Here is a 63,426-nt window from a genome sequence, read left to right as displayed (position 1 = left end):
AGCTTCAGTGTCCAGTATAGTAGCCACCAGCCACATTTGGCTATTTACATTTAAATTAATTACAATTAGAAATAGGTAAAGATTTAGTTCCTCACTCGCAGCAGCCATATTTCAAGTGCTCAGGAGCCACTCGTGTCTAGTGGCTAGCATATTGGACGGTGCAGGTATAGACCATTTCCATCATTGCACAGAGTTCTATTGGTTGGCAGTGCTCCAGAGGGAAGAGAGAAAATAGATGGTGTAGTCTACAAGAGAATGTAGTTCACACTGGACTGAGGAGGGTTACCTCCCATGGCAGGTGGAGAGAAAAGGATAAGATAACAGGGGTATACAGAGAGAGCTCTTTGAGTGAATTGGTGACTTTTATTTCTTAAGCTGGGTGGTGGGATATGAACTTTATATATATTTTTCCATATCTTTTTGTATATCTGAAATATTTTTCAATTAGAAAAAAGTTTAGCACAGTCCTGGATCTTGCCCTTTGTTCCCCCAGCCTCACTCCCCAATCTCAGAGTTGACCACAGGAGCAGGAAGAAACAGAGGGGAATAGAGTGAGCAGTTTAGGAGGCCTTCCTGGAGGAGGGGTGTGCTTGTGGATGATGACGTGGAGAGAGGGGATACTGTGGCCTTGCTCCCATCCTCTCTTTTGAGTCCAGCCCTCCGTTCCTCTGAAGAAGCCACTTCCACACAAGAAATTCCCCCTCCCATGTATAGCCAGTCCCCAGGTACTAATTGGCATTCTGCTAATTAGCCTCATTGTCAGCACTAAGGGCCTCTTTCCCTAGGGGACCATTACCTCATTAACTGTGGAGTGGAGTGAAGGCAGCAGCTGCCCCAGGGCCGGGCCAGGGGTAGGTGGGCTTCTGCTTCATACTGTCTGCTGGTCTATCTGCTCCCCACTCATTGGTCCTGGAGTTTCTTGAATGGAGGCCCACACAGTGTAGGGAAAAAAAGCAGTGGGCCTGCAATCAGAAGAGTTGCCTCTAGACCCAGGGTGAAGAGAATGAATCCAGCCTCCCAAGGTGGGTGGGAGGCCCTGAGGGTGATTGGGTCTGTGCAAAATGTCCAACCCCCAGGGATCCAAAATTTGTCTTATTTTTAATAGTTTAACTTTTCTTGATGCCTGATCCAGGGCTTCCTCTACCACATTGTCTCTTTTAAAGTTATTATGGACAATTTCATATATACATAAAAGTAGAGAATAGACTGATGAAACCTCAGGTACCCACACATCAATACCCCAGCTTCAATAATTATCAGCAGGACTTCCCTGGTGGTGCAGTGGTTGGGAATCTGCCTGCCAATGCAGGGGACACGAGTTCAAGCCCTGGTCTGGGAAGATCCCACATGCCGCGGAGCGACTAAGCCCATGAGCCACAACTACTGAGCCTGCGCGTCTGGAGCCTGTGCTCCGCAACGGGAGAGGCCGCGACAGTGAGAGGCCCGCGCACTGCGATGAAGAGTGGCCCCCACTCTCCGCAACTGGAGAAAGCCCTCGCACAGAAACGAAGACCCAACACAGCCAAAAATAAATAAATAATAATAATAATAATAATAATAATTATCAGCACAGGGCCAATCTTGTTTCTCTATCCTCCCCACCCCCCAGGTTAGACTGCCTCCTGAGGTTTGGGTGGCCATCTGTCCTACCTCTGTGATCTTAATTTGCTCATTCTTTGATTCCGTATGTCTTTATTAAACACTGCCTGAGTCAGGCATTAGTAAATTTACTGAGGACCTTGAATATACCAAGTGCTTCACATACCTAATTTTATTTTATCCTAACCTTCCTGTTATTATCTCTGTTTTACAGATGATAGAATTGAGCCTGAGAGATTAATGACTTGCACAAAGCACTGTGTTTTTTCCTACTATCCCATGCTCTTGTCCTTGATTTACTATATTTCACAGTGCCTACCCAGACACAGAGGCCTTCATTCACTTGCATGTTACTGAACCTCTAGTGGGTGCCAGGTCCTGTGTTGAACAAGGCTGACATAATTCTTGCCTTTAAGGAGATTCAACATTTACAATTCAAAGTGTTAAATGTTACCATGGGTTTAAGCCAGGTAGCTAAAACAGAGGAGCCAAACTCAGTCTCAGGGGGTCAAGGAAGTCTTCATGGAGGAGGTGATTTAGACATGAAGGACAAAGCAAAAGTCAGTGAGAATGGGCATGGTCAGAATATTCTGGGGGAGAAGAAATGGTTGAGGAGGGTCTTTTGAGTTCCGGGAACTGCGTGTAGAGGATTTCCATATGGCTAGAACATGTGAGGTTGAATGGTGGAGTACTGAAAAACAGGGCAGGAGAAGCAGGCAGAATCTTGAAGGGTCATGGTTGCCACACTTGAGGCTCCAAAGACAGTGGGGAGCTAGTGAGGGATCTTAAACAGAAGAGTTACATCAGATTTGAGTTTCAGAAAAATCACGCACTCTGAGTATAGAGAATTGACCTAAGGAGGTCAGTCAAGAAGACCAAGTAGGAGGCTAATAAGAGTATTGGAGGTAGGTGATGATTATGGCTTGGACAAGGACAATAGCAAGGTAAACTGGGCGTGGCGGGGGTGGGTGGGAGAGGAGCAAGACTGGATGTGCGTGGGAATGTGCAAAGGAGAAGGGTCCAGAAAGGAGGATGTCTGCCTCTTTCCAAGGACTTTTCATTCAAACTCTTCTAAGCGATGTTTACATTAAGGCTGACAGTGGGGTCTTTTGGAGATACCATCATTGCTGGAAGTGATCTCAAAGATCAAACGGCCTTCTCTTTCTTTCAAGTTCACAATGAAAGAAAGGCCCAGAGAAGCAAAGCAACTTGTTCAAGGTCACACAGCATGTCAGTGGCAGAACATGACTCCTTGTTCTTTATATAGCATTACCCAGCCTCCAGTGAGGCTAATGGCTGGGGGTGCTACGCCAACATGACTAGACCTGAGGTGACCCAAGCAAGATTGGAAGGGGCTGGACATAGATCCCTCCTCCTCCCTTCCACCTCCCCTTGCCACCCCCTCCCCCTCGCACAGCTCCAGGGATCAGTCAATGAATAATTGTTGAAACAGTTCCTGCGTACAGAACAAGAGGTGCAGAGACAAAGGTCTGCGGTAGGATTCCCTATCCTGAGATCTGAGATCCCCTTCTCAACCCTCCCCACTGCAGCCGGGGGAAGGGGGTCAGGGGCATTCCTGAGGCAGCCAGTCCTCTTCTCCACTCCCCATCCCCCAGGTGGTTTCTCCAGCCAAGTTCTCACGAAGAGGCCCCTCCCTCAGCGGCTCCACTGTTGCCATGGCAATTAGGTGGGTGGACAGCCCATCCTATCTAGAGGCCACCCAGCCCTCGCGTGGGGAGTTACCATAACAACCCCCCTAGTAATAGAGGGTGTTGGGTCCCGCCCCCCTCCCCCCGCAAATAGAGAGGTGGGTGGCTTGATTGGCAGCTGGGCACACGAAAGAGGAGGGAAAGGGAAGGAAAGGCGTCAAAGGAGAGCTCAGAAGGAAACGGGGGAGAGAAAGGGCAAGAAATACGGGGAGGAAAGGAAACGCGTGTGCGCATGCGCACCAGCTGGTGGGCGCACTCCCCGGCGGCCCCGGCCACCGCCCACTTCTTTCACGCCTGGCTCGCGCGGTCGCTCAGTCCTCGCGCGCGCCTTTCGCTCCCTCTCCTGCGCCTGCGCGCAGGTGTCGGCGCCGAGGGGGAGGGGGAACCCGGCGCGCTCGCGTCACGTTCCCTCTTCCACCCTCCCCGGTGCTCGGCCATTCTGCGCCTGCGCGGGAGAGTCGGGAGGCTCGGGTTGCAGGCTCTGGGGCGATATCGCCTGTCAGTCGGTGGGTCGGTCTTCCCGCCGGCCTTCCCCCTCCCGGTTCTCCGCGGGAGGCGCGGTGGAGTCCGCCCCCGGGATCCCCCGATGGGGGAGAAGCGGCGACGGCGGCAGCGGAATAACCGAGCCGGAGCGTGAGCGGCCCCGGGGCCCCGTTCCCGGCGGAGGCCATGGGCGACCCAGCCCCCGCCCGCAGCCTGGACGACATCGACCTGTCCGCCCTGCGGGTGAGCTCGCTGCCCCCCAGCCTCGCCCCGCGGCGACCCCCGCCCCCTTCCGGGCGCCCGCTGCTGCCAGGCCTCCGCCCTCCGCTCCCCTCCGCTCTCCACGCGCTGCAGATTCTGGGAGCCAGTTCGGTCCCCGCCCTGGGGTGCCCCGCCCCCATTCTTCCCTCCGCCTCTACCTTTACTGAGGTTCCGGATCCCCTTCCTCCCAGGTGTTTGAGGGGCACCCTCTGGTTCTCCTGAGCCTGCAGACTCTTTACTGTGATGCCCCTCCCTGGCCCCTGACATGCTTTGAGGCCTCTTTCCCCCCTTTCTCTTACTTAGATCTTCTTCCTCCCCCTCCTCTTTTTCGGCTCCTCGAATTTTGACTTTGCCAACGCCTTGCCAGCCTCCCCCTCATCACCCTTTCTCCTCCTCGCCCAGCCCTGAATTGCATCTCTTCCCCGGTCGGCAGGCACTTAAGCCTCCCCTCTCCGCCGCACACCTCCTACCGCCGCCCTCATCCCCTGCTCAGCTCTCCCCGTGCCTTCGCGTTTCAAGTGCAGCAGTCCAGAACCAGGCATTTCCGGTCTCAGGGTCCCCGCAGATTACATTACCAACTCTGCAGCAGCGTGGGGCTGGGAGAAAAGACAACTGCACTGGGGGAGGAGGGGACGCGTTTCTTGTCTTCAGAAACTCTGGCCTGGGCTGGGAAGAGGATATTTATATGTCTGTACACACACAAACACATGCAGCATGTGGTTTGGAAAAGCCTGGGTATTCATGGTTTTGCTGGAGGGAGGGGGAGGCGATGGAGATTTCTCCAGGGAGGGGTTCATTAGAAAAGGGATCCAGGGAAGCAACTGCAGCAGGAATTTCTTCGAAATATTCGTTGTCCCTCCTGGGTCTCTTGCATGCCCTCATTTGGGGGCTTTCAGCAGCATTTATATGTTTTTCTTCAGCAGGGAGCCCTGGCTTAAGGGGCAACTGAGTGATTTCAAGGTGAAGACTCCCGCCTGTCCCCCAGGGGGTGTTTTTGTCCTGTGTCCTTCCGGCCTTCTCAACAGGCCAAGGTGTTGGGGAGAGCAAGATTTCCCATCTCTGGGTTAGCTGCTCTGGAGGCCCCTGTTGAAATCGTCTTCTGGCTTTTGAGTTAGCCAGGGAACATGGGCAGTAGTGGGAAAAGGCGGTCAGCCACACAGGTGCCCCGGATATGACTGGAGGGGAGAGGGGAATTAAGAGAGCAGAGTCATGTCGTTAATTGGGTTTCTCTAGGTGACACAGTTTTTCTTGCCATTCAGGTCATAATTTGTTTGATGCAGTGTTGGGCTAGGAGACCTGACTTGCTGGAGATAAGGTGATAAGTTGCTGAGGAAGGAGACGGAACATTGATTTTTCTCTCTCTCTCTCTTTGTGTGTGTGTGTGTGTGTGTGTGTGTGTGTGTGTGTGTGTTGGTGGCAAGAGGGTCTGAAGGCTTTAGGAGGGAGATTCGCGGGCTTTCTCTAGTTGCGGCGAGCAGGGGCTACTCTTCGTTGTGGTGCGCAGGCCTCTCATTGCGGGCTTCTCATTCTCTTGTTGCAGAGCACGGGCTCTAGCTGTGTGGGCTTCAGTAGTTGTGGCACGCGGGCTCAGTAGTTGTGGCTCGCGGGCTCTAGAGCGCAGGCTCAGTAGTTGTGGTGCACGGGCATAGTTACTCCGCGGCATGTGGGATCTTCCTGGACCAGGGCTCGAACCCGTGTCCTCTGCATTGGCAGGCGGATTCTTAACCACTGAGCCACCAGGGAAGCCCAGGAGGAAGATTCTTAAGATCAATTTAAACTGCGATTCTCAAGTTAAGCCAGCTGGGATGTAAGATGGAAATCCAGGCTCCCCTTAATGAGCTTGTCTTTAGGATGAGCCCCCATCTTCCCTTCCCACCTTGGTTGTTGATTAACTCTGGCTACAGGTTCCTGTGCTGTGGTGACTTAAATATAATAAAAAAGAAGGTGGGTCCAAACCATGACCTTTGGTTTAAAGCTTGTGAGACTCTCCTTGGGCTTCTCTTTCCCTTTAGCCTCTTCTGGTAGTTTGGCCTGGACCCTCAACCTGGGATTTCCAGCAATTCTGCAAACACCGTCTGACCTTGGATTTGGTATTTCCCTTCTGGACTTCTCTACTTGAAGCAATGTTAGCCTCTTTCCTCAGTCGCCTCCTGCTTTATTCTCCTCTCCCTTCCTCAAGAGAGCCCTGTGACCTGCTCCCAGCGCTTCTGTCTTTCCTGCCTCATGCTTCCTAAGAAAGCATTGCCCTTCCCCCACTACCACCCCAGTACTCCAGGGCTGGAGGGAGTGCTTTCTTTGAAATGGGGCTGCAGAAGGCCTGCTTTCTCCTTGCTGCTGGCCTTTGCTCAGGGCCTGTCCCCTCCACCCCACCTCGGAGAGCCCCTGTGGCACTGTTGAAAAGCTCTCTCAGTCATCTCTTGTTCTGTTTCTGTCTGTTTTCCAGTGAGAAACGGCAACCTGGAGAATTAGCAGAAAAGCGTGTTTCCCTGTACTACATCATCTCGTGTTGGGGGCCTGGGGAGGGGATGGGAGAGGAACATATTCAGCATTTATTAGCCGGCGTCAAAGAGCCCAAGTTGTCTTTCTCCTCTTATTTCAAGATAGGGCTTGGCTTCCAGCTGGTGATGAGAGTAATAGTCTGATACTAGGGAAGATTGAATTGCACTATCTCTTAGCCATGTGTGGAGAGGCGGGTGGACCTACCACACTGTGACCACAGGCACGCTTGACCTCTTTGAGGCTCTGTTTATCCACCAGCCCAGTAGCCTGGGGTTGTGTTCCTGAGTTCAAGTCCCTGCTTTCTCACTTACTGTGTAACCTTGGCCTTTCTCCCCCTTCTTCCCTAGTTTGCTGCAGAGTCTGCAAAGAGCCTTACCTCTCTAAGGCTCCGTTTGCCCATCCGTATAGTGGTGATGGTACTGAACTCAGAGTTGCTGAGGATTAAGTGAAATACTGCATATTAAGTACTTAGTTCAGTTCCTGGCACATCATGACTATATGATCACCCTTATTGGTTTTTTGTTGTTGTTGTTTTGTTTTTTTGGCTGCGTTGGGTCTTCGTTGCTGCGCGCGAGCTTTCTCTAGTTGCAGCGAGCTGGGGCTACTCTTTGCAGTGCGCGGGCTTCTCATTGCTGTGGCTTCTCTTTGTCGCGGAGTACAGGCTCTAGGCACACGGGCTTCAGTAGTTGCGGCACGCAGGCTCAGTAGTTGTGGTGCACGGGCTTAGTGGCTCCACGGCAAGTGGGATCTTCCCGGACCAGGGCTTGAACCTGTGTCCCCTGCATTGGCAGGCGGATTCTTAACCACTGCGCCACCAGGGAAGCCCTCACCCTTACTGTTAATTGTTATCAGATGACAATCAGAGAAGGCTTCCAGCGCAAGTGTATCTAAAATAGCACTTCCTCCCCTGCTTGTTTTCATGTAAATTTTTATATAGCATCCCTTAGCCCGCTTTGTTTTATTTCATAGTGTTTATCGCCAGCTGACATATATTTATATATATCAACCCCGACTAAAATATAAGTTCAGTGCAAGTTAGGATTTTGACTGTTCTGTTCATTTTTGCATCCCCAGTGCCTGTAACAGTGTTTTGCACATAGTGGGGGCTCAACTGTTTGTTGAATAAATGCGTATCATAACAAGTGAAAGATCTTAGCACAGTCTTGCTTAGAGAAAGCATTCAGTAAGTGTCATGCTTGTTAGGCTTTCTCTTGCCATCTGTAGACACACAATTAAGAATATATCTTTTCTGGGTTATTTTTGGAATCAGACCTTGTGGTAAACAAGAGTTCTGGAAGCCTCCATCGGAGCGACATCCTTGAAGTAAAGTTAGGATCTTCCAAGAGAAAAAGCGGGCCTCTTTTTTCAGACCTTCTCTGTGTCCAGGCTTGGTTATATCCCAGGAGAATCTTCTGACTTGGAACTCTTGGCTTCTCACGAAGGATAAGTATCAGTGGAAGAGGACGGGACAAGGAGGGAGCAGATCCCGGGCTGACCTCTCTCTTTGTGCATTGCTCCTTTTGGTTGACCCACTTCATCAACCAAGCAGCCTTTCTTTACTGTCCAGCCAGCTGGAGGTTTTAGACTGCAGTGTCCTTGGAACCATAGAGCTGTGCGCAGTGTGGCTGTATTGAAATAATACCATGACGTGCAGTCAGGAGGGACTTGTTGCCGGTTAGTAGTGCTGACAGAGATGTTCTTTCTCAAATGATCTTATGTTGTTGTGTCTGTTCTTTGGAGGAGTCGCTTCCCCTTCCTTTTTTCTTCACGAGGCTGTGGAGCCAGCACCACTCAGAAAGCTGGCAGTCCTGGGCATGTATTTCTAGGCTGCTGAGCAACTGCTGCACTCTGATGCGCTCGCTGTCCAAATGTTGACGACAGATGCCTCAGGCAGGGGATGGGGAGGCTGACCTCCTGCGGCAGAAGCAATGGCATTGACTGGGGACTTTTTTCCTAGAGAACTGCAGATGGGAGTGGGGCTGTTTGGGGAGCTAGTGGCACTTGGAGTGAAGTGAAAAGCTGCTTTGGCAAGAGGATGGAAGGAAGCTTGCGGAGAAATTTGCTGAAACTAGGTGTTCAGCCATCCCCCAAACGAGGGAAGAGGCGTCGCCACCCTTTATGCTGCGGGATAGGACAGAGCCATGGCCCTTCGTAACACACGGAGGGGAGGGTCTTTGAAGAAGTGAGGTTTTCACAGTTAAGAGAACAGTAAGAAGGTCAGCAGGAGAGCCGGCTGGCCCACCCCCTCACGCTTATCCCAGGAACTCAGTTAAGACCGTGCTGTGTAGAGTCCTGATTTCAGATATGGCCTCCATTCCTTTCAACTCCGAACTGTGTGTGCCTAAAAGGGGGTAACTCACACCGTTTGGGTATGTTGAGTGTCCTTGCTTGTCATCCTGGGGACAAGATAGCAGGAAGTGTGCAACCACTCTTTACAAGCTTGTACTTTGGCATTGGTCTATAAATAAGGAATGCAGTGACCTCTCAATCCAGGAACATAAAACAGTCCTGGGGCTGCAGAGCATCTCCAGAAGCCATCTGAGAGTCTGCCAGACTGATCTTTCTGTCTCCAGAGCTGTACCAGAGAAAGTTATGACTAACATCCTTTCCTGCATCAGTCAGTCACCAAGCATTGTTGGCCTGTTTTATTGAGAATCAGGTTCTAGATGCTACGGGAAGTATGTAATAGTGTGCTCATACTCTTCTGAGCTATTTAATCAGACCTCTGGAAGCATCCCTCTAAGCAATCCCTTTGCAAGCTGAGGCTCCCCCGCCCCCTTTTTTTTTAACTGTTATTGCCTTCCTCATTATCTTAGAACCCTCAGGGTCAGGAAGTTTTTGTTAAATCTGGTTGCTGTGAATTATACTCATTTTCTGTTGTCCCGTGGTCAGTCATCTTGAAATCTGATATGCAGTCTTTTCCCCTCCCCCAGCACTCACTTTACACCCACAGCTCCCTCAGTTTTTTCTTTAGTAGGTTGAAGAAATTGAACAAAAAGTGATCAGGTTAACAAATCAACTCTCAAAGCATTTCTTGAATGCCCACAGAATATAGGAAGATACAAGAACATGACTTGGTAGAAGCCCATATTCATTCTCTCCTCTCTCCTGTTCTTCCTGCTCTTCTCCTGACCAACCAGTTCTTGACTTGAGTCTGGGATTCTTCCATCTACCGGAAGCTCCTCCAGAGGGTAATTGAAAAGGTGTTTGAGGCTTTTTGTTCTTAATAAGGGTAGGGAATGGCAGAGGGAGGAGAGAAGAAAGGGATGGAATTGTGGTGATCCAAGGAGCCCCTGGAGATACTGCCCAGTGGCCAGATAGCCCAGGATGTACTTGCTAATGGTGGGTAGGATTTCCTGTTCTGCTTGAGGAAAGAGCTAGAACTAGGCACAGAGGATGCAGTGACACACAAGATAGACATGGTTTTCCTACAGTCTAGTTGTGGGGAGAGGCATTAATAAAATAATTATATATATATAATTACATATACATAAAATTGCAAGTCATGATAAGGACTGTAACAGAAAACTTTGGCATGCCATGAGAGCCCATAAAAGAATTGTTTTTACTTTTTGCAAGACAAATATTTGGTTGGTAGATTGAGAGAGAAACAAATCACATGTTGAAAAACCAAGCTGGCATTGCCACAGAAAGAGTAGATAGAGGTGAACCACCAGGTAGAATTTGGCGACGGCCAGAATTGGGAGACCTTGGATCAGGGCCGTTCTTAGGGTGGAGCATTTGGTCAGCAACCAAGGGCTGGGGGTCTGAGGATGCGGTAGAAACTCCAGGCTTAATTTCCGAAAGGATTTCTTCTGAACCTTCCTATGGGAGGGAAAAAAAAAAAAGTTTGTTTCAAAGGGTAAGGGTATTATATGGAAAGGGCATATAACTCTCATTTTTGTTTACTGGGAGGAGCGTCTCTGCGTACCGGGTCTGTGCGGACTCGCATGTCGCTCTGCAGAGGGTGTGTGGGTGCGCCGATTGGCCGAAGCGGGTGTATGAGGGAGAAGGCTATACCGCTAGATGTTTTATACTGTATTTTTAATAAAAATTGTGTGTATTTAAGGTGTACCACATGTTTTGATAGACACAGACATAGTGAAATGATAACTACCCTCAAGCTACTTAACATTTTCATCTCCTTACGTGTGTGTGTTTATGTGTGTTTGAATCGATGTTACTAGCCCGAGTGTCCAGGGTTGGAAGGTCGGTAAGTCTCACAAGAATAAGCACAAGTAGGCCCATCCTTGGCTTAGCTTTTGTGGTTGTGGGATGTGGGATTCTTCCTAACATTAGGTAGATACTGTATATATAAATATATATATATATACACACACACACACACACACACACACACGTGTGTGTGTGTACGCAACTCTCAGTTTAACATTGTTGTACAAGTTAAGGATGAGTGAGGTGTGTAGGGGGAGTGTTGCTGATTTTGCACCTTTGAAATGAAGCAGGGCCGGAGAACCACAGTCTTGGGCTTCATGGAGGAGCCAGCCTCCAGGAGCAGCTGAAATGTCAGGAGGGCGGGGTGGGCTGTGGGAAGCGTTTGGTGGCACACCCCGTGGAGAGAGGGATGAGTGGAGGACATGGAGACTCTTTGCCTGAGAGGAAAGTTGAAGGTTGGTAAGGGAGCAGGCAAGAAGTCCTTTGACCGAGGAGGGAAGTGCGTGTCCCCAGGGCGAGAGAGTCTTATGCTGCCGGCTGGCCGGCCGGGTGACAAGTGAAGAGGTCTTCACACCCAGGAATCCCAACCACTCAGAGTCTGTTGACTCAGTCAGTGCATGTGGCAGTGAATGCACCTCTGCTCTGCCTTTAGGATGAGAAGGGCCTCCTGAAAGCAGGCCTGACAGCAGCGGCTCTTCTGAGAGAGAAGGGGAAACTTCTCACACCCTCTTCCACCAGAAAGCATCCGAGGACAGGATCTGAAGGGGTGGGCTTGCTGAATTGCTCCTGGAACCACAGGCTTGGAGGGGTTTTCTATGAACAGCGGTCCTTTCAGGGACAGATTGAGGATCAGCAGGGCTGTGTGAAGAAAATTCCACCTCCTTCCAGCCACCTCAACTTGTGCTTTTCCCACGAAGCCTCCCCTGAGCGAGCCAGCCCTCACTGGTCACCTTCTCCAGCTTTTCATGGACCTTGTAACTTAGCATTTGAGTATACGTTACCCATATTGAATATTTCACGGTCATGTTTTCCCTGTCACTTCCTTACGTGTGGGAACCACGATCCGTACTCCCTGTTGATGCTCACTGTGCCTGCAGAAGTGCTGAGCACACAGTAGGGGTTCAGTAATTACTCGCCGGGTAGAGATATGGAGTTAACTTTTTTTTTTTAAAATTTTATTTATTTATTTATTTATTTATTTATTTTTGGCTTTGTTGGGTCTTCGTTTCTGTGCGGGGGCTTTCTCCAGTTGCGGCAAGCGGGGGCCACTCCTCATCGCGGTGCGCAGGCCTCTCATTACCGCGGCCTCTGTTGTTGCGGAGCGCAGGCTCAGTAATGGTGGCTCACAGGCCTAGCTGCTCCGCGGCATGTGGGATCTTCCCAGACCAGGGCTCGAACCCGTGTCCCCTGCATTGTCAGGCAGATTCTCAACCACTGCGCCACTAGGGAAGCCCCTGTTTTGTTCTTTGTTTTGTTTTAATTTTTTGGCCACACTGTGCAGCATGAGGGATCTTAGTTCCCTGACCAGGGTTAAGATTCCTGCAGTGGAAGCATGGAGTCTTAACCACTGGACCGCCAGGGAAGTCCCTGGAGCTAAGTATTCTTGTGACTTTCCCACTGGAGGGCCTTGTATGTGCTGGGCACCGTGTGACACGAAAACAGTACAGGTCCTTACTCAGTGCTTCTCAGCTAGGGTGGCACTGCCCTCCTGGGGGTGTTTGGAAATGTTGGGGAGGGAGGTTTCATTGTCACTTTGTCTGGGAAGCACTAACAGCATTTAGTATGTGGGGATCAGGGATGTTATCCACCCTGCCATGACTGGACAGCACATTGAAGAATTGTTTTTCCACCCAAATTGCCAATATGCCTCTTGTGAACTTGTTATGGACGTGGGAAAGGTCAGGTGAAGGACTAGACATGTTTTCTTCCATGAAGTCGGAAGTAGGTCCTAAGTCCCCTCCTTTCCTTCTTGCTGGGTGGAGAGAGGAATGTAGGCTGTAAATTACTTGTGTGCATGGCACATAGCTCTTCTCACAGCTTTTATTTGTCTGCCCGAACACCTCTGGAGGTAAACTGGGCAGGCTCCAGAGCCAGAGTGCAAGGAAGAAGATTTTCATGTTCTCTCTTCACCACCTACCCACTCTCTCTTTCAAGGCACATTTGTAAGAAGGTGGTTGAAAGCATGTCGTACTTGGTCTTCAGTTCTGCATGTTCACGAAAGAGTCTTCAAGAAAAGATTCAGACAGATTCAATATCTTGTAATAACCCATAACAGAAAATAATCTGAAAAAATATATATGTATATAATTGAATCACTCTACCGTACACCAGAAATGGATATAATGTTGTAAATCAACTCTACTTCAATTAAGACAAAACAAAACAATTGGGCAGGGGCACCCAAGAGCCTGAGCAGCGGGAGGGGAGGCGGAGGTAGGTGTGTGGTCACAGGGTGAGAGAGGAGGCTGGCGTATGTATCTCTTCTCTCGTGTCTTTGCGTCCTACGGTTGGCCCCTTCAAGACGGAGGTGTGCTGAGTGAGTGTCGTTGCTCAAATTGCAGGGAATAACCAGAGGGGAGACCACTTGCCTAGTATCCTTTGGAGAAGAACAGAGCTTTGGGGGTGGGTGAGTGGCTGGGAGTAGAGTGGCTGGTGGGGACGCACTGATGCAGCCGTGCAGCGGAGCCACCATCGCTTCTCACTCTCTGAGTCCAACTTAGGAGGGCAGGACTGGATGGGCTCTTGGTCTAGTCTAGCTAAGGTTTGGTGAAGTTGGAGAAGGTCCCTCTAACCTTCACAAGGTCCTTCTTCACCGTGGAAACTACCTTCAACCCCACACAGCAGGGTTGGGGGGGACAGGCAGCCTGTGGTTCAGAAGTTTGCCGGTTCCTTTATCCCTCCAGACCTCTAGGAAGCCCTCTTTTTCTCTCTTTCTTCAGTTCAGAACAAAAATTGCTCTGATACAAGTCATTTGTATTTTAATGTGGATTCATTTCAGAAGGGGTTCTGGGGTGGAATAGGAATAATAATGAATACTTACTATGCAGTATGTTCCCTCCTTATATAATCTCATTATCCCTCACAATAACCCTTTGAAGTGGGATATTTTACTCATTTTAAAGATGACGAGACCAAGGCTTACAGAACTTGGAAGTTAAGTAACGTGCCTAAGGTTGGACAGCCAGTAAGTGGCAGATTTCAGATTCAGACTCGCGTTCAGGGACTTCCCTGGTGGTCCAGTGGTTAAGACTCCACGCTTCCAATGCAGGGGCACGGGTTCAATCCCTGGTCGGGGAACTAGGATCCCACATACAGAGTGGCATGCCCCAAAAAAGTAAAAAAACAACAACAAAAAAAGCTCGGGTTCAGATTCAACCCAGAACCTGAGCCTGTGCGCCCCTGTGCTGGTGGAGGCCTGCGCCCAGGTGGCAGGTGTCTGTGTCTGTGGGTGTGTGTTGAGGGGAGGGCACCCTGCAGCTGACATTCTGGACTATGTACCTGGAGCGGTATTGTTTTCAACTGGCTTTAATCATGAATGTGTGGCCTGTGGGAAACAGGCTTTGTGGGCTCACTTGGGATAATATAACACTGTCCATAAAGTTTCTATGGTGAAGTATCAGGAGACTTTGGAACATGGCCTGTCTCGTGGATTGGAGGCGGCCTGTATGAGAAGTGGTCACCACCTGCAAGAGCACACGGTCTAGATCTGCATCTTGGTAGAGGACAGGTTTTTTTTTTTTGAGGACAGGTTTTAATCACATGAGCGCATTTTTTGAGAAGAGGGAGTAACTTGATTGATGGATTAAGAGACTTTAAAAAAATTTTTTTTTTTTTTTTTTTTAAGTAAATGACTTTAGCCTGAGCCTTTGTGAACTGCTGGTGGGTTGGCGTTGGTGGGCACCTGCTGGGAACACAAAGCTCCATGGGGCCTGTGCCCAGAACTGGTAGAGATTTCTAGATGTCTGGCTGCTGGGCACGGTACTCTGATGATAGCAGGGGAACGCATGCACAAGAATTCAGATTTATTCTGGAGGAAAGAGAGTTAATGACTCCGAAGCCCTGTTCTTCAGAGGGAGGAGAGGAAGACTATCTCATGCCTCCCACCTTAAAAAAATTTTTTTAAATTGTAGTTAAATATACGTAACATAAAATTTACCATTTTAGCCTGTTTTTTTTTTTTTTTGGCTGCGTTGGGTCTTCATTGCTGTGGGCGGGCTTTCTCTAGTTGCGGCGAGCAGGGGCTACTCTTTGTTGCGGTGCGCTGGCTTCTCATTGTGGTGGCTTCCCTTGTTGCAGAGCACGGGCTCTAGGCATGCGGGCTTCAGTAGTTGTGGCACCGCGGGCTCAGTAGTTGTGGCTCATGGGCTCTGGAGCGCAGGCTCAGTAGTTGTGGTGCACAGGCTTAGTTGCTCCGCGGTACGTGGGATCTTCCCGGACCAGGGCTCGAACCTGTGTCCCCTGCATTGGCAGGCGGATTCTTAACCACTGTGCCACCAGGGAAGCCCCCGTTTTAGCCATTTTTAACTGTACAGTTCGGTGGCATTAAGTACATTCGCATTGGGCTTCCCTGGTGGCGCAGTGGTTGAGAATCTGCCTGCTAATGCAGGGGACACGGGTTCGAGCCCTGGTCTGGGAAGATCCCACATGCCACGGAGCAGCTGGGCCCGTGAGCCACAACTACTGAGCCTGCGCGTCTGGAGCCTGTGCCCCGCAACGGGAGGGGCCGCGATAGTGAAAGGCCCGCGCACCGCGATGAAGAGCGGTCCCCGCACCGCGATGAAGAGTGGCCCCCGCTTGCCACAACTGGAGAAAGCCCTCGCACGAACCGAAGACCCAACACAGCCAAAAATAAATAAATAAATAAATAAAGTAGCTATAAATGTAAAAAAAAAAAAAAAAAGGACATTCGCATTGTTGTGCAACCATCACCGCCATCCCTCTCCAGAACTTTTTCATCTTCCCCAACTGAAACTCTGTCCCCGTTAAACGTGAACTCCCCATTCCCCTCCCCCAGCCCCTGGCAACCACCGTCCTGTGTCTCCTCCCTTTCTGTGTGTGCAGAGCTGAGCAGAGGGCTGACATAGCAGATGCTTTTACTGTTTGTTGAGTCAGGTGAGGTGACCTGTTTCAGAAGTCCATGTGTCATCAGCCAACTCAGGACACCCCCCTCCCTCCTGGCTCCAGTGCAAGGCGGTCACCTCCGAGAGGGACTGTAAATGAAATGGCTGCATGGAATCACAAAAGAATTAGGCAGCGGAAAGAGAAGTGGAGGGTTTCTCGTCCATATTCAGCGCCTTTTGCCATCTCCCAGCTATCATTTGCTTTCTGGTTCTCTTGTACTTATATTCATCATCTTGCTTGTTCTCAGCTCTTACGTCTCATCCGGGGGGTCTGGTGGGTAGCTGCTATAGGAAGGTGGAAAGAAGATCATGTAGGGCATGAAGATAATAAAAGGTAACAACATTTCTGTTTGTGTGTGAGGGGTTCATGTGTTAACTGGGAGTCTCCCTGGAAGTAGAAGAAAACCATCCTTAGATGAGTACCTTGGACCCAGTAGAGTATCTCTGTCCTTCCTGTGTTCCACCTTTCCTGAGGGGTGGCCAGTGGTGCAACTTTGGCTGGAAGCTTTATTCAACATCATATATTCATGTATCATTAGGAACTGAAAGCTCATTCATGGGTGACATCAAGTAAAGGGAGGGTAGGTTTTTAATATCAGGCAGTATGAGCTCAGGAGCTTCTTTCCTGTGGAATGATGGGCCACAGAAAAGGCCTAGATTCTTACAGGAGGAAGGGGTGGTTAGCTGCTAAAGATGTCTTGGGGAAATCATGGGCAGCCTTTGAGACCCCTTTGATGTCACCTTCCTGGGCCTCCAGGCCTGCACAGTTTGGAGCCGGGTCAGGCTGTATCCCTCTGTGGTGTCCGCACCCCTGGACAGACCCAAAGCATGACCTAGAATTGAGTTGGATTTCTTAGAATAGAGGTGACCAATTCAGTGGCCTGCCCGGCCTCCTCACTTTGTCCACACGATTTACAGTTTCTCGTCAAACTTCGTGGGGAAAGAAGGAAAAAGGAAGGAGAGACAGGCTTAGCACTCAAGTCACCCAGGAAGAGAGGAGGGCAGGGGAGCCCTGTGTCAGAGAGAGGCCTAACAGGTCAAGATCCAGGCCACAGGGGCCTCTAGCCAGTAGGTTGGGGGTGGCAACTTAGGGTCCCCTGTTGAGGGCTGTTTCCCTAGATCACCTGTCCTCAAGTCGGATCCCAGGTTCTGAGGACTCATAGTCTTTTCTCTGTTTTCTGTGTACAGGCTTCCAGGAAGCTACATGTATTCAGCGTCACCTTCCAGGGTCTGCCCAGTGGCCCTTCTCACCTCAGTCCCTCTCACTACAATCTAAAGCCTATTTCTTTCTTAGATTGAGCCAGGTATGAATTGGGGTTGATTGTTTTTCTTGGGCTGAGCCTGGTTCACCCACCCCTGGTACTCAAAGTGTGAATGAAGGAACGTTCCACCCCCTGACTCATGGAAACACGGCCTTCCCTAGTTGTTATCCCGCAGCCTGGCATTGTGCCTGCCTGGATATGGTTTTCATCACCATCATAAATAAAAGCAAAGAGAGGTTTAAGTGCCTGTGTTTAAAGCAGAGCATCCATAGACCATCTTACATGTCTAAAGGTGCCAGCAGCAGGCCAGGGTCCCAGAGCTAGTTAGATCTGACTTCCGATACTCGTACTGCTCTGCGGCAGTGTGCAGGCCCCACCAGACACGAAGGGCTCATGTGTGTTTGGTCAGCCTGGAGTCCAAGGTGCATCTGTGCAGAGGAGGTGTGTTTCACAAGTCAATGATTAATGTCCCCCGCTGCTGCCCAGATCCCCCGCCCTGGCCTTGTAACCTGCTCAGATAAGGTGATACTGACGTCTCCAGAGAGCTCCCTGATGGAGGCCCGCTGACACAGGGGCTGTTGGGGTTGAGGCAACGTGATGCATAGAGCCAGTGTGGAATTAGGAGCTGGGAGACGTGGTTCCTGTTTCAGTTCCCTCTAGTTTACAGGATGCGTGTCATCTCTCTGGGATTTGGTTTCCTTACTTGCAAAACAAGGGGATGAGAACAGTGGCTATTAATCAGAGGCTCAGTCAGAATCACCTGGGTAGCTTTTTTTTTTAACCTACATGTACCCAGGCCCTGCCCTCCGGAGGTGATTTAGTCCGTCCAGGGTGGGGCCCTGGTATGTGTGTTTTCCCAGGTGATCTGATGCAGCTTGCCTTTGAGAACTACTGGACCAGATAATCCTTAATTAAGGTCCCCCAGATCCAAGAGTCCCCTCCTCCTTTCTTTCCCCTCTTCCTTCCTAAATATCTTTGCGTGCCTACTGTGTGGGGTGGTCTGTTTGTTCTCAACACTGACTTAAACACATGAATGGACCAGATGTGTGCTTTGCAGTGTAGTATATGTAAGGAAAGGTGCACTTTTGTGTGTGAAGTTGGGCAAAGGGGGAGTTGAGAGAAACAGTACTGGGGGAGGGGTCGGTCAGGGTGGGATAACTGAGCGTGGTGTCTCCCAGCTGGTCTGGGAAACACAAGCACCTACTGTGGGGAGAGCTCAGGGTGGGACGATGTTGGGGTGTGGACGTGGGGCTGGGCATCCGGGAAGAACACAAAACAAAGGGAAGGTTCAGGAAAAGGTCTGAAGGACCATTTGAAGTATGAACTTCAGTATACGTGCGTGCACTTCTTAGACTTTCCTGAGTCTGTTAGTGCCGAGGGAAGAGCAGGCAGACCAAGTGAGGACTGACCTGGGAAGAGGGCATTTTTACTTGGTCTTTGAAGATAGGGAGGGACCTGCTATAGTGAGGCCTTCCCCATCATCACTCACCCCCAAAAGCATAGACGTTGGAGACAGATGTGAATCCTAATCCCAGATCTGTCACCTACTGTGTGACCCCTGGCAAGGTCATAACTACCCCCATACCTCATTTTCGCCATTCGTCAAATGAGGGTAACAAGACCCACCTAATAGGGCTGTTTTAAGGGTTAAATAAAAGTGTAAGTAAACTGCTTAGCTTGGTAACTGCTCATTAGATAGGTGGTAGCCACATGATTTCTCTTGTGAAAGTGCCCAGAAAGGGTGTCTCTTATGAAAGTTACCAGAAAGGTTCTGGTAACATTGCTCTCCTCCTTCACATTTTATTTGGGAAAGAGAAAACCACCCAGTGTATTGAGTGCAATCTTAACGGCTGTGGGTGGGTGAGTCACTAAGTCCCCAGGTGTGGGCCTGGCTTCCCCTTCCCTACCCTAGAGTTTTCTACCATCTTCCAGCTTCATTGGAAGAAAGAGCAACTTCAAAATCTAGTATCTGAACTTGAAACTCCTGTTTGTCCTGCCCCCTGAGTCAGGAATTCCAGCAGTGGCTGAGCAGTCCCTCTGGCCCTGCGTGCCCTTTTGTGTAAAAGCTCCGGGCCCACCCAGAGGAAGCCGTCAGCCAGAGGGGGGAAACCTGCACCTCACCCTTGGGGACATTCTGATGGGGATACATGGCTTTGTTCAGACGTGAGACACAGGACTTTCGCACAAAAATGTGCAAAGTGCTTTATGGAAAGGCACAGATTCAGGCGGGGCGCCTAGCCGCTAGGATCCTCACCGGCCTTGCCTGGAGACTAAATGCTCTTTCTGCTTCAGGGCCTTGGGCCTTCCCCACCCCTGACCTTTGCTCGGTTAACTCCGACTTGTCTTTTTGGTCTCAGAATAAATATCACTTCCCCAGCAGCCCTTTACTGCCCCCCCCACCCCTATCATGACCTCCCTTTAATCTTTCTAATAGTGCCCTGTACTTTTTCTTATAGCCTATCACAGTCGAGTTTATGTAGTTGTGTAATTGCATCTTTAATGTCTGCTTCCTGTAAGCTCCACGAAGGAGGGGTCCATTTCTGTTTTGTTCATTGCCACATTCTAGTATCCGTCAGGCACTTGATGTTTGTTGAATGAATGCATGAACTGGTCACAGGGCCCTAAAGTTGGCATGAATGCAGCCAGGGAAGGTTTCTTAGAAAAAAAGAGGCGAGATGGGCCTGGTGAAAAGTTGCGTGAGCATGTTTGCTCCATCCTGCTGGTCAGGAAATTCCTCCTTCTGTCTCATCTATATCCTTTGGGCTGTAATTTATTCTGAGTTGGTCCTTGGTGGGGCCGGAGAGTATGTGGCCTCCACCCTTTGGAGAGGAACCGTTTCTGAGTCTGTGATGCAGATGACTAGTCCTTCCTCCCCCTCCCCCTGGGCCCCACCCTCCACCTGCTCTTCTCCCCACTGACTCAGCTTTGCTCCCTCCACCCTTCCTTCCAAGGTGTCTTTTCATAGTCCCCTGTCAGAGCCTTCCTTCCTAAGTCCTCTCTCATGGTATCTCATGGTTGGTCTCCCATCTGGAATTAGATAGAAGCCACACAGGGGTTAGACAAGTCACAGGCTTTCTCGGTCATGAAGCCTCTCCAGCCTCTTGCCTCGCATCTGGGGACACCTGACTCCCACAGGAGGCTGTTGGCAATGAGGTATAATGGTTTGTTTGTGCTGCAGTGGAAAACCAGCAGTGAGAAGCCTTATTATTACCCAGCCCCTGATTACTGTTGTCCTCCTCCGTGAGCTTGGTGTCTGCCAGCCTGAACGGCCTTGACATCTCCCCCTTCCAGCCGCCTGCTTCCGTGCTCTGCCCTTTCTCTCCCGAGCGTCTGCTTCCCAGGGACCACCCCTCCCCCCACCCCTTTCAGCCCTACCTCCAAGGTCATCATTCTTTTTTTTTTCTCCCTTCTCTCTCACCTGCCCTCCTCACAATTCTACTTTTTTTACCTTGTTTCTTTTCTCCCGAGCTGCCACTTTTCACTCTAAATCCCAGTAACACCAACAGTCTTGGTAAATCACCTTTTGACAGTGTTTTTCTTGCTCTATGGGAGGCAAGTCTCTTCATAATGACTGTGCAAATTTGTAGCACTTTGTGGATATCAAAATGTTTTTACATCCGTGAACTCTTGTGGGATGGGGTTGGGTAGGTAAGGAAAAGAGGCTCTGGGAGCTTAAGTGACTTGCTGATTTGCCTCCATTACATGAAAGAATCAGAACCAGTGCCCAGGCCTTCTGATTCCTAGTGAGGTATAAACCCTAACCATTCCCTGTCATTCTATATTACTAGACTCCTGGCTGCCTTTCTGCTTCAGCTAAGAAAATATTTCCCCGAGTTATCCTCTTATACTTTTGAACCTTCTTTTAAGTTGTCTAAGATGCGTCTTTCTTCTGCCCTTCACCTAACCCAGCCTCTGCCCACTTCTTTCTCCTTTCCAAAATGCTTCGCTCTTTTCTCCTTCAGGAACCTTCCCCTTTACCTCTTCTTGTCCTGTTGCCTCCTGTGGTGTTTGGGTCCTTATTAATGTTTTCATTTGGGTTTAGCCAGCTATATAGGAGTTTGTGCCTTAAGAAAGTCCGCTTTCTAGTAATACATGTTTACCAAGTATATAAATTAGGGAGCGCTGACTCACATCACAAAAGAGGATTCACTTTTAGTAGCTGCCCTAGTACATTGCTTTTAAGTGAATATTTGTGGATTATTTTGGAAAAATGGAGATAAACCCAAAACCTAGTGTTAGAAACCATTGCAGGAGGGAAAGGGGATGGTTCTTCTGGATAACACCAACATGCTTTTGTTTCTATATTTATTCATTCAACAGAAGGGTATTGAATGTGGCCTTGACCTCTAAGGCTTAGTCTTACAGAAGACGGACAATTAAAGAATCAATCACAAAAATGTAATTGGTGCCATGAAAGGGGCCGTACAGAGTACTGTGGGAGCAGGATAGTCAGGGAAACTTCCTGGAGGAGGTGATGTCTGTGTTGAGGTCTGGAAGGATGGGCATGGGGCATGCAGGTAAAGGGGAGGGGAGAGATGCCCTTGGAAGGGTGGACAGCATGTACGAAGACCCAGAGGTGAGAAGGGGCAAGGGGTATTAGAAGAACCGAGAGAAATCCAGTAGAGTGCATTCCTGCTCCTCTGCCTCCTCCCCACACCAGCAAGAAACAAATGACCTCAGAATGGGAACAGGCAGGGCTCCAGATTAACCATCCCTGGGATCATCAGCTGTAAGGCAGTCAGATCTGAGCTTAAGGAAGAACCTCTTTGGCCCACAGAAGGCAAATGGAATCCAGTGGACAAAGCTCTGGGGTGTGTGTGCCGTGCCTCCTTGGATTTGCCATCAGAAGACTAACCAGGTTCCACTTTGAAAACACTTAACGTCTTGGAGCCTTGGTTTTCTCATCTGTGAAATGGGGTAATAATTCCTGCCTGGCTTCCCTACAGGTCAGAGGCACAAATGAGATAATGACTGTGAAAGCACCTGTAGATTGTGGAGAGCTAGGTGATTGGCTGATGGCAGCAGTGGCAGCAGCTGGGAGGTGGTGAACTTGATTCTCCTGGTTACAGAGACTGATTCTTGTGGCAGAGCCAAGGTCAAACTCTGATAGCTTGTAACATTTTAAACGCAAAGGCCTTAAAAAGTTGAGACTTGAGAAGTGAGTATCAGAGAGGTAAAGGGAAGATACCACCTCAGCTGCCTGGAAGACTTTCCAAGATCTTCCGGCTCTGGGCAGGGGGATGGCTAGAATGACCTCCAGCAGTCTTCAGACCTGAGGCTGGGGGTTGTCCCCACAGGCCTGCAGTTCTCTGTTTTCCCTTAGGTTCTGGAGGCAGGCGAAACCTCAGAAGCAGGCTGTTTATCTTTTAGGTTTTTTGGTTTATTTTTAAATTTCTGACTGCAATGGTAATTTTTTCCCTTTCCCTTTCCCCACTTCTCCAGCTCAGCATCAGAAAGAGACCATCTGTCCCCTGCCTTGCTTGCGGCCATTTTAGAACCAGCACAAGGCTACTTGAATTCTGGGCCCCTCTTCTCCTCCCCTCTCTCCCCTACTGCCTGACTTTCTCTCCTCTGCTTCTTCATCTAGCTCCCTGCTACCCACCTCCTGTGGGCCTCTCCATCCATGAAGACCTCTGGTCTGGATAAAGCCCCCAGCCCAGGGCCTGTGTCTGGGGCAGCCGTGTCTGTGGGGATCCTGGGCATCGGGGTGTGCAGGGGAACTGCTCCCAGCCCGGCTCAGGCAGGGCTCCTGTCTGCTCTTACTGGTTTCTGATCAGCATGGTATTTGTGTCTATGTGTGTGTCGGGTCTGGACTTGCTTCTGCCTCTGCATGTATCTGTGTGTGTGTGTGTGTGTGTGTGTGTGTGTGTGCGCGTTCATGTTCGTGTGTATGTCCTTCTGGCGTAGAGACCCAGGAGGAGTGACTTAAAAACTACCCTTCTGCCAGCACATAAATATCTCTCCTGGTTTCTTTCCCACCCCTCTACTCCCAGGGCATACTTGATTTCCTCCCCTCCTGCACTCCTTTCCCGTAAAAATACTTCAAATCTGCCGATAAACAGAGGACTAGTGCTTCACAGTGTGGAACCAGAATAAAAGGATGCAATTCAGTTCCGCAGTGTGAGGGGTAGGCTTATCCAGAGCAGAGTGGAGTGTCAGTTTTAGAGAGTAATGAAAGCTGGAAAAGGAGTTTCTTGAAGGCCGTCCAGTTTATTACTGGACGTTGTGGACACTGGGGAATTGAGGAGGTTTTTAACCTCCCTTTTGAGCTCTCTTCCGTCCAGTTTGTTGGCTCAGTGAGGAGGTGCCATGACGATCCTTCTGCCGGCTTCCTTTTTCCCACGGGAGTATTTGTCTTTATGCTTTGGCCTTGGGCCCGCTCTCCATACTGAGCCCTTGGGGTAGGAATGGGGGTAACACGACACACTCCCTGGGTTGGCAGAGGGTAGATGGAGACCGACTCAGGCCTCGGAGGGCCACCTTCTGTTGACAGAGGCAGGCGTCTGGACCCCTTGGGTCCTTGGGGCTGTGTCTGCTTTCTTTGCTTGGGGATAAAGGAAGAGGTGACCTGATGAAACTTTTCCTGCCACTTCCCTACCCCCAGCCCACACATTTGTTCCCATTTGCCTCCTCTTAACCCACGTTCTTTCTCCGAAACACACACCCTCCCATATTTCTTCTCCTGTGCATACATAGACGCACATCCTTTATATAGCTGCTCACAGCTAACTGAAGGGCATCCAGTGTCCACCCTCCACCAGAACACCCGCCCCCGCCCCCGCCCCCCCCCCCCCACCATCTCTGCCAGCACTGAGTGTGCCTGCATCTCTGTGGGATTCGAGCTGCTGGGGAAACCTGTCTGCCGTTTTCGGGTGGCGGCTCCGATAGAAGGGGTTTAGGGTTAGTGATCTGGTTGGTAGTGGGACTAAGGGATGGGGTTTAAAGCTGCATTTGTATGGCAGTCAGTGTTTTAGTGCTTAGATGGTTGGTGTTTGGGGGGTGGTTTTGAGGCCGCTGATGAGCTTCTAGCAGGTTGAAGGTCCCCCTCCCCCAGGCTGTGCCTTGGTACCAGCCCTGCCTTTGCCCCCCCTCTTCCTCTTTGTGTGGGCCTGCTGGGTCACAGGAAGAGCTCAGGAAAACAGGCCTATTGTTTTCCTCAGGGGGGGAGGGCGGGAGGGCCTCTCAAGCCAGCCTAGTCTCAGTACTAGATAAATAGAGGCTCCACAGGCTCTGGCAGCCCCGTTCTTCCAGGCAAGAGGGTGGTTTGGCTCCGGACTCCATCCTGCCAGCTCTCGTTGGTTCCCTCTGTGGACCGCAAGTTCCCATTCTCTTTCCCTAGTGGCCCCGCGGTTGTTTTTCCCGTCCCCCATCTGTATCACAGGTTTCTCTGAGTCTGTGGTCCTCTGTGGAGTCCTGGTGTGCTCGGCAATAGGGGGAGGTGGGGCTGTGGCCCCCCTCCCCAGCACTTGTCCTCCTATCCCCCCGACCCTGGCACTGGCACCCGCCTCCTGGCAGTGCTCACCCATTTGGGGTAGGATGGCACCTTGCCCGGGTTAGGGAACCACACTGGTTTCAGTAGGAGGACCTGCCGGGGCATATCCCAGTGAATAGTCACTGCTGGGCCTGAAGCACCGGAGAGACCAGACCTTCCCTTGTCTCTTTCCCAAGGATTCTCAGCCCTTCCCAAGCTTTAGAGTTCTAGGTCTTTCTAGTTCTTTCTACCATTCCAGCAGCCTCCTAGAATCTCCTGGAATTCTTAATGGATGGGCCCTTCCAGCTCAGAAATCCTGTAACTTTAAGACTCATGGGTCAGCAAAAAAAGCGGGGGACAGATTTTCCTATCCGACCTGCTTCTCCTACAGTTGCCTCACAAGCAATCTTACCCCTGATGTTTTAGCATATGTAACTCTTCTCCACATGTTAGTTCTCTGTGTTAGTGTCTGATTTATAAGCTCCTAGAAGGTAGACCCAAGGTTTAAGAAGGCAGTCTTTGGCAGGCAGTTTAAAAAGATGCTGCAAATATTGATAATAACAGTTTGCATTTGTTAGATACTTCAAAAACCCCTGTACCCCTCAGGGGATTTCATCTGTGTGCAGAGCAGACACAGTACACACGTCTCTCCCCACTTGGAGGTGGACGATCTGAAGCAGCACAGGGGGATGCATGTGGTTAGAAGAGGTGTTATCGGTGGAACAGCCCTGGGGCTGAGGGTCTGATCTGCCAGCTCTGGACCACTTCAAGAAATGTGACCCCGGGACTTCCCTGGTGGTGCAGTGGTTAAGAATCCACCTGCCAATGCAGGGGACATGGGTTCGAGCCCTGGTCCGGGAAGATCCCACATGCCGCGGAGCAACTAAGCCCGTGCGCCACAACTACTGAGCCTGCGCTCTAGAGTCCGCGAGTCACAACTACTGAGCCTGCGTGCCACAACTGCTGAGCCCACGCACCGTAACTGCTGAAGCCCGCACACCTAGAGCCCATGCTCCGCAACAGGAGAAGTCACCGCAATGAGAAGCCCGCGCACTGCAACGAAGAGTAACCCCTGCTCGCCGCAACTAGAGAAAGCCCGCACCCAGCAATGAAGACCCAACGCAGCCATAAATAAATAAATAGATAGATAGATAGACAGATAGATAGAAATGTGACCCCAAACGAAGGCCCAACGCAGCCATAAATGAATGAATGAATGAATGAAAGAAATGACCCCAAACCTGAGGGGCTGGCCTCCTTTTGCCCCTTCTGTCACCCACCCCTTCATCCTGATTCCACCGTGACCCCAGACTGCTCCTGTACATTTCTAGGTACCCACAAACTAATTGTGAGGGAGCAGTTGGGGTTTTCTCCTTCTCTCCTTCCCGTGTCCTGCAGCCGTGGCTCACGGCTCCCCGTCCTTGAGCTTCAGTTATTATTTTCCCCGCTGCCACCCCATCCCAGCCAGTCCTCAAACATTAATGCATAAACTCTTTCACGTTTTTCTCTTGGGAAATAGTCACAGCGTTCCTTTTTCACCTAATCTCAGTCAGTACTACTGCATTAAAATGATTCCTTGGTTTCCAGAGAAGGAAAAGGAGAATGCCAGTTGGTGCTGACCAGGGTCAGAGTAACTGCCTTGCTGTCTTTCGGAGCTCTGTTCGCCATCTTCCCCTTGTGCTTTCTCCAGATACGAGCTGGTGGGGGGATCCAGGGAGCCCCTTGAGGGTCCGCAGAGCAAGGAAGGAAGAGCCCAAGGCCAGCTCGTGCCCAGTTCTCTCCTGGCTAGTCCTGGTGAGCAGAGCCCACGACGAAGGTGCAGGTCGGCGCCTTGGGGTGGATCAGGGCTCTGTGCCCAGTCCTTTCGTCTGGCTGGCTTTTATCGAGCACATAGCGTGTCAGATGCTGGGGAGATTCCGAAGCGCAAGGCAGTGCCTTTCAGGAAGTCTTCGGGCGACAGCTGGGGAGACTAACTCACTCGAAATCATTAAAGGGGGACTTAGAGGAGAAGAGTCTGAAGGGACAGCCCATTCCGTCTGCCCCCTTGCCCCGCCTCCGGCTGCGTGTCTCCTCTTTACCCACCCAGCTCGGCACCTCTTCCCTCCCTCCATCCCCCTCCAGCTCTTTTCTTTATCCTCCACTTCTTGCAGAACGCTTTCCTTGACCAAACCCACCTCTACCTTGCTCTGCTGGCATTTAAAGGTTAAATCAACAAGCATCTGAGCACCTCACAGGTACTTAGAAATGCACCTGGTGCTGTAAGGAAAACAGGAATAGGCGCCAGGCGATTCGAGAGTTGTGCGAGGGCAGCATCCTGCGTGAGCTGCATGTCACTGCATGTGTGCACGTGCGTGTCGGGATGAAATGCGCGTGTGGAACGCGGTCCTTTGTATTGCACCTGGAGGTACATCTACCCGGAGAGTTATTGCAGATTACATCACTGCTGTCTCTTCATACCTGAACACGTACAATTATAAATCGTAAATGACACCATATGACGTAAAGCCCGGTGCCATGTAACATCTCTCTGGCAGTTTTTGACCTGGATGAGGGGGTCTGTCAGGTGGCTCAGAGCCCCACTCTTCAGTAATTGATTCCAACACTTCTATGCTGCCTTCCGCAACGTGTCCACCAACTGAAGGCTTTATAGAGTTTTAATGTATAAAATATATGGAGGATAAGAAATGCTTAGTAACATAAACCCCAATGAGTGAAAGAAAGTAGCCACAGACTGTCACTCCACGTGTTCACAATGCAACAAAAGTGATTTTGCGTATGGTACAGATTCCAAGCTGCCCAGGTAATATAATAAAACATTTGGGCACCTATATCAGCGCAAGTCTGCAGAGCTCTCATACCAGATGGTACCCAGACATCACCTGAGCATGGTTCCTGCCCTGAAAGAGCTTCTCTTCTACTTGGGGAGATGAGACATAATCATGAGAAAAGTTAAATAGTGATGTTGCGATCTGGCTTGTTCGGTTGCAGGGAACCTGCTCGAGTGAGGGTGAATAAAGGGATAGTTAGAGCAGAGACTCTGGAGCCGGGCTACACGCATTCAAATCCTGGCTCTGCCACTTAATTAGCTGTTGGGCAAGTTACTTACCTTCACTGAGCCTCAGTTCACTCATGTGTAAAATGAGAATCATAATAGTATCAATGTCGTGGAGTTTTGTGGGGTTAAATTCAGTGGTATGTGTAAAGCTCTTAGAACAGCGCTGGCTCTCACTGTTGATTTTTATTTAATCCAAGGTCCAGAGTCTCACCGCAGTCCGAGCACATGAACTGCACGCAGCATACATGGCCAGTTCCTTGGAGATGGAAATGTAGGGTGGAGCTGGGTCATGGTAGCACCAGGGCGCACAGGGAGAACCAGTCAGGTCTCCCCGCCACTTCCCTCTCCCTCCATTCTGCTCACAAACAGCCTCTGCTTTCCTCTACTGAGATAAGAATGGCCTCTGCAGCCCTGACTCTCCAGGTACCTACCTGGCATCTTCCCTCTGGGTTTTAGTTGGAATGGCTGAGAGGGAAATTTGCCCTCGTTCGTTTCTTCTCTTGGTCTTGGACTGGCTACCTTTGGACCAGGAGCCCATCTCTTGGACTCATGAGCTATGACTAGGGCAAGAAAGGGATCTAATGATTGAAAACGTGGTCCCTTAGGCAACAGGAGCTTTGATCAGGGCAAAGCAGGCCTGGGAGTCAACTTCTGAGGTCAAACCTTGGCTCCATCAATTCCTGGCTGTGTGTAATCCTGGGCATGTCATTTAATTGCTCTAAACTTCCTTCCCTGTGAAATAAATATGCCAATAAGCACCTACCTTAGAGTTTGCTATGAGATTATACTTCTGAAGTGCTCAGCAGTACCAGGACCAAAGAAAATGCTCAAAAACTATTAGCTGTTTAATTATTAGAGGGATATGGGGAGAGTGGGCAATGAAAGAGATCTGTGAGACAGAAAATGTGGGAGATCTCATGAGGTAGTCAAGGGCCACAGGGATGGGACAGATAATAGCATTCATTGCTCAGAGGGTCCTGGGAAGGCTTTTAGACCCCAGCTTAAATATGTCGTCCTTAGTAGCGCCTTTCCCTGATTCCCCAGACTTGGTCAAGTTTGTTCTCTTAGCACCCTGTGCTTCTCCGTGGCACATGAGCAGTACCACAGTTATAATTAAAGAATTGTAGAGTTGTTTAGTGTCTGCCTCCCCCATCAGAACGGAAACACCCTTACGGCAGGGACTGCCCCATTTTACTCATTGCTGTATTCCAGAGCCTAACACAACTCCTGGCACACAGTAAGGAAGTAATACATAGTCATCCGGTTGGCAGCTTTGTGGAGTGTGGACTTGAGCATTTAGAATCATAGAGTTAGAACTGGAAAGTTTTCTTGTTGAAAGGGAACCCAGAGAGGTTAAGTGACTTGCCCCCAGACACACAGCCTGTTAGCAGCAGAGCCAAGAATAGAAACCAGGTTGCCTAATTCTATATCATATACACGGTTATGTTTTATCATTGTCTGTGTTTGTCTCAGGACTTTTTCACATGTGTTATTAGACCAGAAGCACTTTGGGGGGCTCCCTTTCATGTTAGTAGGGTAGCTTTCTTAGAATGGAAATGGTCACTAATCAACAATAATTTACTGAGCATTATGAGAGGGGCTTTGGGATTATTATTTTTAATAACAGCTCTATTGATATATAATTCACATAGCACAAAATTCACCCTTTTAAAGTATTTTAAAGTGGTTTTTAGTGTATTCACAGACTTGCTATCACCACTATCTAATTTCAGAACATTTTCATCAGCCCCAAATAAAACCCAGTACCCATTAGCAGTCACTACAATTCCTCCCTTTTCCCAGCCCCTGGAAACCACTAATCAATCTACTTTCTGTCTGTATGGATTTGCCTATTATAGACATTTCACATAAATGGAGCCTTACAATATGTGGGTTTTTTTTTTTTAACTGTCTTCTTTCATTTAGCATAATGTTTTCAAGGTTCATCCATGCCATAGCATGTATCATTATTTCATACCTTTTTATTGCCTAATAATATTCCATTATTGGAATATCATATTAGTGGAATATCCATAAATGGATATATCACATCCATTCATCAGTTGATGGACATTGGATTGTTTCTACTTTGGGGCTGTTATGAATAAAGCTGCTGTGAACATTTTATGTACAGATTTTTGTGTGTTCATATGTTTTCAGTTATCTTGGGTATCTACCTAGGAGTAGAATTGCTGGGTCATGTGATAACTCTCTGTTTTACATCTTGAGGAACTGCTAAACTGTTTTCCAAAGTGACTACACAATTTTACATTCCCACCAGCAATGTATGAGGGTTCCAAGTTCTCCAGATCCCCGTCAGTGCTTGTTATTATCCGTCATTGTGATTATAGCTACCTTCGTGGGTGTGAAGTGGTGTCTTGTGGTTTTGGTTCGCATTTCCCTAGTGACTCATGTAGAACATCTTTTCATGTGCTTATTGACCCCTGTATATCTTCTTTGGAGAAATGTCTATTCAGATCCTTTGCCCATTTTTAAGTTGGGTTATTTCTCTTTTTTATTGTTGTTATTTTATTCTTGAGTTTCTTTTAGTATTCTGGATACAAGTCCCTTATCAGATATGTCTTTTATCTAGACACAAGTCCCTTATCGCTGATATATAATTTGCAAATGTTTTCTCCTATTCTGTGGGTTGTCTTTTCACTTTCTTGATGCTATTCTTTGAAACACAAAGGTTTTAGATTTTGATGAAGTCCAGTTCACCTTTTTTTTGTTGTTGTTACTTGTGCTTTTGGTGTCATATGTAAGAAACCATTCCCTGATCCAAGATTACAAAGATTTACTCCTGTGTTTTCTTTTTTTTTTTTTTTTATTGTTTTAGCTCTTACCTTTTTAGGTGATCCATTTTGGGTTAATTTTTTGTGTATGGTATGAGATACGGGTCCAAATTCATTCTTTTAAATATGGATATCCAGTTGTCCCAGCACCATTTGTTGAAAAGACTATTGAATGGTCTTGGTACTCTTTTTTTTTTTTAAATAAATTTATTTTATTTTATTTCGTTTTGGCTGCGTTGGGTCTTCGTTGCTGTGTGCAGGCTTTCTCTAGTTGCGGCAGGCATGGGCTACTCTTCGTTGCAGTGCAAAGGCTTCTCATTGCGGTGGCTTCTCTTGTTGTGGAGCACGGGCTCTAGGCGCATGGGCTTCAGTAGTTGTGGCACGAGGGCTCAGTAGTTGAGGCTCACGGGCTCTAGAGTGCAGGCTCAGTAGTTGTGGCGCACGGGCTTAGCTGCTTTGCGGCATGTGGGATCTTCCTGGACCAGGGCTCGAACCCGTGTCCCCTGCACTGGAAGGCGGATTCTTAACCACTGCGCCACCAGGGAAGTCCCAGTCTTGGTACTCTTGTTGAAAGTCAATTGGCCACAAATTTAAGAGTTTATTTTTGGATTCTCAATTCCAGTCCATTGATCTATATGTCTATCATTATGCCAGTATCACAGTATCTTTTTTTGTTTTCTCACGCTGTCTTGATTTCTGTAGCTTTATAGTAAGTTTTTAAGTTGAGAATTGTGAGTCCTTTAACTTCATTCTTCCTTTTCAAGATTTCTTGTCTCTTTTGGATCCCTTGCATTTCCATATGATTTTTAGGATAAGCTTGTCAATTTCTGCAAAACAAAAAACAGCTGGGATTTTGATAGAAGTGCACTGAATGTGTAGGTCTTAACAATACTAAGTCTTCTGATCCGTAAATACGAGATAGCTTTCCATTTACTTAGAGCTTCTTTAATTTCTTTGAACAGTGTTTTAACAGTTTTCAGTGTACATGTTTCATACTTCCTTGGTTCGATTTATTCTTTTTGATGCTATTGTAAATAAATGGAATTGTTTTCTTAATTTCCTTTTTGAATCATTCATTGTAGTATATAGAAATAGAATTGGTTTTCATATACTGATCCTGCATCCTGCAACCTTGCTGAACTCGTTGATCAGTCTAATGGATGAGATTAATATGTGAAATTGAGGTTGAAGTTCATGGGTTGGATAGCTTGTGGTGGGCTAGAGTGGCTAGAAAAGATTTCTTGAAAAAAAAACCAAAAAACAAACAAACAAACAAACAAAAACCTTGGGATTTGGCTTGGCTGACAAGAGAGGTCATTTTTAGGGAGGGTTGGCCACATGAACATAGAAAAAAAGGGGCATGAGCTGAGTCAGTGCAGACGGAGCTGCTGCCGAGCTGTTGTAGGTGAGAGCGGTAGCACTCCACCACCGTGACTCCACTCAGATCCCTGCTGCTCGCCGACAGTCCTGTACCTTCCATTCACCTGTTATTAACTCCCTAGAGCAGCTCAGTCTCTCCGAATGGGTCCATTGACCCTCTGCATTGGAATCACCCAGGGGATCTGTTAAACATACAGATTCCTGCTCCTCACCCCAGACCTATGGTGCTAAATCAGAATCTCTGGAGTAGGATCCTAGGATTCTTTTTTTTTTTTAATTATTTATTTATTTACTTTTGGCTGTGTTGGGTCTTCGTTTCTGTGCGAGGGCTTTCTCCAGTTGCGGCGAGCGGGGGCCACTCTTCATCGCGGTGCGCGGGCCTCTCACTATCGCGGCCTCTCTTGTTGCGGAGCACAGGCTCCAGACGCGCAGGCTCAGTAGTTGTGGCTCACGGGCCCAGTTGCTCCGCGGCATGTGGGATCTTCCCAGACCAGGGCTCGAACCCGTGTCCCCTGCATTGGCAGGCAGACTCTCAACCACTGCGCCACCAGGGAAGCCCCCTAGGATTCTTACATATCCTAAAGCACCCTGTGTAGCATCTATTCCAAGCGTTTCCACCTCATTCCTCAAGCCCCACACTCCTACTTGGCAGATGATCTTCCCTCCGACATAATCATTTAAGTCAAGGTCATTCGGTGTTCATGGAGCTCCCCCATCTTCCTTCCTCTTTAACCTCAACAGACCAGTGTCTCTTCACGTCTCGTCTCTTCCGGTCCTTCTCTCTCCCTCCTTCACTAGTTACCCGCACCCTTGTCCCCGCCCCTTTCCGCCTCCCAGCAGCTGGCTGGACAAGAACCGGGCTGGTGAGAACAGAGAGTCTGGGCACCAAGGGAGGGAGCCGGGGAAGGCCGACGGTAGCATCGCGCCGGAGCTATGCCGTGCACAGAGGCGGCCAGGGCCGCCTGGGGGCTTCCCAGCAGCAGAGCACCTCCCTCTGGGGGTGCCTCTTCTAGATCATCATCAAAGAGGGTGGCCAGGCACACGGACAGGCAGATACTCGAAGGGCCCACATTTAAAGCCAGATCAATGCACAAATCGTGTTTGACCTGTGGTATTACTCATGTCTGGGCATTCTGAATCCTTGGCTATGCGTGTCAGGGAGAAATAGGCACTGTTGTATTTGATCATTGCTGCAATCCAGTGGAAGATACAGTTTACATACTAATACATACGCACACGTGTATATCATTTAAAAAATGAATTCGTCAGGCATCATCAGTCTCCTCTCTTTTTGTCTTCTTCCCTCCCCTATTTTATGAACATTTTATGTACAGATTTTTGTGTGTTCATATGTTTTCAGTTATCTTGGGTATCTACCTAGGAGTAGAATTGCTGGGTCATGTGATAACTCTTAAGCATGAGAGAGCTTCCCTATTTTGCAAACCCTTGTGTCTGACCCTGCTGCCTCCTCTGCTTTTCCCCCTTCCTCTCAAAGTCAGACTTCTCCAGAGAGGGTGCTGCACCCCGAGCCTTCACTTCCTCATCACCCCGCCTCCCCCAGCCCCCGCTGTCTGCCTCCTGCTCTCACAGCTGCACTTTCCACAGGGATGCCCAGCGGCTCCCCCAGTGCTAAGGCCAGTGGCATTTCTCTCCGTCCTCTTTGACCGCCTCCCCTCTGCTGTCTGTTCTGTTCGCCGGTGTGCAGCACGTGGCCCTTCCTCCAAGAGGCTGGCCTTGGCCCTTCTAGTCCTCTTTCCCTGTGCACTCACCCTGGACACCGTGTCTCACACTCACAAACGTCCTCTAAATCTTTACCTCCAGACGCTTGTTTCTAGCTGCCTGTTAGACATTTACTTCTGTGCATCCCCTAACATCTCACACTCCACATCCAAACCCAAACTACTGTCCCTCAGCAGGGCCTGGCCTTCCCCACTCTTCAGTTCTTGTCACCACTCAGATACCACCTCTTCCAGGGAGCCTGCCTGAGATTCCCACTCTGAATTTAGTTCTGTCCCCTGAAACTGCAGAGCAGACTTTTTACCTAGTCCAGCTTCCTCTCAGTTGTGTGAGAAAGATGAGGCCCCAGACAGTTAAATACTTGCTCAGAGACACACAGCTCCGTTCCCTCTAGGAAGTCACTCTCCAGCGCTCTTGCCTCTACTCCAGACTTGAGTGCCTTCGATTGCTCTCATGGCGTGTAATCATAAACCGCCGCATGTCCATGTTGGGGTGCTTGGCCTGTCTGTAAAATCATAAGGCCCTTGAGGGACCGTCCGTGGTTCTCATACACCGTTGAGATCCCCGTTGTGCCTAACTGAGGACCTGTGACGCAGTCAGTGCACAATAAATATTTAATGGGTAAATGAAAGAAGGTAAAGTCGCCTGACAGATCTCCCCTGATTAGGGCCCAGCCCAGTGCAGGGCCGATGTAGACACTCACTCAGGCAATATGTATCGGTTGGTTAATGATGGGGCAACTTTAAGCATCCGGCTTAGGTGCTGGGACTCCCTTCCGTGAGCAGCGGGGGGCCATGCCCGTTCTGGGCAGAGGAGTAAGATCAGGAAAGTGCTGTTTTTGGCAGCAGCAGCAGAAGGCAGGATGGCGAGGCAGGCGCTCCGGGAAGGAGGAGTGAAGGGGTGGGCCTGGGGTGGCACCTTCAGGAATGGAGAGGAGGAGACAAATGGGCATCTTGAAGGGAGAAAGGACAGGGTGAGTGTGAGGTGGAGAAGGAAGGGAGGGAGAAGAAGGTGCTGCAGAGGTGGACTTTGGTGAAGATGGTGCTGCTATTAAGAAGCAGAGGGCCCTCCCTGGTGGTGCAGTGGTTAAGAATCTGCCTGCCAATGCAGGGGACACAGGTTCGAGCCCTGGTCCGGGAAGATCCCACATGCCACAGAGCAACTAAGCCCATGCGCCACAACTACTGAGCCTGCGCTCTAGAGCCCGTGAGCCACAACTACTGAGCCCGTGTGCCACAACTACTGAAGCCCGCACGCCTACAGCCTGAGCTCCGCAACAAGAGAAGCCACTGCAATGAGAAGCCTGCGCACCGCAATGAAGAGTAGCCCCCACTCGCCGCAACTAGGGAAAGCCGCACGCAGCAACGAAGACCCAATGCAGCCAAAAATAAATAATAAATAAATAAATAAATTTATTTTAAAAAAAAGAAGCCGAGCAGGGCCAGGCCTCTGTGGAGCACGTTCTGTGGAGGATGTTTGGTATCAGGACTGCTGTGTCACATGCATGGTCTCAGCTTAATCCTCAGAATAACCCTTTCAAGTAAGTGTGGTCTTCCTGGCTGTGGGTCAGGAAACAGGCTCGAAACCATTAAATCAGTATCTGAACCTGAGTGTCTGACCTCAAAGGCTGTCCTTTCATCCCTCAGTGCCTCCCAAACGTACCAGAAGGAGACAGACTGGGAGCTAAGATTACAAACTTAAATCTGTTTGTGCTGATCCGAGGTGATGGTGGTGTATCATCATGACTCTTAACAAGCCACTCATATTTCCCCTCTTAGATTAGGGGTGTCCAGAAAGTCAAGTCCATGAGTCCTTTTTCCTACCAGTATCCATCTCAGAAAGAATTAAGATGTAAGAAAGGACTTCCCAATGGTTAGGGTTAAGAGGCCGCAGAATGGATGAGGCCTTCTTTGGGGGAGATTCTTTTGGGAACTGTGTTCCCTTCACGCCTCTGAGTCTAGACTTCCAGGTGGATGAGGTAACTTCTTCCAGGTCCCCTGCAGCTCTCAGGTTCAGACAGACCTCTCATCAGCCCCCCACGCTGCACTGACATTTTCTCCCTTTCCTGTGGAGCCTGCTGTTTTTTAGACCTGTTCAAGGGGTTTTTTTTAGTCACTTCAGCTGGAGCTAAATAATTGAACATAGAACCATGAAATTCTGGGTCTGGTCAGCCCAGGCCCCTCCAGAGTCAGTGGAAGGAATCCCTCTGCAACTTCTATCAAGGCTTCCACCTGGGCAGTTCTGGGATATTCTTTCAGGCTGCTGCCTGCCAGGCCCTGGGCTCGGTGCTGGACACACAGGTGAGCAAGGAGGATTCAGGCCCTTCCTTCCGGAATTTATAGACAAGTTAGTGCACAGCCACAGTGCATGGTGGCACAGGCTCAGACAGGGACACCCAGGAGCCAGGGTGACACTTGCAGTCCTCCCGGGACATCCTAACAAAGCCTGGGGCTGGGGCCTCCCTGGTCTCCAGCACACCCAGGTTCCCTTCCACACGCTTGCTGCCGTGAATGAAGGAGGAGGATTGTTTGGTTTCGGGGTTTTTTTGGTTGTTTTCACAAAAATCCTATATTGGTTTTCAGAATCAGGGAGGAAGGAGTTTTGGATTATACGCTGTTAGGGCTGTCAGCGCAGGAGCACGGGCGTCGCCTGGGGAGTTTGCTTCCAAAGCAACATACGCTTTGTCTCCGTCCTGCCGGAAGGCGAGAACCTGCCTGTGAGCCTGTCCGGCGGAGGTGCAGGCAGCCCTGGGCCAGCCACTCAGCCTGCGGTCCCACTGCCCACCCTCTCTCTCTCTCAGAAAGAAGCCCTGCCAGGGCGGGGTGGGTGGCCTCCCAGCAGCTGTGCTGCTTGGCCCAGCCGGCGATGGGCCTCTTCGGGACGCTTTGTCTGAGCCCTGCGGGCCCTCTCCCCTCCTCTCCTGGTACTGCTTGGCTCGGGAAAGCGGGAGCTGCAAGTTCTCCCTTCTCACCACCCCTCCCTGCTCTCCATTCCCTGCCCAGGTCCCTGTTACCCGCCACATGCTGGGAGCCCTGGGGCTTAGGAGGACTGGGAAGGGGGAGAAGGGCGCAAGGAGGGTGGCTTTCACGTTTCGGCCCCTCCTAGCTTTCCTCATCCCTGCTTTTAAAAAATAAAATAACTTGTGCCTGGGGGACTTCCCTGGTGGCGCAGTGGTTAAGAATCCGCCTGCTAACACGGGACACGCGTTCGATCCCTGGTCCGGTAAGATGCCACATGCCGCGGAGCAACTAAGCCCGTGCGCCACAACTACTGAAGCCCATGCACCTAGAGCCCGTGCTCCACAACAAAGAGAAGCCACTGCAATGAGAAGCCCGCGCACCGCAAGGAAGAGTAGCCCCCGCTCACTGCAACTAGAGAAAGCCCGCGCGCAGCAAGGAAGACCCAACGCAGCCAAAAATAAATAAATGAATAATAAAAAATAAAATGAAATAACTTGTGCCAGGCACCGTCTTAAGCATTTTATGGGCATTTCCTCGTTTGAAGTTGACCCCAGCCCAGAGGTGGGTACTCAGTTATCCCATGGAGCAGATGAGGCCACAGGCTCTGAGTTTGTCACCGAGTTTGGAAGCAGCAGCATGTCTGAATAGCCAGAGGGTCTCTGACTTCTGTTTTCTCTCCCCTCCTTCTGACTTTTCCCCTAGAACATGAACTCTGACCCAGTCCAGGAAGAGGGCACCTGGCCGTCAGGCCCGCCTGCAGCCCCATGTAGTAGTATTCACTGTCGTCTCCTGGTTGAATAGCTCTTCCGTGTTTCTAGCTACATGGTCCTGTTCTGAAGTGCTGACACCTTATTCTTTCTCTCTCCCTCCCCCAGGACCCTGCTGGAATCTTTGAGCTGGTGGAGGTGGTCGGCAATGGAACCTACGGACAGGTGTACAAGGTGAGGCTCTGTGTGCAGCAGCGAGGCCCACTCCCATGGGCCTCCTAGGGAGTGGGCCCCAGTCTGGAGATTTGAGGGGGGCTGGGGGGAATTATAGGGGCTGGGGGCCCTGGCAAAGGGGAGGGAGGACCAGGGAGGGAGGGAGAGGAGAGGGATAAAAGTCATAAGGGAAGGAAGCAGCAAGAAGTGGGGTGTTTTTGCTGGCCTCTGCCTCTGAGTTTAGAACTAGTCCCGGGCGCGGCAGGAACAGTCTGGAGCTGGGTGGCGTATGGTACAGGGACACGGAGCAGTGGGAAGGGTATGGGGACGTGTGTGTCAGAGCTCAGAGGTGCAGTTTTGGCTTCTCCTGAGACCACAGGACTCAGGGTTGGTGGGACCTAGTGGGTGACCTTCTGCAGAGGGGAAATAGCTTTCTTGAGCTCCCCTGACTGGCCTGCTGCAGGGCTGGAGCCCAAGCTCAGGCCCTCTGCTTTTGAGGCCGCCTCTCTCCCCCACAGAAGTGGCATTTCCTTGACCACTGATTGTGGCTTCTAGCCTGGCCAGCCCAGCCCTTTCAGGTGGTCTGACCACTGGTCACACTTGACTGGGGGGAGGCAGCTGCAGCAGAGAGATGTTAAGGCAGGTGCTGCCCCAGAGCGCATACCTGGCTGCTTTGTCTCCAGATACGATGCTCGGTTTTTCCACGAGTCTCCTCTGCATCTCAGGGGCCTGCGTTTCCTGGGTCACTGGGACCACCTGCCTGTCTCTTACCCTTCTTCCCTGTAAGCTTTGGGAAGCAGGCGCCCCCCCATCCTCCCATCTCTTGCCTAGTTGTTGCCATGGAAACAGCAGCTCTGTGTTCTACTGCTTCTCTGGGCTTGGGGTCGTAAAAGACTGCTGAGGATAAAAATAATCCATGGCTGGCAATACCCCCACCCCACTCTTTCCCAGGAAGCCTTGGACTTTCATACCCAAGCCTGAGATGGCTCCTGCTAGGAATTTCAGAAGGATGGGGGGCGGGGGGGTGGGGATGGCAGGGACACACTCTAGAAGAAGTTTCTTCCCATTAGCACTGGTGATGGCATTGACATGTCAGTCAGCCCTTCTGTGTTTCTCCGAGTTCCCTAAAATCTCAGCTCTATCTTTATTCTTTCCTGTGGACAATAATAAAAAGCCTTGGGGGGGTGGTGATTCTGGGAAAGGCCTCCTGACCAGAGGGGATGGATCAGGAAAGCACGCAGGCAGTTTGTCTTGCATAGAAGATGCTGGAGAGGCAAAGCCCTCCCAGCCTCGTCCCCTAGCTCCCTCCAGCTCCGTCTGAGGATGGAGAGGTATCTTTTACTCCACATTCTAACTTTCAAACTGGGACGTCTAAGCCAGAGAGCCTGGAGCAGAGCACAAGGGTCTCTCACTCATCCCTCTTGAGCATTTCAGGGGAGGAGACCCTTCATCTTTATCCAGCGTAGCACTTGGAATCCAGCCTCGGCGGTTTTCCTGTAGCCCTCTGTCTATGACCAACCCATAAACTGAGGTGTCTAGCCACCATGAGGGGCACTTTGTAAGACAGAAAACAGCCAAAAGTTGTGGCCTCTCCCAAATTAAGCCCTTCCTGAGCGTAGACCCTGATCCCTCCACGCCTGGCTCTCTGTCCTGCAGGGTCGGCATGTCAAGACCGGGCAGCTGGCTGCCATCAAGGTCATGGATGTCACGGAGGTAGGGAGCTGTGTGGGGCAGAGGGAGGGTCAGAGCATTGAGAAGGGGGCTGGGGGGGGGGACTCTCAGGGCTCACCTCCCCGGATTCACCTAGGATGAGGAGGAAGAGATCAAACAGGAGATCAACATGTTGAAAAAATACTCTCACCACCGCAACATCGCCACCTACTACGGGGCCTTCATCAAGAAGAGCCCCCCAGGGAATGACGACCAGCTCTGGGTGAGAAGCGCCCCTGGCCTGCCCACCTGCCCCTCCCCCAGTTAGTCCATCCATTCTCCCGCCTTTGTGCACAGCTCCTGGGAAAGCAACACATTAAAATATTTGTGGGTGTCGGCAAGACCCGAAGCGAACCCCTCCCGGCAAGTGCACAAGACTTTGTGGGCGATTACTCGGCCACAGCTTGCTGTAGCTCTTCTGGGCCTCCCCCAGATTCCCTCCTGGCCACAAACATGCCTAAGAGTCATCGCCCTCCCTAGCCTGGGCACTGGTGCCAGCTGATTCCCCAGCCTCACGCTTTCTGGTGCTCAGCCCAGCACAGAGGAGAGGGCAGAAGGGAGCACAGCCATGGCTGCAGGGCTGGAGCTCATGCCAGGTCCCCCCTCCCAGCGGTTGCCACACAAGTACTTATTGAGCACCCTCTGTGTACCCTGCACAGATAGTCATGACTTGTGGTCCCTGCCTCCAAGGCACTTAGTCTTTTTTGGGGAGACACACACACACACACACACACACACACACACACACACACACACACACACACACACACACACACACAGAGAAAGGTGAGTAACACGTCAGGTAGTGTGTAGTGGGTGATCACTGAGGGCTAGAAGCTGAGCGCTAGTGACCAGGTGCCCCGCTGTGGACCTGATGGACACCATCCTCCCCTCCTCCCCCTGTGCTCTGCTGTGGGAGTTGGAGGCCCCAGATGCGGGCCGTATGCAAATTACCTCTAGTGTGCACACAAATGGATGTATCCCAGCCAACATTTTATTTTTGCGTTAGATGCGGCTTTTAGAAAATGTACAGTGAAAACATTTGGACAGGCATACTGATCCCCAGGGACTTTTTTGGCCGCTGCCTCTGGGTCCCTAGAGGAGACCAGCCGGGAGCTCTTCTCATCTCCCTGCCTCGGCCCTGCCTGTTCGCGGAGTTTCTGCCGAAGTCTCACAGGTTCCCTCCTGCAGTTCTTTGGTAGCCCCATGCACTGTTTTGTCTCTAGCAGACCTGGGGACTTCTGACTCTTAGCCCCTTTCTTCTCTCTCGGTCAGGGATTGGCCAACTTTTTCTGTGAAGGGCCAGCTAGTAAATATCTGGGGCTCTGTATGTCATAAAGTTTCCAACAACTACTCAACTCAGCCATAGATAATGCATACATGGGAATAGGAGTGTCACTGGATTCCCAAAGATCTTTATGTAAGACACTAAGGTTTGAATTTCATCTGATTCTTCCTTTGATTTTTTTAAAAATTAAAAAAATTTTTTTGGCCGTGGCATGTGGGATCTTAGTTCCCTGACCAGGGATCAAACTCGTGCCCCCTGCAGTAGAAGCATGGAGTGTTAACCACTGGACCACCAGGGAAGTCCCCTTTCTTTGATTTTTTTATTCCAACCATTTAAAAATGTAAAAACCACGCTTAGCTTCCTGGCCGTAGACTGCCGGCCCCTGCTCCAGAGGAGTGGTTCTTAACCGTTTTGGGTTTATGGATCCCAGTGAGGATCTGATGAAAGCTTTGGATCCTTCCCCAAGGAAAATGCACAAACCCACATCATTTTGTCTACAATTTTAGGGATTCCTTGGGCTCCTACTCAGGACCCAGACCACCTCCCTCAGCCCACCTGCCTTGTCTTTCCCAGCTGTGTCCCCTTCCGCTTTCTTCCCTAATCTCAGCAAGTTCTGTAGCCTTTATGAGGGGTCTCATGGCCCCTGCTCTCCAGCTCATACCAGTTCTGGCCCCAAGGACTCCAGTCCTCCTCCAGGGGCCTGGCAGGGGAAGGAGGCCTTGCCTGACAGATGCTTTTCCTTCCGGTGCCTCCCTGGGACCATAGCTGGTGATGGAGTTCTGTGGTGCTGGTTCTGTGACAGACCTGGTGAAGAACACGAAAGGGAACGCCCTGAAGGAGGACTGTATTGCCTACATCTGCAGGGAGATTCTCCGGGTGAGTGCCAGGGCCCTCCCCGCCGCCTCCTCCTGAGCCAGCCCCTGTGGAGCGTCTCCCTGGACGTGGACCCTCCCCGCACGCACGGGGAAGGAGACGGAACTGTGCCCTCTTGAAGGAGCAGAGGGCCTGATGCCGGTGGGGGTGGAGGCTGAGTGCCAACCTTGGAGAACACTCAGAGGAAATGGGCACCTCTGTTTCCCAGCACTGCTCCTTCTCCACCTGCAACCCTGCAGCTGGATTCTCCAGAGCCACCACTCTGAGGAAGCTCCCCGCAAAGTTCAGCCTGTACTTGGGCTCCTGGGTGGAGAGGGGCCGCTCCCTCAGCCCAGCCCAGACTGATGCCTCCCCCTCCCCTCGGCTCGCATCCTTGTCCTCTAACACCAAGGCTACTTCCCCGTCTCCTGCCCCAGGGTCTGGCCCATCTCCACGCCCACAAGGTGATCCACCGAGACATCAAGGGGCAGAACGTGCTGCTGACAGAGAATGCCGAGGTCAAGCTAGGTACGCCGACGGCCTTCTGACCTCCAGCACGGAATGAGCCCCTTTATTCATTCCCTCCAGTGGCTCAAGGCCAACTACCCATGGGCTGGGAGGTTTGCTCCTCTCCTTCTGCTGAAAATCACCCAAGAACTTGTTTCGCCTGCTCCCTGTTAGGTCCCAGGTGCTGTGCAGGCCCCTCTGGGGAGATGGGATTGTTTGGCTCCTTCTGCCTGGAATGCTGTCCCTTGGTCCTTTCACCTTGGTTTTTCCCCCAGACGCAGGAAGACTAAGTCAGGGTCTTTGGGATGTTGATGGGGTGAAGAGATGGCCGGGAGTGGCCAGGTAGGACTCGCGGACGCCAGCACAGACGAGGGAGCAGGCGTGGTGCTCCATCACAGCCTCTCCCTCTGTCCTCCCAGTGGATTTCGGGGTGAGCGCGCAGCTGGACCGCACCGTGGGCAGGCGGAACACTTTCATCGGGACCCCCTACTGGATGGCCCCCGAGGTCATCGCTTGCGATGAGAACCCTGATGCCACCTACGATTACAGGGTACGGAGCGGAGAGTAGGCGCGTGGAGGCAGCCAAGGGCAGGAAGGAGGTGGGGGCAGTGGGTGGATTGAAAATAGGGGGAGCTTGAGCAGGTTGGGGGGCAAAATGACGACCTAGGGTCGTGTTAGCAGTGAGAGGTTGAGGAACGTTTTGTGGGCAGGAAAGTACGGATGGGGAGGGTGGGGGAGCTGGAGGACAGTGCAGGTTGGAGCACAGGGGCCTCCGGAAGGGCATGGACCAGGAAGAGTGGTCGGGAACGTTCACCTGTCCCTCTTCTCTTGCCTCCACAGAGTGACATTTGGTCTTTAGGAATCACAGCCATCGAGATGGCAGAGGGAGCCCCCCGTAAGTGCAGAGCCTGGGAGAGAAGGGAGGGCCCAGAAAGAGCTATAGGGAGGAGGTGGGTCGCGGGAGGCCTGTGGCGAGAAGGACTCCAGGCTCTTGGCCAGGCGGGAGGGGCTGATTGCGTCTCTTCCGTGCGCCAGCTCTGTGTGACATGCACCCCATGCGAGCCCTCTTCCTCATCCCCCGGAACCCGCCACCCAGGCTCAAGTCCAAGAAATGGTAGGTCTCTGGGGGGTTGGCGTCTAGGAAGGAGGCTGTCGGACAAGGCCTCCACCTCACCCCCTGCAGCCAGGCTTGGGTCTGCACCAGAGAAGAGGGGGCGGGCGGGGGCGGCACTGCAGCTGGGGAGCCTGGAGCCTGGTGTTGGGATACGGGGGAGACAGGAGGGAAGTCAGGGTGGATCCCCCCTTCCTCCTGGAATCACCCGCCTTCCGAGGGGGCCCTCCCAGTGTGAGCCACCATCGTTTCCAGGTCTAAGAAGTTCATCGACTTCATTGACACGTGTCTCATCAAGACTTACCTGAGCCGCCCACCGACGGAGCAGCTGCTCAAGTTCCCGTTCATCCGCGACCAGCCCACCGAGCGGCAGGTCCGCATCCAGCTCAAGGACCACATTGACCGATCCCGGAAGAAACGAGGCGAGAAAGGTCAGTGGGCAGGGGGAGGTGGTGGGTCTGGGACACACACAGCCCCTGCTCCTCTTCACCAGCCCTGGCTCCTCCTGGCTCCCCTTCAGGCCCCCTTCCAGCCCCAGCTCTCCCTGTCCAAGGAGATCTCCTTTCCCAAACTTCCAACCCCAGAGGGGTTTTTCCTCCGTCACCACCTGATTTAAGTCCGCCTTCCACGTGAGGGCTCGTGCTGAGCATGTGCATGTGTGAGTGCATGTACACCTCCCACCACATCCCGCCCCCGGTGGGGTCTAATCCCCCATCTGCGTCCAGGCCCAAACCTGAGACCCACCATCACCCCATTGCTCCAAGGAGGCGGGTGGGGACCCAGGAGCGTGGCCATCCAGACAGACCTTATTGGTTATCCCCATCTAAGGTTTCCCTAGCCCAGGGTGGGGTCTGGGGCACTGGGTGAAGAAACAGCAGTGATCTCCCCCCCTGCAGAGGAGACAGAATATGAGTACAGTGGCAGCGAAGAGGAAGACGACAGCCATGGAGAGGAAGGAGAGCCAAGGTGGGCTTGGCAGGCGGAGGTTGGGGACCATCACTTACCATCTGCGGGGACAACAGTGGTCCTTGGCTTGGGGACTCAGTCTGGGGGTGGTGGGCACAGACAGGTAGACCCATAAGATGGAATCCCTGGGTGCTGAGATGGAACGGAACGAACGAATGAGCAAGAGGTGTGTGAGGGGATTCAGGGCTGCAGGCTGGGATGTTAAAGGAATCAGGGCCTGAAAGGGGGCAGAGGGAGGGCAGGCCTCCGGTCACCCGGGAGTGACCAGAGGCAGACCGTCTGGTCTGGTCGGGTGAAGCGCCCATTTAGGGCTCCCAGGGATGAGGGTGGCCTCTGACCCCGATCCTCCGTGTGCGGTCCTGACCCAGCTCCATCATGAATGTGCCGGGGGAGTCGACCCTCCGCCGGGAATTCCTCCGGCTCCAGCAGGAGAACAAGAGCAACTCGGAGGCATTAAAGCAGCAGCAGCAGCTGCAGCAGCAGCAACAGCGAGACCCAGAGGCGCACATCAAGCACCTGCTGCACCAGCGGCAGCGGCGCATCGAGGAGCAGAAGGAAGAGCGGCGGCGGGTTGAGGAGGTGGGGTTGGGGCGGGGCTCGGCGTTGAAGGGGCGGGGCACTAGAGGGGCGGAGGGTGTTGGGCGGGACACTAGAGGGGCGGAGGGTGTTGAGGGGGCGGGGCACGTAGAGGGGCGGAGGGTATTGAGGGGGCGGGGTCCTCCCGGAAGGGCCTCCTGACCAGGTTACTGGTCCTACCCCTGGTCCCCCTAGGGCAGCAGGGAAAAGACGGAGTGAGTGGGGCCTTCCCAGCCTCTTGCTCTCAGATTTGTATAGAAGGGCTCTGTCCTCTGTTAAGCATACCCGCCAGCCCTATGTGGGTGGTTGTGCCATCAGCGTACCTTCAGAGCAGAGATTTTTCTGAAAAGCCACACTGTCCCCCCTCCTCATTTCTGCACGTAAACCTCCACTCCGGGTTTGTCTGCTCCTTTATCTTCAGTCCAGGGGAGCTGGGGGTCTGTGTACGAACACTTCAGTGCCCTGGGCATCGGTCTCTCCAGCAGCTGCCCCCTTTGAACATGAAGAAGATCCTTCTAAAGACCCTCTTTTTACTTTTGGTTATTTGGGCTTAGATTTGCTTTGTACAGGCTTGTCAATCGCACTAATTGGAGGTGGGTGGGAGAAATTCATTTTAATTTATAGAGAATCTATTTATTTTTGAGAATCTCATTTTTAAATAGGGGCAGTTTTTTAAATCACCAACTTAAAAAATACTTTGTATGCATATATATTTAAATGTATTTATTTTGGAGGGGGCATGGTGGGGAAGAAGAGGTGTATAGATTGGTTAAAATTTTGCCTTAAATGATGGGTTTTTTGTTGAAACAATTACATGATTCCAAAGTTCATGGAGAGCTGAACTTAATTTAAAAGTTATCTAAGCAATAGGAGATAGATGGAAGCATCCACACTGCCCATGTACTACTCCCCAAAGTGGGCCCCTGTCTTTGTTGAAAAAAAGGATGATTTGCAGGAAAACCTAGTAAAATTCTTCTTAATAAATACTTTATTCAGGTAGCAGAGTAACCAAAAATTGTGTCTACCAAGGTGTCTCCTGAAGCAGGCCTGCTGGATCCTTAGGGCTTGTGGTCTTTCTTTCTTTCTTTCCTTTCTTCCTTTCCCTTCCCTTTCTTTCTTCTTTTTTTTTTTTTTTTTTAAGCAGAAAGAATGTGAAAGTTATTAAGTGAATGTGACCTAGTAGTGATGTAGCCCAGGTCACATTCACTTAAGGATGCCGGCCAGGTCCCTAAGTTGCTTCTCTGTGCATGGGCACCTGGTGCCCTCTGGTGGCTGAGGGCTAGCACTACGGCCCACTCCCTTTGGGCTTTTGGGCCGAGATTCGAGAGGCCAGGAGTGGGGCTGGGGGGCGGGGAGGTTGTTGTTGACTTTAGGTTTTGTTTGTTTGGTGGAGGAGTGGATAGGAGACAGTTTTATGCAGTTCGGCCTCAACCTCTCAGCGGCTGTAGTCCGAAGCCCACAGCCACCTTAGACAGAAGTTTCTCGCAAGCCAAGCCCTCGTGGGCTCTTATGTGAGGGTAGGTAGGTTTGTAGAAACAAGTTGAAGCCACGCTCTCTCACCTCCATCCCCAGTGAGATGGAGACCAGCCCGCACTGTCCAGTAGGGATCCGCTTTCCAGACGCGGGCTGGGGTGGGTCCGCCTTCTGGGGCTGCGCCGTCCCAGTGTCTGGTGCAGCCCTTAAGGCCACACGTCTCTGCACCCACAGCAGCAGCGGCGGGAGCGGGAGCAGCGGAAGCTGCAGGAGAAGGAGCAGCAGCGGCGGCTGGAGGACATGCAGGCGCTGCGGCGCGAGGAGGAGCGGCGGCAGGCGGAGCGGGAGCAGGTACGGCGCCCCGCCCCCCGCGCACACCGGACACGCCCCTTCCCGCCGGGCCGCCCCTCCTGCTCCCGCTGCCTGCCTGCCCTGCTCCCCCGTCCCCTTCCCCCTTCTTCCCCTTCCCCAAGATTCCTCCTATCTTTTCCAGCTTCACTCTTTCTCTCTGTTTTCTCCCACCCTTCAACCCCCGACCCTGGCTCCCTGCCCTCCTCCTGTCTCTGTGCCTTCATTCCCATCTCTTTGCCCCACCCCTGCCCCCTGCCCCCTGCCCCTTCCCTCATGGGGCCTGCACCCCGGCTTCCTCCTCATTCCCTGCCCTCTGCGGGGCTCATCCCACCCCCACCCCGGCCTCTCTATTACTCTACCCCGCCTCCTCCTCATCCTCACCCCACTGACCCCGTCCGCCAACTCCGCCGCCGCCGCCGCCGCCCCCTTCTGCCTCTCCCTCTGTCCCTGCCCTTTGCCCCCCACCCCGCCCCCCAGGAGTATATCCGTCACAGGCTAGAGGAGGAGCAGCGACAGCTCGAGATCCTTCAGCAACAGCTCCTCCAGGAACAGGCCCTACTGCTGGTAACGGGGTCCCCAGCTTCCTCGGGGAAGATGCGTACTCAGAGTGTCTCTGCTGGAATGGGATGGGAACCCTTCAGGGGAAGGGATTCACCCAAGCATCGAGGGAAGACATCGCCTCTCTAGGCAGTTGGAGAAAAGGAAGGGCATGCCTGCTCTAGCTTCCAGGGCCGCACCCTGCTGAGCCCTCTCTCCCTACCCTTGGGCCCAGGAATACAAGCGGAAGCAGCTGGAGGAGCAGCGGCAGTCGGAGCGCTTGCAGAGGCAGCTGCAGCAGGAGCACGCCTACCTCAAGTCCCTGCAGCAGCAGCAGCAAGTCCTGCCCGGGGACAGGAAGCCCCTGTACCATTACGGTCGGGGCATTAACCCTGCCGACAAACCGGCCTGGGCCCGAGAGGTACTCACTGCCTCCTTTGCTGCCTGAGACTCCCTCCGCCTGGGGCCTGATAGCTGCAAGCACGGTCCTTCCGCACAGGCGGGCGCTGGGCAGGGGAAAGGGGCACGCAGTGCAAGCGGAGGGCTGCAGAGGTCTGGACCTCGATTTTGAGAACAGGACAAAAGTTGTCCTGCTTGGCATCCTCTTGCATCACAGGTAGAAGAGAGAACGAGGATGAACAAGCAGCAGAACTCTCCCTTGGCCAAGACCAAGCCAGGCAGCACAGGGCCTGAGCCCCCCGTCCCCCAGGCCTCCCCTGGGCCCCCAGGACCCCTTTCCCAAACTCCTCCTATGCAGAGGCCGGTGGAGCCCCAGGAGGGACCACACAAGGTGAGTCTCTCCCTGTTCCTGTCTTAGCACGCAGACGCAGGGGGCCTCACGCAGCACAGCTACATCTCGTGTACACACATGCACACGCCCTTAGCCAGGGATCACAGATCTCAGGATACGTGGGCAGAGACAGGCGGCTGCACACATCTGTTTCTGTGTCTTACCTGTTCTTGGGCTCTAGGAGCCCCTTTCAATGGGTAATTGGAAGCCAGAGGCTTGACTTGCCCCTTCCTCCCAGCCCAGGCCCCAGCTCCCAGGTGGGGACGTGCCACAGAGCAGGCAGCCCACCCTCCCTGGTCTCTCCCCGCAGAGCCTGGTGGCACACCGGGTCCCACTGAAGCCATATGCAGCGCCTGTACCCCGATCCCAGTCCCTGCAGGACCAGCCCACCCGAAACCTGGCTGCCTTCCCAGCCTCACACGACCCCGACCCCGCCGTGCCCGCACCCACTGCCACGCCTAGTGCCCGAGGAGCCGTCATCCGCCAGAACTCAGACCCCACTTCCGAAGGGCCTGGCCCCAGCCCGAACCCCCCAGCCTGGGTCCGGCCTGACAATGAGGCCCCTCCCAAGGTAAGGACAACCCTGCTGAGCCGGAAAAGGGCAGAGAAATAGTAAGGGGAGGGGAACGGAGATCGAGTGGGCAGCAGGCGAGGTGGACATGAGTTCGGGGTTGGAAGGGAACACAAGCGCGAGGCGTCTAGCACGGCGCGTCCTGCAGGTGTTACCCTAATGTCTGGTGGGCAGGCCGCCACCCGAGTGTGTCCCGGTGATTCCATGGTGTGTGTGGGAGTGGAAGAGTGCCCAGGGTGTTTGGGGAGCACCACGGGCCAGACTTTCTGGGTCAGATCCCACCTCTGCTGTTTCCCAGCTTCGTGACCTCAGACAAATCCATTAGCTTCCCCGATCTCAGTCTGCTTCTCCATAAAGGTGGGGAGAGCCCCTTCCACGGTCTCCATGAGGACAAGTGTCCGCCAGGCGCCCAGCACAGAGCACTGACTCCTTTCTTCTGTCCTCAGGTGCCTCAGAGGACCTCATCTATCGCCACTGCCCTTAACACCAGTGGGGCTGGAGGGTCCCGGCCAGCCCAGGCTGTCCGTGCCAGGTAACCCCTGGGTGCGGGCGGGCGGCAGCCCAGGGAGCGGCGTGGGGGGCGGAGGGGAGTTTGCCAGGTTACCCGCCTAGGGGTGGGCAAGCCCCGGCCCAGTCACCTCAGCCCCCTCCCTGCCCCCGCCCCCGGCACCCCTGTGCTCCCTCCACAGACCTCGCAGCAACTCCGCCTGGCAAATCTATCTGCAAAGGCGGGCAGAGCGGGGCAACCCCAAGCCTCCAGGGCCCCCCGCTCAGCCCCCTGGCCCGCCCAACGCTTGTAGGTAATGGAGTTGTCCCCCCCACTACTCACTCCCACCCTCACTTCTGCCACCTGCTTCCCCCTGGTGATGGCTCGCTCTGCGGTGCAGCTCAGCATCCCCAGGCGGGGACATCCGTCTCCCTGACCCTGCCTCTGCCCCTCCCACAGTAACCCTGACCTCAGGAGGAGTGACCCTGGCTGGGAGCGCTCGGACAGCGTCCTCCCCGCCTCTCACGGGCGCCTCCCCCAGGCTGGCTCACTGGAGCGGAACCGGGTGGGAGGTATGTGAGCCGGGCGTCACGGCAGCCTCCGTCGGGGTGGACCCTGCCTTTGGCTGCTCTCGACTGGCGGGGGGCCGGGTAGGGACCGGGCAGGGCTCGAGGCCACCCCCTGTGCCGGTGTCAGTGACCTCCCTCCCCCCACCCCGCCACCTCTAGCCTCCTCCAAACTGGACAGCTCCCCCGTGCTCTCCCCTGGGAACAAAGCCAAGCCCGATGACCACCGCTCGCGGCCAGGCCGGCCCGCAGTAAGTCATCGGGTGGCACCTCCGGCCCTGCCTTCTCCCAGTTTGGGGCTTTGGGGCCGATGTGGAGCCTCTTGAGCCCCAGGGAGCTGGGTTCCAGGGTCAGGGCCTTCATTAATCTGTGACTGGAGGGTCTGTGGGCTAGCAGGGGAGCGCTTCTCAGTTACTAACCTTTCTTAACCTCTCTCCTGCCTCTTCCTGGCTGCCTTTTTTCCCCCACGGCCCCTCCCAGAGCTATAAGCGAGCCATTGGTGAGGTTAGTGAGCAGGGGCCTGCTGGCGGGAGCCCCTCCTGTTGCCCTGCCCTCCTCTGGCCTCCTTCGTACCACTGCCTCTCCCCTCACGCAGCTCCTCCCCTGCAGGATTTTGTATTGCTGAAAGAGCGGAACCTGGACGAGGCCCCCCGGCCTCCCAAGAAGGCCATGGACTACTCGTCATCCAGCGAGGAGGTGGAGAGCAGCGAGGACGACGAGGAGGAGAGCAACGGCGAACCGTCAGAGGGGAGCAGAGATACCCCTGGTGGCCGGTATGGGGCATCCTGGGGGCGGGGGATTTGCAGCAAGCTTGAGGGAAAGTGGTTCTCTTTTCCCAGAGGAGGGTCCCCGGCTATCACTGCTGGTTAGTTCTTCCTCGCCTTCTCTAGAGAACGGGGTACAGGGCTGGGGGCTGGTGTCCCCAGCTCTCTCTCACTGTCCTGTCAGTTGGGGGGCCTCTTCAGGTGCCTCTGTGCGGCCAGCCCTCCCCGAGTGCTGGGCAGGGGGCAAGGGCCGCCGGGTGAGGGCTGAGTGCGTCGTGTTCCAACAGACACTGAAGGCACCAGTCCTCCGGCTCTTGTCTGCTCCCTGTGGCACTCGGGTGGCACTTGGGTGGCAGGCAGGGCCTGGAGGGCCTCCTGACCTTCCTCTCTCCCATAGCAGCGATGGAGACACAGACAGCGTCAGCACCATGGTGGTCCATGACGTGGAGGAGATAGCCGGGACCCAGACCCCTTATGGGGGTGGCACCATGGTGGTCCAGCGCGTGAGTGGCCCCCCCCGTTCTTCCCCAGCCTGCCATGCACCTCACTGGCCCCAGCACTGGCCCCCCTCTCTCTGTTCCTTTAGACCCCTGAAGAGGAGCGAAGCCTGCTGCATGCTGATAGCAACGGTTACACGAACCTGCCAGATGTGGTCCAACCCAGCCACTCGCCCACCGAGAGCAGCAAAGGTCAAAGCCCCCCCTTGAAGGATGGAGGCAGTGATGTAAGTCAGTGAAGGTGGCTCCACAGGGCGAGAAGAGATCACTGGCCGTGGGCAGGAGACCCAGGGGTGCTGGGGGCACTGCGGTCAGCAGGGTGGAGCCCCGGGGAGCTGGTTGGGCAGGGTACAACAGGAGGGGGAGGGCAAGGGCTGGGGTCTGGTGTGTCTGCCTCACTGCCGCCCCCACCCTGCAGTACCAGTCTCGTGGGCTGGTAAAGGCCCCTGGCAAGAGCTCGTTCACGATGTTTGTGGACCTGGGGATCTACCAGCCTGGAGGCAGTGGGGACACCATCCCCATCACAGGTGAGACGAGAGATCTGGAGATGGGCACGGGTGGGCCTCTGATGACTGGGCTTCACAAAGCGGTCACGGCCTCCCCTGTGGCCTGAACCTGCCCTGGCACCAAGGAACCCCCTTGACCCAAGAGAAAAGATGCTCAGTGGTGGCCCAGGGACTCGCATGACAGAACGAGGACCGTGCCAGTCCTTCTGGCCCTGTTTAAAGTCCTCCAGGTGCCTCCTCCGTTCTCCAGTCTTTCCCTTTCGTTCTGAGTATTCTGGGGTGTGGAGTAAAGAGAGACGGGGTGAGAGGGCTGCAGCCCACTGCCCGTTCCCCTCGTCCTTCTGGCAGCCCTGGTGGGTGGAGAGGGCAGTCGGCTCGATCAGCTGCAGTATGACGTGAGGAAAGGCTCTGTGGTCAACGTGAACCCCACCAACACCCGGGCCCACAGCGAAACCCCCGAGATTCGGAAGTACAAGAAGCGGTTCAATTCCGAGATCCTCTGTGCGGCCCTTTGGGGTAAGCCAGGACCGGGAAGGAAAAGAGGGGCCTGGTGTGCACCCGTGCTCCTGGTCAGGCGAGGGCCTGGCTCTGCCTCTGATCTGCCCAAGGGCTCCTATTGCAGGGGTCAACCTGCTGGTGGGCACGGAGAATGGGCTGATGTTGCTGGACCGAAGTGGGCAGGGCAAGGTGTATGGACTCATCGGGCGGCGACGCTTCCAGCAAATGGATGTGCTGGAGGGACTCAACCTGCTCATCACCATCTCAGGTGTGTGTGGAGGGCAGGGCCGGGAGGAGGGCTCAGCCCCTGGGCCCTCCGTCACCACCTTCAGTCTGGGAGGAGGGCAGCCGTGGTCCAGGAGGTGGAAGGTGGGGCCGCACTTTCTCACCCCTCGTGGTTCGCACACGAAGGACGGCAGGGAGGCAGAAGCTGGACCTCCGATGAGGGGTGTGTGTGTGTCTGTCCCTCAGGGAAAAGGAACAAACTGCGGGTATATTATTTGTCCTGGCTCCGGAACAAGATCCTGCACAATGACCCAGAAGTGGAGAAGAAGCAGGGCTGGACCACTGTGGGGGACATGGAGGGCTGCGGGCACTACCGTGTTGGTGAGGAGGTCACGACACAGTGGCTGGGGCACATTTGTTTATGAGGAGAGAAAGAAACAGGGGCCTGGGCTAAGAAAGCCTTGTAGCTAGAGATGGGGGGCACACAGTTGGGGGTATAGACAGACCTGTGGGAGGGGCTGCAGCCCAAGAAGGGAAGTTTCTGCATCCCTCTTCTTTCCTGCCCCCAGTGAAATATGAACGCATCAAATTCCTGGTCATTGCCCTGAAGAACTCTGTGGAGGTGTATGCTTGGGCCCCCAAACCTTACCACAAATTCATGGCTTTCAAGGTAACCCCAGCCTCAGCCCCCAACACTGTTCCGAGGTCTGGCTCCTCCACCCGCGTCCCCTGAGCTCTTCTGTCCTCCATAGTCCTTTGCTGACCTCCCACACCGCCCTCTGCTGGTGGACCTGACGGTAGAGGAGGGACAGAGGCTCAAGGTCATCTATGGCTCCAGCGCCGGCTTCCATGCTGTGGATGTCGACTCGGGGAACAGCTATGACATCTACATCCCTGTACACGTAAGCTTGGCAGGGCTGCGGACAGACTGGGGCCACCAGTCTGTGCCCTAGACTCGGGGCCTCCAGCCCACCTTCTCCTCCCCAGATCCAGAGCCAGATCACGCCCCACGCCATCATCTTCCTCCCCAACACGGATGGCATGGAGATGCTGCTGTGCTACGAGGACGAGGGCGTCTATGTCAACACGTATGGGCGGATCATTAAGGACGTGGTGCTGCAGTGGGGCGAGATGCCCACCTCTGTGGGTGAGTGAGGTGCCCGCCCTCCAAGCCTGTGTCCCCGACCAAGCTGGGCTGCAGCCCACTCACTGCCCCTCCACTCCCTTCCCCCCCAGCCTATATCTGCTCCAACCAGATCATGGGCTGGGGTGAGAAAGCCATTGAGATCCGCTCCGTGGAGACGGGCCACCTAGACGGGGTCTTCATGCACAAACGAGCCCAGAGGCTCAAGTTCCTGTGTGAGCGGAACGACAAGGTGGGAATGACAAGGGGCCCAGGCTCCTGCACTGAGTGGGCCCCCAGGACCTGGGCGAGGGGTGGTTCTGGGTCTTCCTGAAAGGAGGTCTCTAGGGAGCGCACTGTGTGGTCACAGCTTGCCCTTCCCTCGTGTTCCCTCTCTGAGAACTCTCCAGATTCCTTCACCCGGGAGGTCTGCCTGCTGCCCACTTCCCCAGGTGTTCCCGCCTTTCAGAGGGGATGGGGGGCACTCTGAGGGACTCCATTCTGCAGTTTCTCGCTCTCTCTCTCTTTTCCCTTCTCCCAGTTAATTGAGACGCTCCCCCCACCCCACATCCCTTGGTGACTTCTGCTCCTACCCCACCCAGGTGTTTTTTGCCTCAGTCCGCTCCGGGGGCAGCAGCCAAGTTTACTTCATGACCCTGAACCGTAACTGCATCATGAACTGGTGACGGGGCCCTAGACGGGGCTGCCCCACGTGGACCAGCTCTCCGCCCCACACCCAGACTTCCCGGGCCGCCCTTCTTTTCCCTCCCTGGGCTTTGCTTTTACTGGTTTGATTCACTGGAGCCTGCTGGGAACGTGACCTCTGACCCCTGATGCTTTTGTGATCACGTGACCATCCTCTTCCCCAACATGTTCTCTCCCCAAAACTGTGCCTGTCCCAACTTCTGGGAGAGGCACAGCTTCCCCTTACCAGGAATTGAGTGGGCCTAGCCCCACCCCCCCTTCTCCACTTAAGAGGAGAGTGCTTGGGGCTTGGACCCCATACCCCACTGCTGCTGACTCGGCAGGGCCCTGGGCCCCTTTATTTGCACGTCAGGGGAGCCGGCTCCCCCCTTGAATGTACCAGACCCTGGGGGGGGTCACTGGGCCCTAGGTTTTAGGGGGGTCACCAGCCACTCCAGGGGCAGGGACCATTTCCTCATTTTCTGAAAGCACTTTAATGATTCCCCTCCCCCCAAACCCCAGGGAATGGAGGGGGGACCCCGCCAGCCAAAACATTTACCCCTTTCCAACCCCTGTCTCTTCTAGCCTCTGCCCTTCCCTGGTGGAGGGAGGGAGCAGGGAGCTCTCACCCTCCATACCCCCTTGCTTGCATCTGTATATAGTGTGAGCAGCAAGTAGCCCCGGCCCCTCCCTGCCCCCACCACTCCTCAATGTAGTGGCCTTGGAGATCTCTGTTTGTTAATAAAGACAATTCAACCAGCTCCCACCATTTCAGGCCTTATGTTTTTCTGTTTTCTCTCAACATCCTAGGTACTAGCCAGGGCCCGCCAGCATTGCTGGGATGAAGGGGGCAGGGTGGGGTGGAATCTGCAGTGAGTGAGCCTTGGTGGAGAGGGGGTGGTTGGGCACTGCTGGACCAAGAAAACCTAGAGGAAACAACTGAGGGAGGGCCGGGGCATCCTCAGCCTTAAACGTGTGGGGCCCTGCACAGGGGCCATTTGGTTTCCACCCACTCCAGCCTGGCCAGGCCATGAAGGCACCTGGCTCTAGCCTCTCTATATGCAAGTCCTGCATGGGGCGGGGGGGGGGGGGGGGCCCCCCTGTTTGGCAACAAATGGATAAAGATCTTTTAGAGGCTCACAGGGCTAGAGGGTCACAGGGGGCTGGGGTCCAGGAAAAACTGGGAGGTCAGGAAGACTGAATTGAGGTTGGTTCTTGCCTTCTGGAGGGTTGACATGCAACAGCCTGCCTGAACCATCTGCCAGCTCCTTCTGATGTCTGCCTGGTGGTCAGACCTACACACATGTGCACATACGACTCTGGCGAAGCTAAATACAGATTTATCATTGGCAGTACGAAAGGATCATAATAAAGCAATGGGAGCAACTTGTTTTTCAGATTTCCTCCTGGAGATGGATGGGAACGTTTGTCACCATGGCTGCAGGCTCATGCCTACATACAGGGCGGGTAGGGCAGTTCGGGCACTCGGTTGAAGTAGGCCCCAAGGAAGATGAGGCTGGAGCCGATAAGGAAGAGCACCAGAGCGGCCCAGAAGCAGATGTTGTCAAGGGCCTTCCCCATGCGCACCCAGTCGGACACCTCCTGGGGAAGGGGCGGGCAAAGTTGAGTCCCTAAAAGCTGCAGGAGCCTGCTACGAGTCAGGGAGAGCGGAGACCCCCAGCAACTCCCCACCTAGCCTCTCCGGCTCCTGCCCCACCTTGCCGGTGGCCTCCTGGTCTCGCGTGCTCTCGGCCACGAAGTTCACGGCATCCACACAGCAGCGGATCTCGGGGGCGGCGGCGCCCAGGCTCTGGCAGAGGGCAGCTGGTGGGAGCGACCCCGAGGGGTGGGGGGTGATTAGGAGCCTCTCCCGCTGCAGGCACCCCCGTTGGCCCGCTCGGGCCACTGCTCACCAGTCCAGGTCCCCTGCCGGTGCCTCTGCCCCTCAAACATGAGCTCGCTCCGCGGCTTTTTCAGTATCAGCTCCTCCGCGCGGAGCAGTAGGCCCAAGGACGACGCCCGCCTTGGGGGCGAGGCGGCCCGGGGGACCTCGGGGGGTGCGCCCGAGCCCAGGAGTTGGGGCAGCAGCTCCAGTAAGACCTGGGGGCGGGCGGGCGGCCGGGTTGGGGCGGCGGGGAGGTTAGCTCGAAGCCCCGCCTCCCGGCCGGAGACCCCCCCCCAAACGGTGCTTACGTGGCGCAGCCGCGGGGACATGGCGTGAGTGGTGGGCGTCCGACAAGACACGTTGAGCACGATAACGCAATTCATGACAATTAGTGTGGCAACCACCATGACGAAAATGAGGTACCTGAGGAGCCCAGAGTTCGTGACGTCGCAGCCTCCCCACTTCTCCTGAGCCACAGAGGGGGCCACTTGTCCTCTGACCTCACAAACGCACCTCTCCGCAAGGGGTGGAGTTACGCCCCTTAGCTGCTCCTCCTCTGCGGGGCCAGACGCGTCCCCTCCGCCCTTCTCCCCCCTCGCACCGCCGGTGGCAACCATGAAGGGGACCCCCCAGCTCCCTGGAAACCCTGCTGTGGGTCTACCACTTCCACAGCTCCACGGAGGTGCGCCTACGCCAATACCCACTCTCCACCCCCAAGGGTGGCACCTCGAAACGCTCTGGGAAGGTTTCCAGCGTCCCCCCCATTACCTCTGCCCTAGGACCTGATGACCCCACAGTCCCTGTGCTTTTCCAGGTGGCCCTCCAGCCCCCGCTTCTATCTTCCCCGGAACTTGTGGCCGCAGCCCATGAATATATGGAGCAGCGGTTCAGAGAGCCTTAGTCCCTGTGAGCCGCGAGAGCCAGAGAAGCCGCCCGCCCCGAAGCCCACCCTGGGGCTGGTGCTAAGAGAAGCCACGGCCAGCGTAGTGAACTTCGGGGCCACCTTGTTAGAGGTGGGGTGCCGGGGGTGCTGAGGAGGGGCGGGGAAGGGGGATGGAGCGGCAGGAGCAGGGACCTCTGCACCCCCGCCAACTCCTGTACCCCCGCTGCAGATCTCAGCCCTGTGGGTGCAGCAGGAGGTGCGGCGACTAGACGGCGACCCTGGCCCGGCCCCAGACGCCGGGGATCCGGGTGGAGCCCTGGCCCTGGTAGCCCAGGCCGCGGGGCAGGGGGCTCGGCAAGCAGGGTCTACGGCAGGCACGAGCGCCCGGCTTCTGGTCCAGGGGGCGCGGCTATGCCCGTGTGGACGAGGTCTGCAGGGATCCGCCTCATTCCTGCAACAGTGGCGACGCCAGCTGGGCCTTGGAACCCCCAGGGAGCCGGTGAGTTGAAGATGAGGGGAAAGGTGGGGGCCAGAGGCGGCGGGGCTGGGTGGGCACTAAGCCGGCCCGCCCCCAACAGAGATACTCCGGAGACCTCCAGGTGGCGTCCAGCAGCAGTACGGAGTACGAGGGACCGGAGAAGCCACCACCATCCCAGCCCGACCCCGCGTCCAAATAAAGCCCAGGCGGCGATGAGACAGCTGAGGCTTCTCCGAGTCATTAGGTTTTGGCCCTGCCCGCTCCTCCCCAACGAGCCCCTTGGCTCCACCCCATGCTCGTCTGGCTCCGCCCTTCACACTGGCCACGCCCCACGTAGGCACCACCGGGATCCACTCTGCCCCCACCTGCCCAGCAGCGGCACGCTCAGAGATGTCTCTGGGATTTTCTGGGCAATTAGGAACAAGAAGACGGTCTGGGCGAGCAGGACGTTGATGGAGACGGTGCATTTCTGGCCGCCGGCTGGAGGGAGTGCCTGGTGAGAGCAGGCCCCGCCCCCCAGGAGGGAGCCCGGGTTTGGGGTCTGGGCGACTCTATACCCTGTGCCGGCAGGAAATAGGCGAGCAGCACTAGGCCCGAGATGAGCACGCAAGGCACGATGATGTTAATAACGTAGAAGAGCGGCTTCCGGCGAATGATGAGCGTGTAGATGACTTCAGTGTCCCCTGGACCATCAGCAGAGCCACCGTCGTGGCGGCGGATCACCCCGGGGCAGAAGTTGATGGCCCACTCACCGTTCTCTGCAGGACGGGAGGTGCGGTCAGCTGGCTCTCGGAGGTGGTACGCGCTGCTCTGCTCTCCGTCCCCTATCTGACCGCGGGGGGCCTGCAACTCCAGGCGAGGAGAGGATGCAGACCGTCTGGACAAGGGTGGGTGGGGCAGGTGGTCTGGATTGCTTGGGCTGGTCAGAAAGGGGCATTCCCAGAGAGGTTAGGGAACCACCACAAGCGAGGAAGCTGGACTAGTCCGACGATCAAGAATGATTTCAGGAAAGGGTCAAGTTAAAGCAGGGTTGCCACAGTCAATCCCAGCATCGATGGCTTGGGGCAGCTCCACTCTGCAAGTCCCCTCTCTGGACCCTTCTAGAAGCGAGTTTTTTGGAGCAGGAGGGGGCCTCACCAGTATAGGCCTCAGCGTCGATATCTATATTGCTGATGGTGTCGCCATCGTCGTCCACAGCAAAGACGAGCTCCACCTCTTCTGCACTGTACGTCTGCGAGCTGCAGAGCCAGAGCCCGGACCCCCCACCCCAGAGGCTGGGACTCGGGCCTCAGCCTCAGGCCCCGTCCTGGAAGCAGGGATCTGGCAGGGGAATTAAGCTCCACCCGGCAACCCAGGCCTCACTTCCACACCTGGGTTTCTACAACTACTTCTAACCCGCTAGGGCGGCCTTACCCCATTCGAATGTCTAGCTCCACCTCCAGCACAAAGCCCCACCCCGGATTAGAAGTCCCCCCCCCCCACACACACACCTGGCCCCACCCCCTGCCCCCGTAATTCCACAAAGGTCCGGGCTGCTTCCCACCGGAAAACAAGCGAGCAGTTCTGCCAGTCGAAAGGGAAGTAGGTGACCTCCACGGCGCAGATACTGCGGTAGATGGCCGGGGGCAGCCAGCTCACGTAGCCGCCCTCCGAGACCAGCACGTTGGCTTCATAGGCCACACCGAACTGGCCGTCGATACTGTGGGCTCCGGGGAAACCGAGGGTTTGCGCAGATCTGTGGCCCCCTCTCCCTCCAAGCAACCTGCCCCAACCAGGTCCAGCCCAGCCCCCCGGGCCTCGGCTTCCCCTCCAGTCTGGCCCCGTCCTCACTTGTTTTCCAGCACAATCTCTGGCAGCCATACGAGTTCTGAAGGGACCCGCAGGGTTTCTATGCCCCCAAAATCGCCCTTGCTGTAGTTGAGTCGGTAATCATGCCAGTCCTAGGGGTGGGGGAGGGGGACGGAAGGATGTGTGCCTTGGTGCCCAAGAGGAGTTTGGGAGAAAAGGGTCCCCTGGACAAGACCTCACACTGTTCCCCAGACTCCACTCACGATTCCAATCCAGACGTTGGTGGTGAGGGTCTCCTCTTTCTCATTCTGCGGATGGGAGATAGGATGATGGAAGCCAGCTTTAGGATAGAGCTCAGCGGTTGGGACCAGAAGTGGGATTTTGGGCTCAGAGATGGCGCTTGGGGTGACGGTGGGGGTATCTTACCAGTGAGATGAGGTTGGTCAGGGTGACTTTGAGGGTGATGGTGACGGTGTCCCCAGGTTTCTGCACTGGCCGGCGTCCTGAGTCGTAGTTGTCGAAGAGATGGTGGTAAAGACGCAGCTCCTCGTTCTTCCCTTCACCTCCGCCTGGGGATGGGGCCAAGCAGTGGGGTCACTGGAAATGGAGAGGCTAAGGAGCCTCTCCTCTCTGCCTCTGGATCTGCGTGGCTCTGCTTCTCTGTCTCTGTCTGAGGCTGTGTATTTTTCCGTGTCTGCCTCCCGAACCAGTGATGTGCTTGGGGACCAAATAGCGTGTCTCCGTCTACATCTTAGTCTGTCTTTGTCCTGTCCCTTTATGTCAGCATCCCGTGTGTGTGTCCGACCACTTGCCCCGACCCTGGTCCATACCGAGGAGCTGCAAGAGGAGCAGGGCGCTGAGCAGAGTCCCTGCCATCCCACTGTCTGGTCCCCCGGGGTTATTCTGAGCTTTGGCAGGCTCCGACGGGGGCAGGCCAGGGTGCTGTGAGTGGGGGGAGGGGGCTGTTAGTGGAGGAGGGTGTTAGTTCCGGGCTGGGTTAGGGACTGACACCTAATCCTCTTACTACCCCTACGGCAGCCAGGGACATCTTGGCTTCTTCCAGAGGCAGCTGCCCCATCCTGAGTTCCCTGCCCTCACCCCATCCCAGCAGCCTTTGCCTGGGCTTCGGCTAGCTCCCCAGCCACAGACCCAATCCCCTCATGACTGGAACAGGCCTGATGCAGGTGGACAGGTCTTTTAAGAAACACCTGGAACCACAAGCCTGGCAGTGGGGGTGTGGAGGGCCCTGCTTTCCAATAATGCACTGGTGTCCTTTGAGTCAGCTGCCCTGTGCAGGTGGCATCGCTTGCCGCCCATACTCACCACCACCCACAGCCCAGCCAAGGTCACACTAATGCAGTTTCTGCCGGCAGAGTTTGGCAAAAGCAGTGTCCATAAAATCTGGTAATGAGACAGGCGGTCACAGGGGGTTAGTCTGCAGTAACAAACTCCACCTGGCAAAGGAGAGGGTGCCACAGTACAGGGCCCACCTCCTCCTGCAACCCATCCCCATGTCTGCCCACTCTCAGCCGGTCGGGGGAGGGGGGGGGAGGGGGGGAGGGGGGGCGGAGGCACTCACCGGAGACACCAGTTTCTCATCTCTCTGCTGCCTCCTTGTGGCCACATATGAAAGTACTGTCTTCCCCACCCCAAACACAGACACACAGACACAGACACAGACAGACACAGACACAGACACACACACACACACACACACACACCTTTCAGTCTTTCCTAAGTCTCCTTGGACCACCTTAATCAATCACTGGAGATGCTTATTTAAAATTCAGTTTCGGGCTTCCCTGGTGGCACAGTGGTTGAGAATCCGCCTGCCAATGCAGGGGACACGGGTTCGAGCCCTGGCCTGGGAAGATCCCACATGCCGCGGAGCGACTAGGCCTGTGAGCCACAACTACTGAGCCTGCGCGTCTGGAGCTTGTGCTCCGCAACAAGAGGCCGCAATGGTGAGAGGCCCGCGCACCGCGATGAAGAGTGGCCCCCACTTGCCGCAACTAGAGAAAGCCCTTGCACAGAACCGAAGACCCAACACAGCCAAAAATAAATAAATAAATAAATAAATAAATAAAAATTCAGTTTCCTAGGCTCCATCCCCAAAGAATCCCAATTCAGTAAGATGGCAGAGATGGGGTGCCAGGAATCTGCTTTATTTAAGAAACTCCCCATATGTTTCCTTATGGGGTAGGAAGCACTTTTTCTGCCTTACACACTGCTTCCTCACACTGATCCAGCAAAGCAGTTACCATCATCCAGAATGTATGAAAGAGGACTCCAGGTCAGGTCCAAGGTCACTTACTGAGTCCAAGATCATACTGCTCGCCTCATGACAGGCCAATAAATGAGAGACAAGTTGTTGGGGCAAGGACTAGTGTCTTTATTTGGAAAGCCAGCAGACCAAGAAGATGGTGGACTAGTGTCTCAGAGAACCATCATACCCGAGTTAGAATTCAGGTCTTCTTTTTTTTAAATTAATTAATTAATTAATTAATTTATGGCTGTGTTGGGTCTTCGTTTCTGCGCGAGGGCTTCCTCTAGTTGCGGCAAGTGGGGGCCACTCTTCATCGCGGTGCACAGGCCTCTCACTATCGCAGCCTCTCTTGTTGCAGAGCACAGGCTCCAGACCCGCAGGCTCAGCAATTGTGGCTCACGGGCCTAGTCACTCCGCAGCATGTGGGATCCTCCCAGACCAGGGCTCGAACCCGTGTCCCCTGCACCGGCAGGCAGACTCTCAACCACTGCGCCACCAGGGAAGCCCCAGGCTTCTTTTATGCTAAAAGGTGAGGAGGTAGTCCTGGTTCCTGCCAGACTCTGGAGGGGATATGTTAATTTCCTCCTTTCTGGACTTCCCTGGTGGCACAGTGGTTGGGAGTCCACCTGCCAATGCAGGGCACACGGGTTCAAGCTCCGGTCCGGGAAGCTCCAACATGCCGCGGAGCAGCTAGGCCCGCGCGTCACAACTGCTGAAGCCCGCGCACCTGGAGCCCGTGCTTCGCAACAAGAGAAGCCACTGCAGTGAGAGGCCCGTGCAGCGCAACGAAGAGTAGCCCCCACTCGCTGCAACTGGGGAAAGCCCGTGTGCAGCAACGAAGACCCAACACACAGCCAAGAAAAAAAAAAATTTCTTCCTTCCTGCAGCCACTTACAGGTGGACCCTGTCAGGATGTTTCCCGTGAGCTAAACAAAGGTATTTTAGCTTAATGCTCATTACCTGGGAGGTAGGGTTCCCAGAGATGGGCCATTATGTATGATTTAAGCTTACAGGCAACATTCCTTTAGTAATTAATGTAATAGAACACAAAGGTTCTTCCCTATTACAATTCCCCACTGTCAATGATCCATTCCACAATCCTGTGGGAGAAAGGACAAAGCCCGCTCTACTACCTGGTGAACAGGGGTGACAAAGAGGTGATTATGGAATGGAATTGATCAGCCTTGGACAGGGACTATTCCTTAAAATCTTTAGTCAGTTGTACAATCCCCTTTCCTTTTTTATCTACAACTGTTTGAACCTGATGAAACCCCTTAGCCCTTTGTTGTCTAATTTGCAATTTAATTTGGGGTATTGGTTCCAGTTCCCAATACTTATCTATTAATTAACTTTGTGCCAGAATTACACTAAATTCCTGTGCTATTTATTTGGACAAAATTAAACAAATAGGTTGACCCTTCTTCAGCTACAATGAAATTTTTTAAAGTATTGAGATTATAAAGAGCAACCTTAAGTCATCTAAGGGTTCACAAACCCATTACTCTCTAGGCGTCTCAGAAATTGGGTCATGGGCTTCCCTGGTGGCGCATCTGCCTGCCAATGCAGGGGACACGGGTTCGAGCCCTGGTCTGGGAAGATCCCACATGCTGTGGAGCAACTAGGCCCGTGAGCCACAACTACTGAGCCTGCGCGTCTGGAGCCTGTGCTCCGCAACAAGAGAGGCCGCGATAGTGAGAGGCCTGCGCACCGCAATGAAGAGTGGCCCCCGCTTGCCACAACTAAAGAAAGCCCTTGCACAGAAACGAAGACCCAACACAGCCATAAATAAATAAATAAATAAATAAATAAAGGAGTTCCTTTAATAAAAAAATAAAAATAAAAAAAAAATTGGGTCATTTTTGATGACAGTGGTGCTGCTTTAATCCGAGTGTGATGATGAATCCACAGCTTTACCCCAGCTAACTTTACAGACAAGTGTGTGGTAAGTATAATACCATGTGTGGTCCTATTCACCTTGCAGTCAGCTGAAGTTCAGGCCCTGGTTCTCTCCAGGTTTTAAGGAAGACTCGGTCCCAGGTCAGAATGGATGTAGGCTACGTTAGTTGGGTAGGCAGACCTGCTGGAGGCAAACTCATGAACAGAGGTTTAGTATAGTGCCCAAAGTTTTAATATAATTGGCAATTGCTGGGTCTTTAGAGCATTTGCAGATTCTCCTGCCTGGGCAGACACCTTGAATGGCCTAACCGTACAGCATTTCAAAGGGGCTTAATTTAAGCCTGCTTCTGGGAGCCACTCTGATCCAGAGTTGCAGGGCAACTGGCAAGGCCTTATCCCGAGTTAAATTAGTCTCTCGACATGTTTTAGCAATGCTCCTTTTTAATGTATCGTTCATTTCCTTGGGTTTTCCTATCAATTGTGGTCTCCAGGATAAATATATTTTCCAATTAATTCGCAATGCTTTAATCCAAATTGGGGGATTATTTCCTTAAGGAGGGCTTTAAACACTCCTGAGGCTTTTTCTGTCCAGGTGGGCTATGCTTCCACCCGTCGTGACAAAGTGTCCACGCATACTAGCAGGTTATCTGAAATTTCCTGCAGCTCGAGGATTTGAGGTAAAGTCTATTGCCAGGTTCCTCTGTGCTGAGTCCCCATCTGG

The 63,426-nt window shown here is 53.3% G+C and overlaps 2 protein-coding genes across 18 annotated transcripts; one reads left to right on the top strand and one right to left on the bottom strand.

The window, feature by feature from the left end:
* Positions 1-3,762: 3,762 nt before the first annotated feature.
* MINK1 (misshapen like kinase 1) lies at positions 3,763-54,287 on the top strand. Of its 15 annotated transcripts, none has more exons than XM_036836619.1 (34): positions 3,764-4,034; positions 37,383-37,448; positions 39,084-39,140; positions 39,235-39,360; positions 41,191-41,301; positions 41,715-41,805; positions 42,204-42,334; positions 42,625-42,679; positions 42,820-42,898; positions 43,151-43,326; positions 43,792-43,861; positions 44,230-44,440; positions 46,148-46,261; positions 46,739-46,825; positions 47,034-47,219; positions 47,415-47,588; positions 47,899-48,159; positions 48,606-48,691; positions 48,849-48,959; positions 49,106-49,218; positions 49,375-49,463; positions 49,693-49,716; positions 49,822-49,985; positions 50,374-50,479; positions 50,563-50,700; positions 50,892-51,000; positions 51,328-51,495; positions 51,602-51,745; positions 51,949-52,083; positions 52,272-52,372; positions 52,455-52,604; positions 52,690-52,849; positions 52,939-53,078; positions 53,428-54,287. In XM_036836619.1, the coding sequence occupies exons 1-34, from the start codon at positions 3,978-3,980 to the stop codon at positions 53,509-53,511; spliced, it is 4,074 nt and encodes a 1,357-aa protein (XP_036692514.1). In that variant the 5' UTR covers positions 3,764-3,977; the 3' UTR covers positions 53,512-54,287. The 15 variants fall into 15 exon arrangements, with proteins under 15 accessions (XP_036692524.1, XP_036692514.1, XP_036692516.1 ...); XM_036836621.1 differs by having other exon boundaries at positions 46,145-46,261; positions 47,959-48,159; XM_036836618.1 differs by having other exon boundaries at positions 3,765-4,034; positions 46,145-46,261; positions 50,377-50,479.
* Positions 54,288-54,833: 546 nt separating this feature from the next.
* CHRNE (cholinergic receptor nicotinic epsilon subunit) lies at positions 54,834-60,329 on the bottom strand. Of its 3 annotated transcripts, XM_036836636.1 has the most exons (14): positions 60,265-60,329; positions 59,867-59,944; positions 59,374-59,485; positions 58,970-59,112; positions 58,807-58,851; positions 58,586-58,695; positions 58,299-58,454; positions 57,893-57,993; positions 57,313-57,513; positions 57,121-57,235; positions 55,703-55,817; positions 55,423-55,609; positions 55,227-55,333; positions 54,834-55,111 (listed from the first exon to the last, which is right to left on the bottom strand). In XM_036836636.1, the coding sequence occupies exons 3-14, from the start codon at positions 59,417-59,419 to the stop codon at positions 54,962-54,964; spliced, it is 1,476 nt and encodes a 491-aa protein (XP_036692531.1). In that variant the 5' UTR covers positions 59,420-59,485; positions 59,867-59,944; positions 60,265-60,329; the 3' UTR covers positions 54,834-54,961. The 3 variants fall into 3 exon arrangements, with proteins under 3 accessions (XP_036692531.1, XP_036692530.1, XP_036692532.1); XM_036836635.1 differs by lacking the exon at positions 60,265-60,329 and having other exon boundaries at positions 59,867-60,075; XM_036836637.1 differs by lacking the exons at positions 58,299-58,454; positions 59,867-59,944; positions 60,265-60,329 and having other exon boundaries at positions 59,374-59,651.
* Positions 60,330-63,426: the final 3,097 nt, after the last annotated feature.

This window comes from Balaenoptera musculus, chromosome 20 (genome assembly GCF_009873245.2).
Source record: "Balaenoptera musculus isolate JJ_BM4_2016_0621 chromosome 20, mBalMus1.pri.v3, whole genome shotgun sequence".
NCBI lineage: Eukaryota > Metazoa > Chordata > Mammalia > Artiodactyla > Balaenopteridae > Balaenoptera > Balaenoptera musculus.
This window is presented reverse-complemented; position numbering and strand designations above follow the sequence as displayed.

What these genes read in the sequence shown, in the direction of transcription:
- MINK1 (XM_036836617.1), top strand. Translation starts at nt 3,978, where the DNA reads ATGGGCGACCCAGCCCCCGCCCGCAGCCTGGACGACATCGACCTGTCC. An exon ending in AGGTCATGGATGTCACGGAG is followed by an intron (nt 39,141 to 39,234) that starts GTAGGGAGCTGT and finishes GGATTCACCTAG; the next exon opens with GATGAGGAGGAAGAGATCAA. An exon ending in CCCAGGAGGGACCACACAAG is followed by an intron (nt 47,589 to 47,898) that starts GTGAGTCTCTCC and finishes CTCTCCCCGCAG; the next exon opens with AGCCTGGTGGCACACCGGGT.
- CHRNE (XM_036836636.1), bottom strand. Translation starts at nt 59,419, where the DNA reads ATGGCAGGGACTCTGCTCAGCGCCCTGCTCCTCTTGCAGCTCCTCG. An exon ending in GCTCCTCTTGCAGCTCCTCG is followed by an intron (nt 59,113 to 59,373) that starts GTATGGACCAGG and finishes CCCCATCCCCAG; the next exon opens with GCGGAGGTGAAGGGAAGAAC. An exon ending in CGACGCTGAGGCCTATACTG is followed by an intron (nt 57,514 to 57,892) that starts GTGAGGCCCCCT and finishes CCCGTCCTGCAG; the next exon opens with AGAACGGTGAGTGGGCCATC.